Source organism: Calonectris borealis, chromosome 3, assembly GCF_964195595.1.
Source record: "Calonectris borealis chromosome 3, bCalBor7.hap1.2, whole genome shotgun sequence".
In the NCBI taxonomy this organism is placed as follows: Eukaryota; Metazoa; Chordata; class Aves; order Procellariiformes; family Procellariidae; genus Calonectris; species Calonectris borealis.
This window is the reverse complement of record NC_134314.1, coordinates 22,243,216-22,315,304: the sequence shown is the minus strand read 5'-3', so window position 1 is coordinate 22,315,304 and position 72,089 is coordinate 22,243,216. Positions and strand designations below refer to the sequence as shown.

At 38.5% G+C, this 72,089-nt stretch overlaps 1 protein-coding gene across 1 annotated transcript; it reads right to left on the bottom strand.

Annotated features, from left to right (window-relative positions):
• Positions 1 to 61,350: 61,350 nt before the first annotated feature.
• On the bottom strand, positions 61,351 to 66,115 carry TMEM18 (transmembrane protein 18). Its single transcript, XM_075145144.1, has 5 exons — positions 66,030 to 66,115; positions 65,638 to 65,758; positions 63,227 to 63,281; positions 62,072 to 62,165; positions 61,351 to 61,978 (listed from the first exon to the last, which is right to left on the bottom strand). The coding sequence occupies exons 1-5, from the start codon at positions 66,075 to 66,077 to the stop codon at positions 61,889 to 61,891; spliced, it is 408 nt and encodes a 135-aa protein (XP_075001245.1). The 5' UTR covers positions 66,078 to 66,115; the 3' UTR covers positions 61,351 to 61,888.
• Positions 66,116 to 72,089: the final 5,974 nt, after the last annotated feature.

Here is a 72,089-nt window from a genome sequence, read left to right as displayed (position 1 = left end):
GGGACTGGAGCACCTCTGATATGAGGAAAGACTGAGGGAGCTGGGATTGGTCCTAGAGAACCTAGGATTGTTCCTAGATTGAGCCTAGAGAAAAGAAGGCTCAGGGGGATCTTATCATGTATATAAATACCTGATAGGAGGTGGGAAGTGAAAAAGACAGTCAGACTTTTCTCAATGGTATCCAATGACAGGACAAGAGGGAAGGCACACAAACTTTTTCATGATGATATAAGAAAGAAATTTTTTACAGTGAGAACAATCAGTCACTGGAACAATCTCCCCAGGGATGTGACAGAGTCCCCATCACTGAAGGTTTTCAAGAGGCGATTGGACAGGGTGCTAGATAATCTTATCTAAGCTCCCTTTCCCACGAAATGTTGGACCAGATGACCTTCCAAGGTCTCTTCCAACCTGGGCTATTCTATGATTCTATGAAACTGAACCACAGGAAATACTCTTTAAACATAAGAAAAAATCTTTTTCCTGAGAGGGAGATCAAACACTGGAACAGGTTGCCCCGAGAGGTTGTGGAGTCTCCATCCTTGGAGATACTTAAAACCAGCTGGATGTGGTCATGGGCATCCTGCTCTGGCTAACCCTGTTCTTAGGCTGTTGGACCAGATGATCTCCAGAGCTGCTGTCCAATCTCAGCAGTTCTGTGATTCCGTGAAGGGATTCTGAGCTGATTTGATACTTTTGTGTATCTGAGCAATTGACCTGCATGTTTTATCTTTATAAATGTCGGATCACTTGGCTCACTCTTGGATGATGTATCATTTTAATGTAGCCTGAATGCACATGAGGATATGGCTTCATTCATTAAATCCTTCACAAATACAGATGGATATGTATTTTCAAATGGATGAAGCAATCTTTGGCCAAGGGGACTGGTATGTTTATTATGGCCCAAATATTCCTAGGTCAAATATAAGATTGCCATCTTTCTTACATTTTTTCCTTTCCATGTTACATATCAAGTGCAAGTATATTTGTGACATTTTTTATGTAAGCCCTTGGGAGGCCCCAAAAAAGACCTTCTTTCATTGTAAAAGCAAGGCATCAGTTGCAGAAGTAGTATTCAGCTGAAGAACAGTACCCAGTAATTTTCTTCTCTTACTTCATAAATTATTTCATGCTTTCAGAGTTTTTGTCTTCACCAGAGGTATTTTCTTCATCTGATGTCTGAACAAAGTAAGACTACGTCGTCTTTTCACCTTTTTCTAATTTCTGGCTCACTTTGGAATAATTTTCACTATGTTCTTACTACAACTTGTGAGTTAGGTTATAGGTGGGCTAGGAAAGTATTGGAGACTACACTGACATATCAGAATGATGCAGATGAAATTGGGGTCACGCAGAATTATATCTGTAGTGGCACTAGGTTCTTTTTAATACACAACTTGCTCGACTGAACGATGCCTAGGACAAATGCTTTCTCTTGTCCTGTTTTCTTTTTGTTGATGATTGGTTGGAAGCTGATGGCAGCAGGAAATGGAATTTGGGATTGTGAGAGACTCCCAAATTAATCTGGGAATGTGAGAGATACTAGGTCCTAAATCTTGAACAGTGCCTGGGATTTGAATTCTTTTTAGCTCAAAGTTGGCCTTAACACTTATTTAGAGAAAGCTATGGTGGTCACTCTAAAACAATGAAGAATTAAAGTTCAGTGATGAACTTTACATGTTTGAGGGATATCAGAATAGCTTGTTTTAGCTGGGGCATGTTGTAGTGCTGGATTTGTCTTAACACAGCTACCTTCATTTTTTAAAGTTTAGGATGGCAGTGGCAAATAAATTAGTTGTAGCACAGCCTCTGCCACTGTAGACAATTAATCTCTCTTGCAATATTTAGAGAGACAATAATCTGTCTGGATAGCTAATTCCCTATCTTCCCACACAAAATCAATTATTCATTAAACGGAGATACTTAAATAATTTTTCATTTTTAGTGAGAACTTTGGGAAAGTATGTTGAAGATAAGGTCATTGTTTTATTCTCCTGTTCTCTGCAGAGTAGGATAGAACAAGTATTCTGAAACTCTGTGAGCTAGAAAAAGTGTCTCTGGAGCCAGCTGGGTGTTTGCTGTGAGAAGCATGTTGAATTAGGATGGTCACATTTTGCAAAAAGAGGAATGCAAATGGAATGAAGACATGCTACATGGCCACTGTGGGAAGTTATATCAAGTTTGTGACCATTTCATGGTAGCAACTTTTATTAGCAGACTCACTATGATCTCATCATCTTCAGCTAATCTACAAAGGATTGAGAACTGGGAGGAAGCTATAACTGCAGGCTGGAATTGGCTGGTCTCCTCTTTCATATTAGTGAATCTTTTGATGTCAGCTCTCTCTCAAGCCTTTCTTCTCCCTTCTATCCACTCTAACTTTATAATTTGGCACTTAACATTTTTTTTGACATTTTTATTAACGCTGGAAAAATTATACTTATTTTTAAGCTGAAGACGAAAGCAACTAATCTAACAATTTCCACCAATTTCCGTATGTAGCTCTTGCAAGATGCTGTTCAAGGTAACCGGTGAATCTGCTGATCAACTCTCACATGTGTATGCCACTGTCTATTAATCTAGGTGCCAATGGTACAAGTCACCACTGTGGTCTTAATCTGATAAAAATGCTCTGTAACAGACAGCTATAGTCTAACAGACAATCAAATCTGTCTCTAGAGAATAATCAGTGAACCTCATTAGGGACTTGGCACACGCATCAGACTTACATTTTTTACACTGAATTCCCTGTTCTCTCCAATAACTCCTGCAAATGTATGTTGCAGATGTCACTGCAGGCAGACTTGAAGTTTAGCCTTCTAAAGGAGGCTGAAGATGAACTTGGAAAGGTAGAACTTGGAGACTGAAACCAAAGGCTTCATGCAGATTATGGTATCTGCATTCATTTGGATTAAGAAGCAGCTCATAATAAATCTCTGCAGCAAAAAAGCAGTGCATGACTGCGCATGCAGGTGTCTCATTCATTACCGCATAGAACTTGATGGCAGTTGAGGTATACGAAAAACCTATGAAACTTTATACTAGCTTTATCTGGACTAGCCACTGCAACACATATATCCTCAAGGTTTCTGACTAAGCTCTTCTTCTGCCTATCACAGCGTATTGCTCCTTTGCTTGGTATAAGAGGCATTATTCCAAAATGAAGGACACAAGAGGAGTAGTGCCAGGATTTACCTTACCTCAGTGATATTGGATTACACTTAACTGCATCCACGCAAATCACAGACTATGCAGTTAACTTCCACATAAATGAAAAGGCAACAGCCTGCTTTACCACAACTATTTGAAATTTCAGTTTGTTACAACAACAACAAAAAAATACACGGTGCAGGAGGCTTCAAAGGCATTAATGAGGCCTCTCTGTACTCCATTGAATTGTTCAGTAACTGCTATGTAGATATATATGTTTCTTTTGATGTCATAAAGAGACATTAATGTTGATATAGCATCCCTGGTTTCTCAGTATATTGGCTTTGTTGTCAGACCCATAGTATGTTAGTAGAGTTTGGAATAAAGTAGAAAATTTGCCAGATGTGTACTGAATAGCACAAACATGAGGATGCATATACCCTGATGAAAGACGAAAACAAAACAGAAGTAAATTAGATCAGTTCAGATAAACAAGTGTGAACATGGGGTTCACTGTTACCCTATACCTTTGTAGATTTCTAATATTCTTGTTGAGACCATAGCAGAAAAAATTAATTCAGTTCTACTTATTTTAATACTATTTTTATTATTAATTTTACTATTATTGTCTGATAATATTATTAATACTGGATATAACTACCCTTGAAAATGATAAATGAAAATATTTGTCTTCTAAACTATTCACACCCCCCCTTTTTGATTATTTTTTGTTTTCTCAATCCCTACTCTCCCGAAGCCCTCGCATAAAAGGAAAAAGGCTATAGAGATAGTTGTTTCCACGTCCTACTCACCCCCCACTTTTTTCCCGGGTGTAGCAACAGGGTAGCTAATCTACTGGGATCTCAACACTAGATACATACTAAAAGGAGCAGAGGCATCTGGTGATACTTGTTGTTCAGGGACCTCTCCCAAGTCCAGGCCAGAAATAATGTAAAATTTACTCCTGTAATACACAAATCTTTGTAGTATCCAAGCTTTGCTATAATATTTTAACTGTTATGAGTTTATGAAGAAACACCTGTCGGCAATTCTATGAAGAGTTGGCAAAATAAGCCATTTCCAATCGTTGTAGATGACAAAATAAAGTTCCACTGCAGCAATAAGGCTAACAAATTGTTGAGCAAACTGACATTTTGACATCTGAATTACTACAGACTTAGATAGTGCAGTGACATAGAATCATAGAATCATAGAATCATTAAGGTTGGAAAAGACCTCTAAGATCATCGTGTCCAACCGTCAGCCCAACACACCATGCCCACTACACCATGTCCCTAAGCGCCTCATCTACACATCTTTTAAATACTTCCAGGGATGGTGGCTCCACCTCTTCCCTGGGCAGCCTGTTCCAAGGCCTGACCACTCTTTCAGTAAAGAAATTTCTCCTAATGTCCAGTCTAAACCTCCCTTGGCGCAACTTGAGGCCATTTCCTCTTGTCCTATCGCTTGTTACTTGGGAGAAGAGACCAACCCCCCCCTCACTACAACCTCCTCTCTGATAGCTGTAGAGCATGATGAGATCTCCCCTCAGCCTCCTCTTCTCCAGGCTAAACAACCCCAGTTCCCTCAGCCGCTTCTCATAAGACTTGTGCTCCAGGCCCTTCACCAGCTTCGTTGCTCTTCTCTGGACACGCTCCAGCACCTCCATGTCTTTCTTGTAGTGAGGGGCCCAAAACTGAACACAGGATTCGAGGTGCGGCCTCACCAGTGCCGAGTACAGGGGCACGATCACCTCCCTCCTCCTGCTGGCCACACTATTTCTGATACAGGCCAGGATGCCGTTGGCCTTCTTGGCCATCTGGGCACACTGCCGGCTCATGTTCAGCCGGCTGTCAACCAGCACCCCCAGGTCCTTTTACTCTGGGCAGCTTTCCAGCCACTCTTCCCCAAGCCTGTAGCGTTGCATGGGGTTGTTGTGGCCCAAGTGCAGGACCCGGCACTTGGCCTTGTTGAACCTCACACAGTTGGCCTCGGCCCATCGATCCAGCCTGTCCAGGTCCCTCTGCAGAGCCTTCCTACCCTCCAGCAGATCAACACTCCCGCCCAACTTGGTGTCGTCTGCAAACTTACTGAGGGAGCACTCGATCCCCTCGTCCAGATCATTGGTAAAGATATTGAACAAGACTGGCCCCAGCACTGAGCCCTGGGGAACACTGCTCGTGACCGGCCACCAACTGGATTTAACTCTGTTCACCACAACTCTCTGGGCTCGGCCGTCCAGCCAGTTTTTTACCCAGCGAAGAGTGTACCTGTCTAGGCTGTGAGCCGCCAGCTTCTCTAGGAGAATGCTGTGGGAGACAGTGTCAAAGCCCTTACTGAAGTCCAGGTAGACCACATCCACAGCCTTTCCCTCATCCACTAGGTGGGTCACCTGGTCATAGAAGGAGATCAGGTTGGTCAAGCAGGACCTGCCTTCCATGAACCCGTGCTGGCTGGGACTGATCCCCTGGTTGTCCCGGACATGGCTCGTGAGCGCCCTCAAAATGAACCGCTCCATGATCTTCCCCGGCACCGAGGTCAGGCTGACCGGCCTGTAGTTCCCCGGATCCTCCTTCTGGCCCTTCTTGTAGATGGATGTCACATTGGCGAGCCTCCAGTCGTCCGGGACTTCCCCAGTTAACCAGGACTGCTGGTAAATGATGGAGAGCGGCTCGGCAAGCTCCTCCGCCAGCTCCCTCACTACCCTCGGGTGGATCCCGTCCGGCCCCATAGACTTGTGAGCATCCAGGTGGCGTAGCAGGTCATTAACTTCATCCTCTTGGATTATGGGGGGTTTATCCTGCTCGTCGTCCTTGTCTTTCAGCTCAGGAGGCTGAGTACCCTGAGGATAACCACTCTGACTACTAAAGACTGAGGCAAAGAAGGCGTTGAGTACCTCAACCTTTTCCTCATCCTTGGTGGCAACGTACCCCCCCGCATCCAATAAAGGATGGAGATTCTCCTTGGCTCTGTTTTTGTCATTAATACACTTGTAAAAGCATTTTTTGTTGTCTCTCACGACAGTGGCCAGGTTGAGTTCTAGCTGGGCTTTTGCCTTTCTAATTTCCTCTCTGCACAACCTAACGAGATCCCTGTGCTCTTCTTGAGTTGCCTGCCCCGTCTTCCACAAGTGATAAACTCTCCTTTTTTTCCTGAGTCCCAGCCAGGGCTCCCCATTCAGCCAGGCCGGTCGCCTTCCCCGCCCGTTCTTCTTGCGGCACATGGGGACAGCCCGCTCCTGCGCCTTTAAGACTTCCTTCTTGAAGAACATCCAGTCTTCCTGGACCCCTTTGCCCTTCAGGACTGTCTCCCAAGGGACCCTCTCGATCAGTGTCCTGAGCAGGTGAAAAGATGTCAAAGATGGATCTGGTAATGACACTTCAGAATTAAAATTAAGTTATATTAAAATAAGTCTGTGTTCTTGATTTAGGAAACTGATTCAAAGAAACTGTTGCTCTATTATTTGTCATCCACCACTATGTCAAGAATGTGCCTGTGACACAGACCAAAAAATCAGAGAAAGGGATGCTTAACTGAAACAGCTCTGGCAGAAAGCCACCTCCAAAAAGACAACGTCCAACATCAGTAACTGAAGCAAAAAGACAGTGGAAAAGGGGAATAAACTTCTTTATTAAGTCTGAGCAACTAAGATTATTTTAAAAGTGTATAATCTTCCTCACGTGGCATAAACTTGGATGGATTCTTCAAACACAGTGACAGATCTGTTTGTCTGGATTGGTCAGAAGTCAGTTATCTTACCATCCTTTTTGGCCAATGCTGCAGCTTTTCTTAAGGCCAAATAACAAAGTATTTATTGAAAAGATGTTGATGTTGAGGACCTAACCAGGTTTGCAAACAGGAGAAGATGAAGATGGTGTTTGTGATTTATTAGCTGAAACCAATATAACAAAGAATGTAGTATGTAATTATCATATGACAAGTATTACATTAATTTGCCATCACCAGACAATGACCTGTGTAGTTGACACCACAAATTTTAACAGAGTTCACACATAGTATGTGTCAGATAAAAAGCCTGGCAAAATGGGAATTGTGTGTTATCCTTGGCTGGAACATTGTCCTGTGTGTAAGGCACAGGATTGGGACTGAGGCACTGGATTAACTTTCATTCTCTCTTATGTTCACCAAAATAGTTAAAAGCAGATTATTTACTCTCTTTGGGATTGTTTCCTGATTTATGACGTAAGAAAAATTATACTAATACTATCAGGAGTGACAGGAGGTTAAACTAATATTGCTAAAGAAGATTGAATTGCAATATGTAAATACAAAGTATTATTATCATTCCACAAACAGAAAATCTTCTGGGTTATGAAATATTTTTACATTCTGTTTTCTCTCACATCCTGCCAAATAGTACTTCATGACATTTTGAGATTTCTAATGTCAAGGTATACTCCTTTACTCCCGGATGAGGAGGAGCTCAATGAACATGGGCTGGAAGTCGTTTTATGATCTTGTAAGAGCATTTATGGAAAAAGCCATTCCTAGAACTCCAAAGAATTATAGGAAAAAAAAAAAATCCTGGTAGCCTAGAAATAGTATACTGATAGAAAGTAAATTAAAAGTCTGATTTTTTAAAATTTTTTTTTTTTTTTTTTTAACATAGTGATCCAGATGCAACCCCCCTGCTCAGAAAGTCTCTAGAGCTGGGAGATATATCAAGGAAGAACTGGTCTATATTTGCTCTGTTTCCTTATAATGCTCATTCCTTGAGCATTTCCCGCGTTGATCTGTATTGAAAAGTGGGCTTGTTGAAGCTGAAAGACCTCCCAGAGTCTGGGGAGGGGAAGCACTGAAATCATTTGACAAATGAATATAGGAGATGATAACCCATAAAAAAAAAAAAAATTAGAAAATCATAGGTTTAAAATGAACGATCTGGAATAGTCACTGGAGGTATTCAGGTAGTTGGTGTGTGCTCCCAGCACCTAAGTACAGGAAACTCGACTGCATAATTCATGGTGCTAGCCCATACCAGAAACAGGGTATTAGAGCAGCTGGATCTTTGGTCTGACCCAGTGCAGCAATTATTACATTCTTATGGAGCTGAAGGTAGACTTGGTTTTGCTGTTGGTGTTCATCTGTCCCAAACAGGCACAGAAGAAAGAGAATTCTTGTCTTTATGTCTTCAGGAATGTGTATTACACTCTAAGATACCATCTGCTATTAGAGTTTTCTCTCAGTTCAGGAAGAAACTGAACAAATTTGACCTATGGTTAAGTGCTGACTTGTGGGAGCTACCTGTGGTGGTGCAAGTCACATAAAGTAAAGCCCCAGTGAGAGGGGCTTTATGAGAATAAACACAGAGTAGAATGAAAAAGAACTTACCCCAAACGTAGCTGAAGGCACTAGATAGACCTGCTACTACTTCCATTGTCTTTGGGAAGTTCAGTAGCCACAGTCCTGCTATTTCCCTCCTCAACCCTCTTTCCTATGGTATGGAGAGAGTTTGTGTGGATGTCAGCTCTTCCCTGTGCAAGTCTGTCCTGGTCAGCCATCCTTTGCATGGCACAGCTGCAGTATCCATCTTACGCCCGAGACAGTTTGCTGCTGCTACAAGGGTGTTTCACCCTTATGAATCTATTAGATATTTGACCACCAGGTGGCATAAAAACTATGTAAAATATCACAAAGGGGTTGCAGATATTATGATACAATTACCTCTTATGTGTATTCAAATACTTAGTAGTCCTAGCTATCAACTTTGAATATTACTTGTATATTTTTAAAAAGTAGTTAATAGTTTTAAAATCCTTTAATTTACAATGTTATCCCATGAGGAAAGGCCCATATATGACACAAATTAATTACCTTTGCTGATCACATTGTATCATATTCTTAATCGTGTTTTGTTCGTGTCAAAAAATAAATAACTTCACAGAAGGAAAGAAAGAGATTACATTATATTGATTTGCATAGAAGCACAATCAACCATTTTAAGAAGAAATCCAAGCCAAAAATCAACCGTTTTCCATTGTTGAAAACACATCTTATGAAACTTTTTGTAAGCTGTAGTGTAACTTCCAATGTAATGATAGACATTTTTTCAATGTTATGAAATCAGTTCCTATGTTCTTACTGTAGGAAAGCACAGAGAAATGGCTTTTAGGCTCAACAGAAGGGCGAGGTAAGTGTTGACAAGTGTTATTAATGAGAAAACAGAGGGCTTGTGATGGCAGACACAAATTCTGAAATTAATATAGAGACTTTCCTACAATGAGATTCTTGACATAATTCCTTGTAGGTTTGTGGGGTTTTTCTCACCTTGCTTTCATGGACTGGATGTAAGTATCACATATAAATTCCCACAGTGACACATATATAATAGGCACTACTCCATGTTATTCTTTTTTGCAAATTTCTTTAACTTTTGCTCTCTTTCCTGCTGCTTCCTTTTTTTCACTTCTTGATCCTCTCCACTGCATTGCTGGAGGTCCCCTAAGCTGCCATTTCATCATTTTGACTGTAGTTTTAAATTATGCCACGGAGAAGTCAGAACTTTTCTTTTTAATCTTCTTTTCTTCCTTTTGCTACATTCCTTACTTTCTCTTCACTCTCATATTTTTTGAGCTTCCATTCTTTTCATGATCTTGTCCTGACTCTCTGGCTATTTCTTTAGTATCTTATTCAGTGCCCTCTATTTCTTCTTATCTCTTTAACATTGTTTTCCTTGAGTTTCTGTTCTGACTTCCTTTCTCTTTTACTTTCCAATTTTTTAAAATTTATTTTAGACTCTTCTGTCATTTCTGATGCAAGTTGTTTAATCTATCCAACTTCTGTCTCAGCCTCATATTTCTGTATAACCAACAACTGAACTTCTCACCTTCCCCCACGACACCCTCCACACCCTCTCTTCTCTGTCACCATTAAGAACTTGTGACAGATTAGTTTAATCCATCCACGATTCATGTCTGATACAGAGTTGGATTAATGTAAAAAATGTATTATGAAAATTGCTTGCAGCTTTGGAAGCGGAATGAACTGGTTTGAGGTTGACACCTTCAGTCTAGACCAACAGCAGAGAAAAATATGATATATAGTTAACAGTTTACAATAGACAGCTCTTCCTACCGTGAAGTTAATCCAAATGAAAATATAAAGACATTCTGAGTAATATATATTGTCTATATTCACCTTCAGGAAAATCCGTCTGCCGATTTTCTGTGTGCAAGAACCAAAATAATTGTTCTAAACCAGGAAGGCATGGAGGTCTCAGATAGTGTGTAGTTTCTGTGGGACTCAAAATGGTTTAATGGGGCACCTAAGAAGCCAGTGGAGTGGCAAACATGCCTTACAGCAGTGGACCATAGCTCTGTTTTACTTGCTTCCAACCGAGCAGAGGACAGAATGGGACATGGAAGGGAGACATGGTGCTTTCTGTTGCCCTACTCCGATGAAGTCCAGGTGGAATCTACTAACTCAGCTATGGACAAGCACAATATTAGGCATGTTAAGTAGACCTTCTCTTCTGATATATTTCTCCCAGTAAGAGTTGTTCTATTCAGCTATTGTAGTTCTATACTGATAGGAACATTTTAGGTAGACAGAAAATTGAAATGAGCTTTGGCTTATAAGAAGAGATGGTAAAAGAAGGGAGCCGGAGCTTGCCCTGGCTAGAACTACTGGTCAAAAGATAGGATAATAACAACAAATCCCGGTATAGGTGTATGCCTACAGTGGACTCAGAGGAACTGACTAGTGTCCAATGACAAGAACAGCATTTCAACAGCTCTAAGTGATACTGCACCACTGTTTTCTCTGTCTCTCTTGAAAAAAGGAAGGATATAAATGACTTTTTTTTTTGTTCAACAGTTATGTCAGAAACATAATCAATGGAGTATTCCTAGTATCAACTGAGTGAATCAATTCATTCAATATCTGGATTCAGAGAACCCTTAAAGTTCTAACCTGTGTTTTGTAAGACATCAAAGATTAAGAAAATGGTATCTGACAAAATCCTTATGCATGAAAGGACTTCACCTTTTCTGCGCTACAACATCTTCCCACTGAAATCTTCCAAAGCTCAGTTCCTTGCATTTAATCAAACAACCCAAATAAATTTACAATCTTGTATGATCATCTATCACGACTAAGTGATAAAAGTTGTTTTTTCACTTTAAAATTCCTTTGTTACATTTCTTTGCATCTTATGTAATTTCAAATGCTTGATGTAATGCTTTGAAATAATTTGAAAAAGCATTCAAGCAGGAGCTATATTTTTTTCCCATAAGCTAACGAGACTATATTCATTTGTTATGCACAGAGTGCCTTCTCTTTCCATGGCTTATCTGGTGCCAATAGAGTTCAATGTCAGGTTTCTCACTTTCAGCTGGATTCTATGTGCAAAGTCAGATCATTTGCTATTAACATTGTAAAGCACTGCATACTCCTAAGACACTGTACAAATAATAATGTTGATTCATCAAGTGTCTTGAAACACACTCAGAAGTGATTCTTCTTTTTATTTGTTTGGCGATTTCCTGCTGCTAGTTCTTTGGGATCAATAAAAGCAAATGCTTAGTCAGAGCTAAGCACACAAAAAAATGACAATCACTTGTTTCATATTCTAGTTGATGGAAAACTTCAATGAGGAACTTGGATGCACTAAAGGGACTGTCACCAGTTAAAATAGATCTTGTAAGTCCTCAATACAATATGCAGTCACATTTACATTACTCACTGATATATTTTACTCGTGTCTATATGTCACAGCATAAACTAGGGTGTATAAAAGTATTAAATCAGAAAATCAGTCCTTCAGATTTGATGGATACATGTTCCCAGCATTAAAAATATAAAAGAAGTAGGAATTGCAAGTTGTACAGTGTTGCAGGGAGCTTGCCATATCATATGACCCCAATGTTCAGGACAGTTCTCCTCAGCTGATGGCGACAGTAGCCTTACAAATGAGTTCATGCTGGAAGACTTAAGTCTGGTGGTATATCAAGCAGATAGCCTCCTCTTAGCTCTAAATAAGCTAGCACTGACACTAGAAGTTGTGGAAGTGTGTCAGGACACTGTTCATTCCAAACGCATTACCTCAAAGCCAAGTCTAAATAGCCTCAAAGCAGACCTGCACTAATGCACCTGCATCACTTAAAGAGTCTGAACTACTACACAGTGACTAGGTAGAAAGATAGCATTGCTTGATGCTGGCTCAGGTACCCCCAGTTCCCAGGGCATTCAAAGGCTCTAAACAGCTGCCCCTCATATTTGCTTTTGCCACCTTCTATGCTATGCTGAAATATTTTACCTGACTCTAACTCCAAACTTTTTATTAGACTACCTGCACTTTTATTATTCCTGTTTTATAGATATTAAATATCTACCATTTGCATAAATGAGCAGTTAAATTAGATTAAAAGTAGTTTGGTCAGTTATGTTTTCTCCTTGGAGACAGGCCCCCTCTTTGGTTTTCCATGCTGGCTTTTTTTATCTGCCTGTGTGGTACATCTGGAGAAAGAAAGGCCAGAATTTATAGACAATTTTTTTCTCTTGGATCTTAACAGTGAAGAAAAGAAGATATTTAAAGAGTTTTGAAGAGAATTGCTTCCTAGTACTGATTTTTATTTATGTACAAGCCAATGTTAAGCACAAAAAAATTTTAACCATATTTTACGTTTTCTGTACATCTTTAACGAGCCCACTCAACTGAGTAGTGAACTAGATAATGTAACACAACTTTGATGTATTACAACTTTGTTTAACAAGTTAAAACCTGTCAGCTGAGCAGTTATAACTTACTGTTTCCGCTTCCACGTTCCTCTGTGGGCAGCTCACACCTTCTGACAGCTTAAGCTGCTGCCTGCACCTCAGAGGTAGAGGGAGCTGGGCGGGAATCCCTGCCCAGGGCTCCGTTCCAGGCACAGGAACTCAGGAGATATGGTGTCCCAGTGGTCTTGAGCAGGTGCTAACACCCATGAAGCCATTGCACTTAGAAGAATGGTGGCCATGCAAGTTGTAGTGAGGCTAAGGTTGTCTCTGTCATGGGATGGATGTTTTGCAACAATGATCCCTTTACAGAAAAAGATCTTCAAAAGCAGAAATCGTGACAACTTTGAGAACAGTGCCTGTTGTTAATGATGGATGAAAGAGAGATCAAAGGAGAAGTAATCAGAGATGGGTCTTCATTAACCTCCCTTCTGTCCACTAAAATGGCCAACATGAACTTCCCAAAATTGTTATCCCTACTTACCATGGATTTTCCTTTCTAGAAGGAAATAAGATAAATAAGACCTGTATTTTGTCCCCTGCATCTTTGTTTCAGCTACTGATGATCTATTTTATAGCTACTTTTTCCCTTCACTCAAAATCATTTTGAAATAGGTCCTACACTTCAATGGCATGTTGTTTCTTTCCATATTGTTAATAGTGTCCATCTAATTTCCAAGGAAGGGCTTCTTTCCATAGTTTCTAAAGGTAGATATTTTTACAGTATAAGGAGCTCTGCTTTCACTGACCTTTAGAAATGATTCCTTCTAATTATCTTGTATGCCAAGATTTGAAACAGCCAAGCTGCATCAGTTACTTTGCTTCACATAAATGTATTAGTATCTACAATACAATTAGAAATGTTAAACTTCAGTTCTAGAGAAAAAAAACTGCTTTTCTACTGTCACCTGTTTTTGAAAAGTAAATTTAAGTGCCATGTTCTAAACATTTTTATTAAGAATGTAATAATGACTGGAATTCAAGTAGACATAGAAATATTTATCCCAGTAAAATAAGGAAACCATTTTGGACATAGTATAAGCAGTCATATAGTTACATGTGACTGTAGTGCTAGAAGAGACCATTATGATCTGTCAGTCCAACTTTGATATAGAACATGTGCTGCTATTTTTCACAATATGTGCATGAAATTTATATTTTTTATTTCACTTACCACCCTTTTAGCCAGAGCATTTCATGTGCAATTGTTTTTTTCTTTAACATGACTCCCCACTACTTAAATACGCAGCAGTGAAAACTCCCTCATCCAGTCAATGAACAGTAGTTTTCTTTTAGCAGTTGCTGTTGAACATCCTGCCTAACTGCTGATGGGGAAAAAACCCTACTATTTTATCAATGTCAGTAATGAATAAATCACTGCTCTTTTTTTTTTTTTTCCTTTTTTTTTCTTTTTTTTTTTCCCTTGCATTTACTTTCTTTCAGAGGCTGATAATTTAACTGGGAAAAAACTTCCCCATGTGATTGTCACCTTGCATCATCATTGGGCTAAGACAACTTTGTATCTCAGACTCATGAAAGCAATGCACCATCCTGCCCCTGTCCAAAGCAGCTCCATCAGCAATATAGCTCCTTGCCTCCTCGGGGTCATGTAAGTGACCCCAGAGCTGCATCAAGGAAAGCACTTTTCTGTTCCTTATGGGCAGCCTTCCACGGCTGGTTAAGGGAGGCCAGGCTGGTTATATTGCTGATTGCCATCACCTGTTAGACACCCAATGAGGTGCAGGGAAGTGGCTGCAGGTTCAGAGTCATGTGCAACTAGGAAAGCTCATGTGTGAAAAGAAATTTTAGGCATGGAAGAAGAAGATATCCATCATGTCTGTGAGATCAGTTTTATCCAGCAGATAACCTATATGAGAAAATAACCACTGAGTGACAGAATGACATCTGTCATAGGATGGAGTGAATTGCCCTCTAGAGGTGCTTTTTGTCTTTCTATTAAGTGTCAATGATTAACTTGAACTACATGTCTTACCTTTAGATGCTAAAATTACAGAAAATGAATGCCATCTAAATGTGTGATCTTTCCGGTAGACAAGGTGAACCAAATGCATCGGGATACATTATAAGAAAATATCTCTTACTGTCTGGCTGGCAGGAGCAGATTATTTAACTACAAGAGTTGTTTTTTTTTTTTAATTATTTGCTGTTACTTCCTCAGGAAATGTATTCCCCAGGCGGACCCAATATATTTCTGTTACCTGAAGTATATCTCAAATTTCATAATTTTTCACTCAGTGTAATCAGTATTTGAAAAGAATCCATTGCTTTTGAATTTGGAATGCATTTTGAAAATTGGAAGCAAAAAACCAGAACATGAAAAAATGTTACGAAATAATGTACGATGACACTCTGTTAAACAGCATTACCCTCTAGAAAGCAAATAGCCAACAGAATTTCCCCACAGAGGCATGTATGCTTTACAAAATACCGGCATACCTGGCTAGAAAATATCTTTGCAACTTCCAAGTTACAAAATCTTGCAATATCCCTTTTAGATAACAAACTCTGAAATGAAACCATTTGCGGTTCTTCTAAAGTTTCTCAGCTGTATTTCGTAATTGTAGCTGAAACTCTCCCAACAATTTATATAGTTAGCCATTAATAGGTCTATCAGAATGTAATTGTTTCATGGCCAGCTTTTTCTTAAGTCTGAAGTTAAGTGCAATAGAAATGGACTTTTAATTGTTATAATGTAAAGAAACTTAGACAATTTTTTTTGACCAGTCTGGTTATCACATAAATAAAAAAGAAGATATATTTGGCTGGTACAATCAGGAGGAATGTAAAGCTCCCACGCCTGCCTTCAGTAATTGATGAAGTGGGTCAGTGACATTTTACAGGGCTGTGACTGAATTGGACCCTTGAGGATAAATAGCACATAAACCTTTTCCGCCAGCTTTTTGGTAAGTTAATATTGGCAATTCCAATTTAACGCTTATGAATGAAAGTATTGCAGGCTAAGTGAAATAAAAAACCAGCCACAGCTATTGTCTTCGGTTGGTGTTCTTTCCCGCAAGCACTATTTAATCCAATGAAAAACAGAGACCTCATCTGTCAAAGAAATACATGTGACTGGGCTGGTTCTGGACAGAGGGGAGTGTTCTGGAAGAATTTAGAATTTGTTGTATAACTAAAAAAGCAGATTTTTAGCAAAAGCGCCTGTCGTTAGCCCATTTGGGAAATATTCTTGTTGATTTCTTGGTGAGGTGGTACAGTGAATGGTTGTGAAGCTTCAGATGCATGTTAGTCTTAGCAAATTCTATTAATAATTTACAGTAAAAGGAAATATTTTATTAATGCCATCTGAAATCAATGCACAAAATTAAAATGAAGCATTCCCAATTGTTTAACTAAGCTATGGGACATGGTTGGAGAAAACAGGTATTTAATTTTTAGAATACATTGTTCATGTATTTTTAAACATTTCATTTAGGCACAAATGAAATTCTTTCATCCTGTCATTATGAATATTTAATTTCTTCAATGTCACATATAACTTTTACATAAACACACACATAATTAGCTTTCAGCTTCAACTGAATGAATCTGGAGCTTACTAACAAATCTGCAGGGGTGTGTACAAGTAAACTGATATTAGCAGTTCCTCCAGACTTCATCTCATAGGCAGTGTTTTCCACTATTTGGGACTTCCTGGGCTTTGCCAGTGACAGTGAATTGAAGAGGGACAGGGCATAAGCTGAGTCTCTGGTCCGGTGGGTACCTACAGCATTTAATGCTAGTGCACTACTTGATATAATTTTGGTCCATGGCAGGCATCGTTTTCCCGGAGATGGCTTGGGCTCAGCCTGGGGATGGCTTGGGCTCAGCCTGGGCATAGCCTGGGCTCTTGAGTGGGCTGTATGGACAGTGCTACCCTGCTTTGGGGAAGATAAGGTTTTAGCCATATGGATGCAAGCCATACCATGATCCTTGTCCTCAGCATCAGAGAATGGAGTCTGTTTCATTTTATTAACTAGCAGAGATGTAGACATACCCCTGTAGCTACTTTAGGAGCTGCAGATTCAGCACTGGCTCCATTTGCGAGGATGGCTATGCTCCTGCGGTGTGCTGTGAACCTGAGGGGAGCTCCACAGATCCCTGCTGATGGATGCCATGGTGCAGCTGGTGGCCCTAAGCTTGGTTTAAGAAACACTGTAAAGTGTAAGGCAAAGCTTTGGGAACATAAGGCCAATTTCTATAAAAATAATTCAGACAAAACTCCTGTTGAATTCAAGAGAATTTTTGCCACAATAAGGTTTGGGGATTAGCTCTGTTGCTAAACATAAAGCTTAAAGCTCAGGGAATGGAGTGTCCTCACAAATGACCGAGCATCCACTTGCTTTCCCTGCAGCAAACCACTGTGCTTGGCGTGAATACCGGGGGGCCGTGCAGACCACTCCTCTGGAAATACAGGGGCTTGAATGTAATGATGGATTTACCAGGGCAGGGAAGGGAGAACAGTCATAGCATATACCTTGTAGGCAGGGCATATGCTCAGTGTCACACACAGATCTGCTATCACCACTGTGGTTGCATCCAGCATGGGGAACTTGTGCCTTTCCTGCACATATGGTCAGAGCTCAGTCCCAGGAGCTCATAACCGTGGGATGTATGCTTTCTAAAAAAGATGAATAGTTTTACTGGGAAGCATTTTAATCAGCCTGATGGAAACTGTCTTGGCTGGAAAGCTTAAAACTAGATAATGAAATGGAGAATCTAAGACCGTTTGTGAAAAATGTATTGTTTGCCTGTTTGCAAATGTAATATTCAGGAAAGAATCTTGTTAGATTTTAAATTCACTGGATGGGAGCAGACCCAGCTACCTAAGCCTCCTATCTGTAAGCACCTGGTATCACCCTTTATGTGATAGGCATATTAATTCAAGCTAGTTGGGACTTTAGGAAAATTACTGTGGGATTTTTAAATTGGAAAATGCTCATTCCATGCTCATCCATGCTTTGCAAGTACAAATCCGTTTCTATAAAGCTTACATCCTAGAGATTTTTCAAATTCAGCACAAGAGAAGGAATAGGTGAAGAAAGCCCCACTAGACAAAGCCCATTATCCCAGTGCTTGGTGGTGGTATTTGAAGTATAAGAGGATCCATTACCACGTAGGCCTGTAGCTCCCTCTCTTTTTCCTTTTGAAGAACTTACTTTCACTCTGGCGTATAATGAAAAATAATGTCAGAACCTTTGAGTTTTGTGTGTGCTGTTTTGTGTAAAAAAATTCTTGGTTTTTCAGCCAACAAAGATGAATCTTTGTAATCCTGCTTCAGGAATGAGAGTCCTACCTGCTACCACTACTCCAGGCCTACCATCTACCTTGGATGCTCTGCAGGGGCAGAAAAGAATGGCTGAAGGCAACTGTTCACTTCAGTAGTTCACTTACATAAAAGAGCAAATATTCAACAAAGAAACCCTCTCAGATTTTCACCTTTCCCCTTAAACCATCGAATGCTATGGAATCCCGCACTGTACTCTTTCTACGCAGTAGTCTTTGCCAGGACTACATTGATATTGATATTTATTTAATTTTAAAGGGCATTTCAACAGTGTCAGTACGTATGCCTGCCAAAGAGTATGGCATCATGGGCGTGTATTTAAAAACATTATGTACAAGAAGTTATGAAACCTATATTTTCCTAAGCATAGTTAATCACTATTAGACACCTTTGGGAGTCTCTAAAACATCCCTGTTGTACACCCTGACAGAGGTGCTCTTGGTGCCTTTGACAGCCCTCTCAGATGCTTCTGGATGATGGCAATAACTCACCAAGCTCAACAGTGCAATTTGAGTGGAGTCAAAACCTTGATAGTTGCTAGCTGTGTTAGCTAGCATTAGATCCTGTAACCTTTAAGAAAAGGCTTTTATGCCCATACAGAATTCCAGGTAAGCCTGGGATTGTAGTCTAGCCAACAATATCCGCAGTATAGTGAGAAAATGGATGTCAAATATTCTTTTATTTCCAGTAACCCTGAAGTGACAATTCCTGTGCTTGAAAATCTTACACTGTTATGTATTTTAAAAGTAAGGTATAACTTCTTGAACCATTTAAAATAGGAATTCTGATCGTGAAATATATTTATTCAGATTTTAAAATGACAAGTATAACTGTCTGAGAATTAATTACTCATTTCTGGTCATATCTGTAAACTTTCAGGATTCTGAAAAGAAAAATAGTTTAGTTGTGTCTCTACTTATGTTAAATTACTGGACTGAAATATTCCCTTAGACCCCATTTTGCCATGGCAAAATTCCCATTGAAATCAACTGGACTTTTGTAACAGTTAATTTTTCAATCATCTCTATGTAATTTATTCATTTCAATAAAATTTTTGGTGAATTGGGTTCATATGATATACACAGGGCTCTAACTTTCTGTTTCATCTTCTAATTTTGATACTTTTGTCTAGAATAGGGCATTTAGGAGGAAAACAGCCACAGGAGAGATATCCACATTGATAAGAGATAATTTTTATTTAAAAAAACAGTATTAATTGACAATTTTCACTAGCTTAGTAGGTACAACTGTAGGGAATTTATTATATTTGTTATTATTATTAAAATTATTATTCATTATAACTACTTCTGCTTTCACTGCAAGAAAAATAAAATATTATTGTAAAAAATAGATGAGTAAAGTATTATATCAAAATCAGTGGGTTTTTTTGTATGGCAGTGAAAGATTATATACACCACATGGAGTTTTTGTTAAGTAGCAAGACTGATAAGAAGTCTTGTTTAATATCCATTGAACAGTAACAAAAATAGACTTCACAAAGTAAAAAAATTTCTTTGTGAATCACTGAAAAAAAAAAGGCAGACAGAAGATAGTCTACCTGTAGAAGAATTTTTTTTTTCTCAATAGTTTAATATCCTTTTAAACTCTTGTGATGTAGACAAATTTGCATTTATAAAGCTTTGTGGTCCAACAGGAAGTCTGAGACAAATGAAAAATTACAGGGAAAAATTTATCCACAAGTACCTGAAATAGAGATACTACTTTCCCGGTGAAAAATAACATGCTGCACAAGGATTTGAAAGGTATAGTTTTGAATGGGCTGGGGAAATTTTCAGGCTTTGCCGCTTAAAACTTCTGATACATGCCAAACAAAATAGATCACACTGTACATATTTGGCATATGGTGGAGCACAGTGGTCTTTAGAAAAAAGTCCATCAACTTTTTTTTTGCCTATTACTAATACAGTTTTAGCAAATCCATTAATTTATTTATTGTAGACATTAGCAGAAAATTGGGGTCTTTACATATTTTTCATGATCTTTTTTCATTTACATGAGTGTTTAATGCAAAGCTTTGGGGGCATAAAGATAAATTCTACAAAATTAATTCAGGAAAAACACCTGTTGAATTCAAGAGAAATTTTGCCATAGTTAGGCGTGGGGATTGGCTTTGTTGCCACTGAAAAGATTTGTTACATTGAGGGTGGTCAGACACTGGCACAGGTTACCCAGAGAGGTTGTGATGCCTTCATCCTTGGAGATATTCAAAACCCACTGCACACAGCCCTGGGCAACCTGCTCTGGATGACCCTGCTTTGAGCAGGGGGGGTGGATTAGGCTAACTCCAGAAGCTCCTTTCAGCCTCAACTGCTTTTTGGTTTTGTAATTCTGTTTTAAAAACAGCATTTTTGAAGAAAGACAATTTTTTAGATTTTGTATATTGGCTTTCGGAAAACTGAGTTGGTACAAAGAAGAAAGATTAAAGTTCAAATAACTCCTACCCTGAAGACAGGCAAAAACTGTTATAAAACCTCTTATGGTTCCTCAGTAGGTTGATGGAAGAAATGGTCAATACATTTAGAAGATCATTGAGTCTTCTTATTTAGCTCTATCCAGTTGCTCAAGACAAAGCTCTCTAAAAAAAATGCCATAGAAGCAGCTAGCAAAAGAGAATGGTTTGCAGGGGCTGATTAGAAGACAATATCCACTGTGATAACATTCCTGATGCAAGGGGGAAACCAACCTGTAAATGGGGGTCAGCCAACTTAAAGACCAGGGGCAGATATTCAAAAGATTCAAAGCCTTAACCAAGGCTCCTCTATCCATATTTTATAGCTAAATAATGTCCTGACTTTCAAGCATGTTGACCGCAGGAATGTATAAATAGCTGCTTTGGGTAAGACCGAAATGTAGTGCCCTGGCTCTGACAGTGGATGATCAAGGACTACTTAAGGAAGAAGGCTAATAACACAGCAAATAGAAAGCGTTGTTTCCTTCACTGCAACCTCTAAGCACCCCACAGTCTCAACCTGGGAACGTTTTGAGCCAAAGTGCCACATTACTGAATTTAAGAACCAAAAAGCATGCTGTGGCCATGCGAGATATAAGCTCAACATCAAAGCTGTAAGCCAAAGAATTTCTAGACACATCACAGCGAATCTTCAATTAGTGAGATTGCCCCCAGTCGAAATTACTGACTTGTGTTGTACTTCTAATTAATTTGCTTTCTTCCAGATGATCTCAGGGCAAGAAAAACAGCTTACCACATCCAGCTCTTGTTGTTCTGATCTGTAAGTAATGTAAAACTAGATACTCTCAAAATATAGGACCTACTTCTACTTTCAAGAAGAAGCAATAATGATTTATCAAACATCTCTCTTTTGTCTTTTAAAAGGAATAAATTATTAATAAAAGTATTAATGGGATAACCTGTACATGTGTTCCTATAAGCTTATAATATTTTTTACTGTAGATTATAAAATACTTAAGGAACTGGGACCTTTACAGTTATTAGGAATGAATTATAGTACCCATTCCCTTTAGATTATTGGTTGGAATACAGAGCAGGTGATTAATGAAAATTGTTACTTTTTCATGGATGTTCAATGACCTATTGGAATGAACTGATGGCCTCTCTTGTACTTTGGCAGGTGTATGCTCATATCTGAAAGCCGACAGAATTAGGTAGCTCTCCTCCATATCTCTGCTACTAAATCCATGACCTCTGCAGGAGGTCATGGATTTAGTAGTTCTGGAAGCTAAACGCTTCCTTGTTTTTCAAGACCTTTTCTCTGAAATACTGGTGACTTACATGATTGCCTTTATTGGTCTGCTGTGAAGCTGAGAACTTTCAGACATAAGGGAAATCTTTCTAGATGAAAAGGCAATCGAGTATTTGAAAAAATTGACAGGCTGGAATTACATTTTTAGAACAGTTTGGGCAAATATCTATCAGGAACGTATTAATGTCACAGGCTTGCAACACATAATTGAGGTTTTCTGGGGCTGTGAATTGCTTGTGAAGCATCTGCAAAAACATGAAGAAAAGCAAGCCCACATTTCCTATACGGGCTCCATGGGAAAATTTTTTAGGGTACACAGATGGAACAAGTTCCATTTGCCTGACAGCAAGAATGTGGAATAGATGATTTCTTGGGGTCATTTTCAGCCTATGTTTTCTATGAATCTATGATTTCATAAGGTTATTTGACTCTTTCCATCAATTCTACCACCAGAATTAGATGGAGATACATTATCAAGATAAGTAAATATAGGAATTGTAGGACTGAATGTCTGTATAAACATCAGAGCGAGTCCCCAAGGAATGCAGCAGAAGTTAATATTTAAAAGATAATTCTAACTGATGGCAAGATGACAGCAAAGCATGCTTTAATAAATATATAACAGCAAATTAATATGCTACAATTTCAAAATCCTAACAAGAAGTTGAGCTGCCAGTTGGGAGCCTGTATGCTTGTGAAATTTAACAGTAATTGTTTCCTATTGTATCTGTGACATACACTGTGCTACATTACCTATTGTGTGTCCTTTAAATGATGAATGTGTTTGTCCCTCACAATCTCCTGAGCATAATGATTTGTTTACTTTTGTTCACTTTCACTGCTAATCCATATTAAAAAGTTTAATCTGGTAAACAAAATAAAATCCAATCAAACAAAGAGGTAATAAGTGTCTAGAAGCCTGAAGCTAGGCTGGCTAACAAGACTGCTTATCAGAACAAATTCTCAATGGTGTTTGTTAAAACTCAACTCAATTCTCAACTGTTTGTTAAAAGGTTAGTATCACATGCAAAAAAGTATGAATTTCCTCCAGTTAGACATTTAAGCCATCCATATATTTTCCTTCTACATAATAAGAGATTTTATTTCAATAACACAGTTGCCATAAACTTTTAAGGTGGTGTTATAAAATTTAGCACAAAAAACCTTGAAATTGTTCTGATTTATCAGATGCTTAATCAGTTTTGAAAACTGTTTTGAGATCTATACTGCAGTGATTTAACCTTGAAAGGAAATGCTTTTGGTTTTCAAGCATTTGTAGTACATCTTCAGAAAGCCAAATGTATTGAACTTCAGGCAAGGTAAGAAGAGGAGATGCAATGCACTAGTTCCCAAACTGAGTGGAAAGAAAGTTTGATTTATTAGCTCTTGATCCTGTAAATCATGTACCCACCCACAGCTTCATAGAGTTGGTGTTTGCAGCTCTAGGTTTGAGCTGAGAATTTAATGAAACAGGATTTGATGAATTCTATAACATTTTTTCCTCTGTCTGGAAATTAAGTTGCTATACATATTTATGGAAATAAAAGGATTTCAGTTCCAATTATCTCTCTTGCTATTTTTCTTTGTAATGGTAAATGCTAAAAAGTAAAGACTGAAACAGAGACCCAAAAAGTTATGATAATGCTAATTTGTCAAAAAACAAAGAACATAAGAATATTTTGTCCCTATGCTTGTCTTCAATGTCTTCAACCAAGTTGAACAGAAACCTGTGTATCTATCTGTTTTCTTTCCTTCACCGTGATGGAACTACTGCTAAATATACCACAAATAAAAGTTTAATATGAGTGTACCTGTATTTATATATTAGTGTTTTATTATATGATGCTAGTTTTCATACTGAAGAGTGTCCAAAGTGATATAATAAATCTTGCCATATTATTTTTGTATTTAATATTTCTATATTACTAATATAATAACACTTTCTTGATCTTCTATTGATCTTCTTATTATTGATTTGATTGGTAGTTCAGAAATTGCCGTTGTTCTCATTATTAAAATAAAGAGAGAGACACTGTTATTTAGGTATATATGGGGGATCAGGAAGTTTGTTGCAATGTATTTTTCTTCAAAATACTTTTCAAGAAAGATGCAAGCGTCGCAATATTCTGTTAAGGACATAAATAAAAGCTTAACAATTTTTTAACTAGAACACTTTTAAACACTTGATAATAATTTCTCAGAGCTAGAAGAAGTAAATTTAAAGCTACACCAAAGTTAAGAGGAAACTGCAGAACTGGGATTGAAAAGTATTGACAGAAAGGAGAAATGAGAATCAGACAGGGTCTAAGAGTACAATATGTGAATTACTTCATGGTAAATTAATAATTGCTCCATTTGATTTGTTTACAGGAGGGAGGGAGAAGGGCGAGAAATCAGATCAGATACATTAATCTGCAGGCTTCAGCAGACCGTGAGTGAAGATAATGGATTATATATGTTTTTCATGATCCAGTTTTCTGACAACCAGTTTATTCTATATGTGCTATGACACCACTACTGATACACACAACCTCAGAGAATAACCTCAGCTATAATTTGGGATGTGCTGGCTATAAGAAGGAATTCAATTTAATTGTACATACAGGATAAATGTTCAAACCTGAGTTAGTATTAAAAGCCAGATTTGTTTACCCCTTATGGCGTCAGAGTTGTTCTTATGTCAGTCTTTACAGAAAGAGCTCAATACATGCAGTGTAAATCTGCATTTTCCCTGTTTTTAATTCAATGAAAACATGCATCTAGTAAATATAGCTCAACCATATATAAGTGCATAGAAAGGCGAAGTGTTATTAAATATGTATACTACTGACTTAATTATAGGAGTTAAGGGGAAACTTGAGAAAACTAGGGTTTTTTGGTATGTTTTTCTTCTCTTTAATCTAATCAGACAACACTAAAAGCCCAAGAGGTATATAAAGTTCAGTAACTAGTTATATTAAACCTGTGTTTACTTAGATGATTTGTATGAGATAAATAAGTAATTACCCAAAGGACATTAAAAAATGGAATATATAAGACTGCATGTGAGCAAACTAACACAAGGCAGAGAGCTTGACTGGTGCATATTTAATAAGAAGAATTCCCTGTGCTTTTATATCCTCTTTCATTCTATAGAAGTCCTTATATCACCTTTATCACCATAGTAACTCGGTGCTTTGCAGTCTTCTTCAATTCATCATATTATTTTATCAGTTTAGTAAAGGATAAAGTGTTTCCCTGATCATCCACCATTTGGTACCCTGCCTTGTGGGCATCCTGCTGAGAAGCATTGTCAATAATGTAATAATTGAGCAATCTTCTACAGAACGAAAAGCGATCCCCAATTTATACTACTGTACAATCAATTTCTCATTGTATTTCATCATAAAATTTAAAAAGGAATTAATCATGAGAACTTAACATCTTTTAAACACTTGATAAACATTTCTGTAGCCTTCTGAGTTTGGAGTATCAATTATTATGGTCATAAACCTTGCACAGGTTGAAGACTGGCTCTAAACTGTCTCTGTCAAAAAGCTGCATTCAGAAAAGACAGTTGTTATTTAGTGGGTTTTTTATCTTCCTCTATTATAGTATCCCCAAAACGAGAGAAGGTGCCAAGAAAGCATGTTTTGTAGCCCCACTTTGCTGTATTATTGAAATATCAATAGACATAACAGACTAGAAAGAATTAGAAGGTATTTTCATTTACATCCATATCTAGTCATTTCCCTTTGAGCTAACGCATATGAAATTAGATAAATGTGTAGTTACTAATTAAATAGTACATGCTCTCAGAGTACATACATCAGGTAAAAGGAAAGAAAATTTACAGTTAACTAGCTCCATACAAACAGGAATGGCAAAGATTATATCAGTGAGTAAAAACAGTTTAATAGATTGGACTCAAAAATTTAGGATATTTCTCTTTCGTTTAAATATTTTTTCCAAGATACCACCTCCATAGCTTCTAAATATGCATTTGGCTTACTTTTATTTATTCATAGTGAAGCAGTGTGCCTAGAGGCTTTGTCAAAAAGCTTGAATTTATCTGCATGAATACATACATTACTAATTTGAAACAAAGCTGACATTTCTGGGGTTTGATCATTTAGCTGCAGACTATACATACATGTGTCCTAGCTTTTACCTAACTTTGCAAAACATTCTTCTCCAGTGTTGCAATACTTCAGTTTTGTGCTCACTGATTAACCATAAGATATTATAGCTATGCTGGATGATCCACAGAAGCATTTTAGATTTTATTCTGAATGCAAGTTTCCGAAGTCGTTTTTATTCTTAATAGAACTTACTTCTTTATACACAATTTTCCTTAAGGTTACTGGCAAAGCCTCAGAAGGAGAAATGTTTTTTTCAACTATAAAGTACTATTGGTACGTCAACAGATATCTGGTCCCACTAAACCCTGCCATAAGAAATTTAATTTAATTGAACATACTAGTTTCAATCCATTAAAATTACTGTCATGACTTCTGCAGTTTCACTCCCTTAATTTCAGTCATGATCTGTTCTTTCTCAAAAGAGGAAGGCAAGGTACAAACAAAAGAGTACAAAATTCATCCCACAGTGCTTCAGCCAAGAACTGCAAAAACACGAGAGTGACTATGTGTGACTATGTGTGCTAATTAGTAGGGCAGGGGGACCAGATCCTTTGGTTAATGCAGCCTGATGGAGTTTCAGGATCTGACTTGCAGATTTTAAAACATGAGATGAGGAGTGACTGGAGCAAGCTAAGTTGTTCAAACTATGCTTAAATACTTACTGTGGTCTTTCCTGCAAATAAAGAGTTTGAGACTCCTGGTCTAGATAGATGAACCTAACATTTACAGAGGTTTATTTATCCAGCACCGTAGACTCAGTGATTCTTTTTTCTTCCTTGCCTCAGATGGCGTTTATATGCTTTTTCCACTGTAGGGAGTTTTCCTAGCAGGGTTTTTCCACCAAGATTACCGATTTCCTTTTTCATACTCCTCTGATTACTCTTTCCTTACTCACCTGACGGCTGAGCATGATTAAACACCAATGAAGAGAAAATTCTGGTGAAATGTTAATATTTATTTTTAATCTACAGGGAGAGCTTATTTAGCTGAAGGAACAAAAAGACAGAAATAAAACCAAGTTATACACATGTAAACTTCCCCTTAATATATCCAGTGCTCTTTGTCGGCCCTGTTTTGAGCTTAGCTCCACAAGCCTGCTCTTGCTGCAGAAGTTCTGGTTCTATGTGAGCACAATAGCAATGTTTGGTGTGGACTCAAGAGTTACAGGGCTAACAGTGATGAAACAACACTGGTTCCAGTTTTCGTGAGCCACACAGGCTCACAGTCCTTAACAAACGTCTCTAGAGCTTCTGCCTCAATGCGGGTGCCAAACGTGAATGCAGCGTAGCTCTTCTGTTCCTAGCAGCAAATGAAAAAATGACACTTTCCGACTGTGATTGGACAATAAAGAAGCTAAAAAGTTACAGATATATTGTCTTAAAAGAAAACTTTCCTAAGTAGTGCCAGAAGAGCTTCCTTTTTTGGGTATGTTAATGTGAATTGCAATTATTTATCATTTTGTACAGAATGCAGTTTTTAAAAAACCCAAGTGTTAGCTGCTTGTTTCAGGAAGTGAGTCAGTTTTGCTCTGCTTTGATTATTTAGCAAACGCATATCCCCTTGCTATTACGTACGTTTTACTCTGCATGTCCATCTCTGGAACCTGAATATGATTATGTTTGGCCCAGTAGGTTTATGTCTTTTAGAACTATAACATTACTTCACTTGAACAGTTATAGGGCTGCAGAGATGTAACTACAATTGCTAAATGGGATAATGCAAAATGAATGAAGTAAGAGAACCCCTGGAGGCTTCCTGATGTTTACTCTTTCAAGTAATGCACTCTTCTAAGTCTGTCAGCTCATCACAACAGAGAATTATTTAGGAAACTGTGTGAACAGTATTACTTCACAAGTCTTACAGCCACCCGGAATATAAAGTGTTATAAAGTATTATACAATACATTTCATAAATAGACATTTCCCTGTTTTCTGCAAATGACTCTCACTACAATGGCTTGCCTCATTACAGCAGTCCAAATGGGAAAGCAAAGACAAAGTAGCAGCGTACTGTTGTGGTTTATATACTATTTGCAAACTCTGTTTACTGTCATAAATAAAGCTAACCTACTAGGCTGATTATCACTTATATTCTTCTGAGGATAAACTAAGACTGTGACATTTCATTCTTACCCAATATCTTTTAATAGGTCAGCCACAGTAATGCCATTATTAATGCTGCTAGATGTTTTAACACTGAATATAAATTTATGCAAAAATAATTAGCTTTACAGCATTATAGGTGTGACTTATGAGACAGATTTAGAACTTAAGGATGTGCAATCCTCGTGACACCATTCGGATCACATGCAGGAAGAATTGGTCAGGCACCATTCTTTTGTGGAGTTTTTACACATATGCTTAAAAGACACCCGTACAGTACTATTTTATCACTAACAGAATGGAAAAAAATATTTGAAGTGAATAATATATATGATTTAATAGCAAGAGAGCTAATCTTCCCTGTATTATAAAGGCTAATAGTCTCTCCAAAGTCAAGGAAGATCCAGGCACATTTTCTAGAACTGTTCTAACCACGCCAAGGCTGGGTGGAACAAGAAGTAGCCATCATCTGCACCCTTGAACAGGGAACAACTTTTTCACGTGCAGTGATAGGAGAAGGCAATAGGGAGTCATGGATCAATCTGTGACCTTCTAGGGTGTAATGGTATGACAGAACAGCTATGCACGTGCCATGGCATGGTAAACCAAACCAATAACATTTACCAGGGTATACAGTGGCAGCTGTGCCCCTAATCTCTGGACTAGCAGAAAGCAGAAATTCTTTTGATGGTTACAGTCAAACACTCCTAGGGATTGTCTCCTTCCAGTCATAGCTATCAGCACTGAGCACATGTAGAATTCATGCAACAAATATGACCCTATCAACAGCCTTCACACTATCTCAAGTTGTTATATGTTAAAACCTGTGCACTGTGAATAGGAAGTGAATAGGAAAAGGTGACTTTTAGAACTGTGGTTTAACTAGAGGAAGGTCATAAAATCCTCTTCTTTTTAAAATTATTCTAAGTCTTTACCAAATGCCATTGAGGACCTAATAAAGCATTGGAACAGGCTGCTTAGAGAGGTTATGTAGTCTCCATCCTTGGAGATTTTCAATACCTAGCTGGACAAAGTCCCGAGCAACTCCGATTTAATGCTGACCTTGCTCTAAGGAGATTAGCCTGGATGATCTTGTGAGTTCCCCTCCAACATAAATGCTTCAGTGATTCTATGATCTTTGGGGTCACACAGGCTGCCTGTAACCCTAACCTTTACTCTTGGCACCAATGATAGTCTTGTCCATGTCTCTTCCATTGGGTCAGACAAGGGAGTAATGGGAGGCTGAGGTGATAGCTTTTTGCTGGAGGATGGAAGTACAGGCAGAGTTGTTGTCTGCTAAAGTCCTGCAATGCAAGTTTTAATTTGAATCTAAATTAACTGATTCCAGAATTATTTCAGGTTCAAAGTAACGAATCTGACCTAGAGTCTTAGAGCTCTGTTTCATGAATATAATTGATTCTATTTTCTCCTAAACTGTGGCATGGAAGGGACAAAATATACCATAACTAGCTTCTCTCTCTTCTCTGAAGACTCCAATTGCTTTGAAACAATTGGATTCAGAGACTTTGATGTCACTGGCACAGTGGCAACATATACAGATTACTATTTCCTTACTCTTGTTTGACTGCTGTTGCTGTAATTCTTTCATTTCATTTATATCTTATTCCACTGATGTGTCTTAGAACAAACTGTTAGTGTACTTACATGCTCTGGGTGACAAAGCTCCATTGTGAAACAGTCAGTTTGCTAGTCTATCTTTAGCATTGTTGTGGTTATTTATTATTTATTCCTATCTCATCACCCTATTACAGGCAATGAATGTATAAAATTGCAGAGGCCGATGTATTCCTTGATTATCCCCAAAGAAAACCCAGTCAAATAGATACCCAGTTGAATGATGAAATATTAAAATAAATATGCAACAAGCATCCATAGTAAACGCTACCTCAATCTTCATTCCTGTATTCAGAGACAGAAGGCATCCCCTGATGAAAAAGCTTCTTAGAATCTAGCTTTGAATCATCCTTTGAATGAGGATGTTTCAATTCAAATGTGCAGAGGAAACCATAATCTAAACATTTCATTTTTCCTACCTCAAAAAGAAACCCAGAAAACTCAAATTACAAGCCCGCTTTCCCATAGACTGAAAGCGAAGTATACATGCTTCCTTCATCTGCTGAATTATTCCCCACTCCCCTTTTTTTTTCCTTCTTTGATGAAAAGGGCTCCTGTCATCTTCTCTTCTCTCTCGTTCTTTGCATACTTCACTTTCCCAGGTCTATTATACATTTCCTAACTTGGTTCTTGTTTATCTAGGTGACTTATATGAACTTCCTTTAATAAGGTTAATTTTTTTCATGTCTTAATATTTAATATATTATCCTCACAATGATTCTGTGAAGTGAGAAATTGCTATAATTCCTTTTTATTAATAGGAAACTTGGGCTCAGATCCCAAAAAATAACAAAGGTGCCTGAAGTAGGAGTTGGATATATAGTCAATGAGGGGATATCAATATCTCTCCTTCCAGAGAAGACTTTAGTCATGAAGTAACAGTTTATTCCACAGGGATCTGAGTGAAAAAGGAGGTACAATCCACACCTCCTCTGGAAGCTGTGCAACTGTTTAGAAAATAATGTCACTGGATCATGAAAAGCACAACTGGGTCCTCTATGCTTTAGCATGTAATGCTTAAAGCTTGTTGTGTATGGAGCTCAGGCACCTAACTTCAGTATAGATTCCTCTTACGAGATGGGACAGCTCCATTAGATGTGGCATTTTTAATACATGGGACCCTGGTTTCCCTCCCTTTGCAGAATCCTGTGGCTCCCTTCTCCTATCTCCTTTCAGCTTCCTCTGGCTTCTGCTGCCCATCAATAATGCAGTGGCACTAGCTTGTTCTTTGTCCATCTTCTAGCTCAACGTCTGGAGCCCCAAGCAGCTCTGTTAGAATACAAAGAAATAATAATAGAATCTACTAGCTACATCTGTTCTTGTCCTCAAGGCATTGTCCCTAGACCCTCCAGTCTCTTACTATGTGAGTTCAAAGAAAAGTATACTTTTCCTTTAAAAAAAAAATTCTATGGAACAAGTGAAATTAGTGTATTCATAATGAAGTCTCTATTTAACTTTGCCACAAAACTAAAATTTTGATGGCTAGAATGTTAGAAGCTTATTTAAAAGATTGCATGCTGTTGCTTAAAGATTTAGAAGGTTCTTTCTGTAAATACACTATACCAATCACAGTGCAGAAGACATGAATGACAATCCACTGCTTTCCAGATTGGATAACAGTTGTTTTTATCTTCTGATAGAAAAACACAGAGAATCCAAGGAGAGATTCGTAACCATAATGTATGACATCAAGCCAACCTTTGCATATACATAAAGCCACAGTTAAATCTAAGCAAGCAAAACCATCAAAACATCTCTGGCACCACCTACAGAAGTGATTCAGTATTAGCTTTAAAGGTTTTCTGTTATAAAAAAAAAAGGAATAAAGACAGAAAAATGAAGAGGAATAAAAATAAATAAATAAATAAATAAAGAACGGACTTCAGGAACTAGAATTATATGGATGCTCGGCCCTCTACCGATGAAGTGCTCTTTATTAGTAGCTGCTGTGCTTTCCATGCAACATATTCAAACTCCGAAGTGTGCCTACATGCTTGTGAATGGTCTACAGGAAATGATTAAGTGACAAGATACAATCTGTAATGTGTGGAAATCAGTTTTTACTATGAAGAACTTACTTTCTAGTACTGGAAGACTATGTATATAGATTAATCACATTTTCACAGCTGGATTTTTGAATAGAGCCTCATTAAACTGGTATAAATACACACCATATTGTTGTGTGGTTGTTTTTTTTTCTCATCAGCGTCAAGATCACTTTGGTACGGAAGAATGCTGTTTCATTATATCCACTCCAGCTGTGCTCTTCTTCCAAAGTCCTAGCATTTGCCAAATGTGAAACTTAGCACTTGCTCACAATAGTAAGTTGGTAAAATTGATTGAATGGAACATAATATGGAGAACCGACTAGGTAAGGGATAAAAAGAACTTTAAAATTGAGAGAAAATTTTGGTTACAAATATTCTTTGTTTCTTTGCTAATTGCTAAGGGTGCTGTGGTTATTACCATAAAGAAAATAGACACCATTGAGCCCCGTATCAATGAAAGCAAAAAAATATACGTGTTTTGACCCAAATGACAGATAGCAGCAGAAAATCCCATATAACATCATTATGATTGTATAAAAAGGTACAGAAACAGCATACTATATAGTTGATATTGTGCTCAGACCTCTATAAAGGAAGTATTTCATAGTAATGGTGATCTGAAAAACTCAGTAAGGGCTTGTGCTTAAGTATGGACTTAAATCTCAACGAAAAAAAATCATGAGCTCAGTGATGTTAAAGGCAAAATATCTCTTTAATTTCATCAGGGTCAGATTTCGTTTGTGGATTCCTTAGAGGTAAAGCAAGTATTTGTATGTCTTCCAGACACAAGCTTGCAGCGCAGCTGTGAAAGCAGGAGGCAGTGTAGACCCACAGGGGTCTGCAGTCCCAAAGGACCCCGTCGCTGGGCTGGGTGCCCAGGAGGCAGCCAGGGCAGTGCTGGCAGGCGGCTGGCCGGTGGGTCTGGTTTACCCTTACAACTGTTTATGCTTAGCTATACCAAGTGTGCAGCACCTCTGTGACAGGTTGTGCTCCTCACTGGGCACTTAAAGAAAAGAAGCAAGGTGTGAATGTGTTTATGGAGTAGCTTAGCCAAAATCTTTGTTTTCCATGATGTTTTATAACTTGCCAGCTAACACTTTTGTCCCAGAAAGTTACTCTGTAGTCTCCAGGTAGGTATAAGATTTAACAAAATTGCTGCATGTATTAATATTTGTGTTCTTCACAATATTTTATGGGTATATAAAATAGCTTTATATTCTTTATTGACATCCTTTATTGAAAGTAGCTCCCTGATGAAATAATTTCAGCTGATGTAGCTCAGAGGGAAACTAGACTTGAGATTGATTTTACATCGTTGCATTTCCTTAAAGATTTTTCTTTTTTACCTAACCCAAATTATATATAACCATTACATTTTGAAGTAAATGAGTAATTATTAACTGGAGATTGTTATGATCCCATTAAAATAAGTCTATTCCTGTATTAAGAGCAATGATTCACTGTTCACAAGTGAGCTTAGACCACTGATGTTAAATGCTAATCCTTCAGCCAAACCAGAGCTAGAATTATTTTCTCCTTGAGTTGCAATATGAAATTCCAGTAAACAAACCATTTAACCAGTGTAGGAGTCCCACAAATACCAATTATTAGTGAGCCCAATTTCCATATTCTCACAGAGGGCGTTGGAGAGTATATAATCCCACCTAGAGTGTGGGGAAGTAGGAAGAGCTTTAGCTGATGGACTGCAGAGTGCTATCCAGGTAGCAACCTGCTTCCATCTGATGGATGGAAATAAGGGTGGAAAAGGAAGGGGATGACAGCCTCGTTCATGCAGTGGGTTCTTCCAGGTGCAGCATGTAATATATTTACCAAAAGCAACATGCTTTTTTTCGTGGGTGAACAACTGAGTACCAGTGACATTATCTCCTGCTGTTACAAAAAAAAAAAATTGTGAAATTACTGTAACTAAAAAAAGATAATGGAAAAACCAATCTCTCACCTATTTTCGGTTCATTCGCTTTGTACATTTGGTAGCACTTTTGATACTGTCATTTTCACTTTCTTCTCTAAATTAGTAAGTTTTCTCTTTTCTCGAGAAAAAGAAGTTTATGTCTATCAGGCTTTGGTTACTTTTATTTCATTTCTTTTAACTGATCATATTTCACACTCATGGCATCTCCACTAACACATAACAGTCAAGAGCAGGAAGGATGAGCTGTATATATCGTCTTTTATATAGGGAGTACAAGATATGTATCCTATTTTATTTACCTAATCTACTCTATTTTGTTATTTCCATGGCAACTATTGCAACTTATTCTGGATTTATCCAGCGTATGTAAGGTCAAAATCAGAAATAGCGAGTGTAACAGCAATTTCTTTCATAACAAGAAGTTTCTGTAGAGAATAAGTTAGTTTTCCATGCTTTGGGTGGGTTTCATCCAATTAATTTGAGATGCCAATTAATACGGGCCATATAGCAGGTTTTGTTATTGGAAGAGTTTATTAATGCTTTCCTTTGAGTGAGAAGATGATTTTAAATTGATCACTTAGCAATTAAGAGGTCTGTCAGTTACAACTCTACTTCCAGCCTTCCATGGAGTAGGTGCTTTTTGGGATGTTATGGAAAATGATTTTCATATAACTGTTTTCCTCTGAATTAATGGATTTGCTGTAAATGTCACTGGTGAGAGGGAAGTGTTCTTATACTGTTGACTGAGTAGTTTTCTGGCAGACTTCTTAGCAATCCTGCATACTCTCAGTATGTTCTCACACTCTCAGCGTGTTCATTTTTAGTCTTCCTATGAGATTGGGTAGGGATGGAGAGAATTGTTTTCTTTTTCCCTTTTCTATTGTTTGGAAGCATGTGTTTCCAACACTGCTGATGTCATATCAGCAGTGAAGATTATGCTTTTGTTTTAGGAGGCAGATGCACTTCAGAAACTTTTTTGCTAATTTATATAGTGAGGTTACATTATGTTTTCTTTTTTTTTTTTTTTTTGGAGTCCTTATAGTGTAGTATGGCCCTCCAACAAAAAATCACAATCATATCACAAATTTAACTGGTGGGCTTGAAGAGTAAGCAGTGAGAAACTTGTAAGATGCTACAATCTGTGAGTATGATGACTCATGCCTCAACAAAGAAGCTGAATGATTTTAGTAATAATATCCAAGTGGTGCATTCCACTAACCTCGTGCCACTGACTCACTGCTTGATTAGATACAGCATGCAACAGCTCCAGTGAACAGAGAGAGGCAGCCTTCAAGGATAGATTGCAAACTCTTTTTATCACAGACCTTCAGAAATCTCTAGAAGGTAGCTGATCTTTTCTTGCAGTTCCCACTGTCATTAACACCTAATTTTTCACTGCATCAATATTTGCTAGATCTTCCAAAATATGTATACAAGAGGTAGATGTGTCAATATCCCTCTTAGGCACACAAGTTTAAGATAGTCCTTGTTGTAGTTAACATTAGAAAGAGTTATGGTTTTCAGGAGTTACTTGTGGATTAGGCGCTTCTCTGAACCTTAAATTCACACATATGCTTGTATGTAACCAAATATAAATATATTACATTATATTTTTGATTTAGAAAAGACTGGAAGTATGATAAATCTGAATCTTGAAGCTGAAAATTAATAAAATTTCAAACTGGGAGTGTTAAAGGGATATTTTCATCCTTTTTAATTCTGAACTTTGAAAAGTTACATTGCTTTGTGTAGAGTAGACAGTATATGTTTACTTACACAGTCTCACATAGCACATTGCTAATAAAAGTAAAGTAACCAGAGTACTCACAGCCTCCTGAGGAGGGAAATGGCATATCGACCCAAATTAACAGACTCTGGAAACAAACGGATTTTATTTCAGAAATTAAAATACTGAAATGTCTTGTATAATGATGAAAAGATATAACAGGTTCTAATAAGCCATCTGGCAGAACTTGCCATAATAGCATCACTTTCTAGGAAGGTAAGATTTTAGGCAATATTTCTTTGCTAAGCCTAACCTAAACTATATTGCAATTTAAGCCTGTTCTAACTCCAAAGGGGAGAACGGCTCGTTCACTTCCTGTCTTCAGCAGCATTTCATAGATCTGAAGAGTGTTTTCATGTCTTGCCTCAGACTTCTCTTTCTTCCACTCAGCAACTCCTCCATATCTTTCCTTAAGAGCAGAGCTCCAAACTTGCACGCCACTTCAACTGAGGAGACAGTTTTGAAGAGGGGGAAAGATTATTTTAGATGTCATGTAGGCTGTGACTCTCTTCATATGCTACAGGCTCTTCACCTGTAGCTCTAGAACATGATAGCACTGGGTTTACATTCATTGCATTGGCCATTATGATCTCTAAATATTTCCTTTCTAAAACTGCCAGCTTGTCAGTTGTTCTCCATTCTGTATTACTGAAGTAGACTGTCTAAGTGAATTTTCCATTTTACTTTGTTAAATATCATAGTGTTTTAACACTATTTTTCCAGTTTATCAAGATAATTTTGAATTCTAATGGTCTTTCAGCATATGTACAGTCCTTCTGTTATTGAACACCATTGTCTGCTGTTTTTTCATCACATATTTGCAATTGTTCCAGTTCTTTGACTTACCAATACTGTTTCTTACAACTGCAAAATGCATATGACAAAATGATCCTGCTTCTGCTGATCCCGAAGCAATGCACTAAGTCTGAAATACAAAGTTGAAGTATTCACAAAAAAAAACAGTCATAAAATACTTATATATTATTAATAGGATTAATCAACCCAGAATACAGTCCTGGACACAGAAGGCAACACAATTTTTCTGTGGGTAACATAAGTAGTCAAAATAGTCTAGATGATTGCATGAATAACTGACTTTTAATATTGGTTAATTCAAATAATATTTTTTTTTCTTATAGGAAAAAATAAACAAACCTTTTTTTGCAGTCAAATAAAATGCCTGCTAGACTGATTCAGAACATTTAATTTGGGTGTTTTGTTTGTTTATTACTCTTGGGTTTGTTTGTTTTTCCTATCATTCAAAAATGAACAATGAAAAAACGTATAATTGAAATACTTGTTTTAATTAATACTTCATTTTTTCCTGTTTTTTTGCAGTTTTCTTTTTCATTACTTTCTGAAACTATTGAAGACCTACTGCAGGACTTTAAAAAAGAAATCTTACAATGAGAGGGTTAAACACTGAAATAAATTCACTAAATGTATTGTGAAATCTCCAACCTTAGAGACTTTCAAAACTCAACTAGACAAGGCCCAGAGCAGATGGATTTAATTTTGATCTAACCCTGCTTTGAGTACGAGGTTGAACTAAAGGACACCCAGACGTCCCTTGCAATCTATATTTTCCTGTAATTCTATGTAAATTAAATAAAGGACATGTATATTAAAGATGAAAAATAGCAATAATTTTCCTACTTGGTAAATGTCAGTATCCATTGTTTCTTCCAAAATTAATAAGCTAGTATTTTTGTGCCCGGTGTGCTTGTTAAGCACACAAATAGATATGTTTATTACCTGAAGGCAGGATGATCAGGGTACATTTCTTGAACATCTTGATAACTGGGGAGATGATTCTGATTCTTGGTGGGAAGTTTCATCACTGTGTCTCTGAACATCAAAGACTCTATCATCGGTTCTTGAGCTCCATCAATATTCTTTTCTGGAGCGTTCTAGTTCCAATTCAAGGACTGAGCTGGATTTGCCAGCTGTGTTTGTTTTGCCTCATGGCCTCATTTTATGAACGTGATTGTGGGCGTGAGGGTGGGAGCATAGACTTCACTCTGATTTTTAGCAATTTTATATAGATACATTTCATTCCTCTTGTACTAAACATTGCCTGTCCTGTTTTTCGTTTCTGTCTCTAGACTACTAATGGAGGTTTATGACTATATTATTTACCTATTAGCTAATTAAATCGGGTCCTTAATTCAAGCTTTTGGATTCAGCTGTTGGGGTCCAATCCTCATAGAGAGCAAGATCAGAGGATGCTGTTACAAGTGGCAGCCAACAGTGGGGTATTTGAACTGATTTGGAACAGGACAAAACTGTAATGTGAGAATAAGTTAGCAGCAAAATTTTTGCAGATAGGTTGCACTAAGGTCATGAGGAAAGCAAGGTTTATAGGAGCAGGTACTTCTAGTAAAGTGATACAGCTGCACAAAGCAGAGAAGTGCAGCCGGGGGGCACCGGGGCAGTCCCAGTCCCGAGCATCAGGCACCTCCCTGGGGATGGGGACAGCTCGAGGCCAGGCTGGGACATGGGCCCACGGACAGGGCTATGGGGAGCTGGAGACTGGCTCTGCTGTGGTGTGGCTGGGGCAAGGCTGATGACCCCGGGGGCTGACATGGGGTCCTGGGCTGTGGGCAGGGTGGGGTAAGGCCATAGGGGTGCCAAGCAGGGACTGTCAGGGCTGGCGGAGCCCTTTGTCCAGACCCAGCACACCTTACCCTCTCATACACCCATGTAGCATAAAAGCGACACCCAGCAGTACAGAACACGAAGCTTCAGCATCGTGATGTGAAAGCACCACGCTGGCGGGCTGTGACGGAGCCTTGCTGCCATTTCAAGTACGCTCAATGAAGCGCACCCCCAGAGGAACAACAAGCGTATCTCAGCGGTGCTCCGTGGAGCCCGGGGGGATGCAAGCCAGAAGCTATGCACCGCAGCTGCCAGCAATGCCAGCAGATGAAGATGCCAGCTCTGAGACATGTGCACCTATCTCAGCCTCTGCCACCAGGTCTGGGGCCAAGGTTCTCCTCCTGGCCCAGTCTGTGCACGCTGTAAGGATGTACTTTCTGTTACACCTCGAACTGGAGACAGTAACAGGCTAATAAATCTCTATACGCAACGTAGTTACTAGAAGGGAAGACAGAGTGACATGCAGCTGTATTACCTGAGGTCAGATGCTACAGGTGCCACTTGGCGGGTCAGAGGTGATCTGCTTGCAACCACTCTCTCGTGCTCACAATGAGGGTTGGCAGTCTTGTCATAGCGTTTCTTCTGCCAGAGTGTCCTGCCATACAGTTATTTTTTAATGATTTCAGACATTGCTATTCTCGGCTCACATAGCTTGATAGATGCTGCCACTAAGGTTTTGTTCTTCACTAAGGCTTTATTCTTCAACTGCTCATCCTAATAAATCTCCGTGTGCTGTGGTGAGAGAGTCTACACCAATGAAGGATACAGCTCTGTTGAACTCACCTGGGCCTTTTTTTTTTTTATTATTCAAAGTTCTTTCACTTTTTAATGATTGTGCTGTTCACTCACTCAGCTGTGCCCAGAAGGGGACTGACACCAAGCTCTTGGAACAGCTCATCGAATCATACATGGATTGTCTCACCCCGATCAGCATACCTGGGGTTTACTAGAATCACCTGAAAATTTTCTGATAAAACTTTTCTAGTAGAAAATGGTTTAAATCTTCTTTCCACCTTCCTTCTGCAACCAACCATCCTGTTTGAGAGATAAGCATCAACATGAGTATCAACCTATGGGAAAAATCTCAGTAAATTTTCTTTTAACAAATACTCTGTCCAGGAGTGTCTGTGGAACACAGTACTCTGCATTCAACTTCCACAGTCCCTTTGAAATGTACTTCATGGTGTATCTGAGTGTAAATTCACTGACTAGAACAGCTTTTCTTTTGCTCAGGGACAGTGCCATAGTTAACACATGATCAGCCAGCCTTTCTGAAGTAAAAAAATGTTAGAGTTAAAATCTATGAAGAAAAAACAGAGGGCAACACATAAATTATAAGCTATAGTTTACAGCACTATAAATGCTCAATAATTCCCGTCCACCAGCTTTTCACATCTTTTTTCCAACAGTTTGTCAGTGTTTCCTGATCAGGGCTGTCTCTCAGTGTACATTGTACCCTCTCTGCTTTTCCAGGCTTGTTAACCAGAAGTGGCTATGGTGTATGGTCCCCTGGACCCCAGTAGAGGTGATACTTCCACAGATTTACCACCTGCAAGAGTGATTTTATTACCCCCTAGTGATGCTAGTTTCTAGAGGAAATGATTTTGTTAGGCACAGATACTTAAAACATTTAGAGCCTTGCAACAGTATTAATGTTTCATTCATTTACTGTACTGGTCATGTCTGCATACAGTTTTTTTAAAAATACTCATGCTTCCAAAACATCACCTCTCTCAGGATACTCCAAGGTGACAAGCAGAATGTGTTCTTAACTTGCATGTGTTCTTACATGCTCTAATTCTCTGTGTGAGGAGAGGCTGCCTGTATTAGATCCTGTTTGCTGTGTGGCATTCCTGATAATGCTGTGAATTAAATTAGCTTAAATTAGCCTAGTTTGCCTCTACGGTTCATATTCTTCCCACTTGGCATGTTTTGCTTTCATTCAGACAATTTGCATAATTATAAACCTTCAGCTGATCCCCACTATATTGTGAGAATTGTTGAAATCTCGTAGCACATTTTGGAGCTCTAGTAAATGCAATAAGTAGAAGTCTAGATGCACTGAAGTCAGTGGATATATTGCCACAAAGTTCGGATTACACTCAATGAAACTGTTCCTTCCCGTCTTTTATGCATCCACAGATCATTCTCTCTGCAACAGTCATTTTAGGAAGATAAGCAGGTTGCTCGATAGCAAGAACAGAATTCTGAAACAGCTCACTCGATGCATCATGTTGCTGTAATTTACTCTAGGGCTTAGTCCCTGATCGTGTGCTCCACATACATGCAAGGTTGCATCGAGGCGCCAATCTGGACCTCACCTTTGCAAAAAAACCCGGATACCATTGAGAGGATAGTTTGTTCCAGTGCCCATTTGCTAGAGCTAACATGAATACTGGTAAGTCTGAACTGATTAGCTCATAGAAAAGGCTCAGTCCCTAGCATGCTATAGCAAAGATGTTATAGAAGCAGCCATTACGTACTCTCTGGCTAAGAAGGGAACTGGCCATTTTTCACCAAGGATGTTTGAATGAAATCTTATGATTATCTCAGTCATTTGTGTAATTTCACTACTAGTATCCAAAAACCATTCCAAAAGTTTTTGAGGTCTGCTTCAATAAAATACATAATTGTTATGGAAGAAAATTCTGATTGCAATTACCTTCAGAAATGTTGCTCAAATCAGCAAGATATGACATGACATTTTGCCCTCAAAAAAATTAAAATAGAACTGATCATGAAGAGACACAGATACATTAAGTAAAAAAACCAGAACCAACAGAAGCAAAACCACAAGATTTTTCTTCCCATTCTCTTTAGTGAGGTTAGCAGGAAATTTTTGCATTCTAGCATCTTTGTATTCCTCCCAATAAGACCCCTATATAGAAGAAATAATAATGTGCTCTGTGCAACAGTAGTAGAGTAATAGCTTCTTTAAAAGGCCAGGAGTATAAGATTTCTGGAACGGCAGATAAAATTTTACAGGGAAATAGCCAGAAGATCATAACTTTCATACTATCAGGAGCTAACTGCTCAAATTACACAGATAGGAAACATTACAAAAGAAATAGGCTGCTTTAACTGAAAACAAAGAACACATTGCAATTAGAATGAGGCATTACCAGTAAGTTGTAAAAATGTGACTTCATTAGAAGAAAATAGGAGGTGAGGGAAAATCTCATTTTGGTTTTCCAACATTCCTATTTTAAATGTTTGCTTCATTTTTCACCTGGTAATAAAACAGCTGTTGTCCACATATCTCTTTTGCGTGATCCTGCAGGCTAGCCAGGACAGATCAGTGACTCAAAGTAGGATTAAAAGAGCTGGCAGATTCATTAAGTCTTTGGGAGAAGAATCTGAGTACTGAAAAAGAGATACATTAAGTAGGATACTGTTCTTTCCTATTCATTTTTGTTCTTTTGTACTGGTTGTTCAAGATCCATTCCTGAACTTAAGTCAGAAGAGATTTAAGATTTCAAGTAAATTAAATGAATATAAAGTCTTATTTAAAACAATAGAAAACAGGGAACTTAGGTATAAAGGTAAATCTCTAGTGTCTAATGGATTGAATACATATATCTTAAGTGTGTGTGTTTAGTAAAAAGAAATCCAGATACCGAATCAGTACTAATAAACTCAGATTAGAATCTACAATAAACTCATTTTATCCTATTAGAAATATTGATTTACAAACAATTCACAAACATGTAATTTTAGTATTCACCCAGTACTACATTCCAGAAGGGCTCATTTGCTATTTTTGAGCAATTGTCCAAATTCTTATTTCCTCTTTAGCTCCAGGAATTTTAGAAATAAGTAATTGCAAATTCAGGAAATCCAATACACATCTGATCAATCAGAATTTTACCCACTTACTCCAGCTGCCACCTTTCAGGTAGGATGCACTTCCAGTAAAAAAAAAGAGAAACATTATATTGGTAGTATTACAATAAGTAAATAAGTAAATAAGTAAAACAAAATGTCTTAAAAGGCAAAGGTTTCCTAAAACTGGCGCAGACTTATTTGAATAATGCCCTGGAATAAAAAGGTTAAATGTATGTCAGTTATATGTAATTGATATCATACAATATTGTTCATGCTTTTCCTGCATCTGTCTCTAAAAGATTATGACATGTTGAAGTTATCAAAATGGATGTGCTTATATAAAACCGACAGTGACATGTAGTAGAGATGACAGCTCTTTGAAGATCATACAAAAATAGAACAAGAAAATATACTTCATAGAGACCCAGAAGGAACACTACTTCTTTTTTTTTTTTTTTAAAAAAAGAGGAGAGTAGAAAATACAAAACTTGTGATAATTTTTTTAGTTTTGCATAACACTTGCTCCCAGATAGTTGCAGTAGTTGAGGTGTGTTGTTAATTGTTAGGTGATTAATTTCAGAATAGCCCAGAAAATCTTGAGACCTTATGGCCAAAAGCTTGCATGACAAGGAAACAATATTTTGTAAAGGCTTTAAAGGTGTTAGCTCGAAAACAGTGTTTAGACTGTCTAACAATGGTAACCTTGGGGTAAATGTCATGTACAAGGAGTCTGGTTTTATTTTACAGTTAAAGCTGATTTTGGCAGAAAGGCAAAATTGGAAACACTGAATATAAATGAGGCATTTATGACACCATTGTAATCAGGATTTCTCCATGCAATGAAATTAAGTATGGCAAAGTGGTTCTCCAATAACTATGCAAATAAAATTAATTTAAATGAAAAATCATTAAACATTGTTATCCTTATCAATTCTTAAAGAATAAACAGTTAGAAGTCAAGGCCTTAGTCACATCTTTTAATTGCTTATTAAACTTTAACAGTTACATACTAAATATGAAAATGTCAAATGTGATATATATATATTTTTAATTAATCATGCACGTTTAAACTTACAGTTGTAAGTAACCTACCACAAATTATTAACCAGAAAAAGAATTCAGATGAGGTTTTGTTTGCAGTCACGGTTAACATCTTTGTAACATATTTTTTCAGACTTAGAATTCATTTAATTATATGGTGTGGTGTGTTTCTTGCTCCGAGATGGGTTGAATGTTAACTAATACTCTCAGGAAAAGGGTAAGTCACCCTTTGCTTCCCGTGTTAATGGTCTTCTGGAGATGGGGTGCAACGGCTTTCTGGTAACTGAGCAAAGCAGCTTCCTAATCTTTCTCTCTCTCTCCATAAACAGAACTTGTACATCCTTAAACTTGGTATGTATTGTCTTTGTGTATAAAAGGTAATAATGTTTACTAATCTTTGTGAGATGTTTCCAAGGCTAGTGGAAGAAAAGTCTCATCCAAGAGCAAAGCATTGGGATTTAATAAAGTTTTTGTCAAATAAAGCACAATCAATTGTACAGCAATATTATTCAGGCAGCTCACCCGTCATTTTCACAGCTTTCTTAAGCAAGGATGAATGGTATATTGGCAGTAGTGAGATATTTTAGCACTCCAGCACTTGCTGCCCATCAGGCATCCATAGACTGTAGGTGTGCAGCTCCTCCTCCTGGCTAGCAGGAAGGGCAAGAGCAGTATCTGACAGGACCTGAAGACGTCTCCTTCTATGTTGTATTTCTAAAATGACTTAATGTGAAATTTCAGTTAACTACTTCCTTATCATTTTCTTATCTGATTCCTTTCAATTCAAAGAACAAACAAAATTGGTTATTGTTAGATGTTGTTGTTAAGATGAAATGAATAGTTACCTGAATTTTATTATCAGAATTTGGGGATGGGGGGAAATGGGGCGCGGAGTGTGGGTGGGACAAGGGAAATGCGTACAGAGTAAGAGAACTGATGGGGGAAATCTTACGCTTCATTGAGGCTGGTGCTCACTTCACTACCTAAAAATGTATCCATTTTTCATAACACCTTTAGTGTCAATGTCTTTGCCTGAGTTTCAGGCAAAGTTGCATAGTGGGACTGACATAGGTGAAACAATAACAGAGCAATACATACAACAATGATAGACATTCAGAAACACCTGTGCATTAGGACTTAATTTATGTTCTCATAGTAAAAAGTCAGGTATCAAGAATATTGAAACTGACCAGCAGTGGAGTATTTAATAGTACAAAGTAAATAAGGTATTGGGACATGATGATATTGTCTCATATTCTGTATGTTTTAAGGCTGCAGTTTTCTCATATGTTAAAGTAATCAATCCCACTTGCACTATAAATGTCAAGTACTATATATGAAGGTTAATGTAAATTTTCCCTCTTGCAAAAAGAAAATAATATTCTCTAAACCTGGAGAAAAGCCACTATATAATACTAAAATGTTTTCAACAGTTAAGCAGGAAAAAGCTGTCAACAACAGCAAGAATAATGATCATTTAAGCTGTTACAAAAAGATTAGCAACAGTCCTTCCTTGCCATATGCATGTGGTTAAAAGTTAATTTTACTGTACATATTGACAGTCATCATCTTACAAATTCCCATGCACGTGAATAATTATAATCAGGAAAGAAAGAAGATTATTTAACAAAATTATGCATATATATAAGCTTTGGCAGCACTATATTTTTTCTTGAAAGTTATACAGCAATCTTTTTAAAAAATAACAAAGCTTGAACTCCGAATTTTTACTACTGTATCTTTTGACACCTTGTTTCAAAGATTTCTTGTTATTAGCCCAAATATTATGGACATTTAAACTAATGCTACTAATTCTTACGCATATTTTGCAGCGATTTCTCTTTCCATTTCTTTAGTGATCCAATTAAAAAACTGTCTACCTATTTCCATTATGATACTTAAAGAATAACTTAAGATTTATTCAAGTGTTCCTAAAAGCATTTCCAAAATATATGTCTTTTATTTACATTTCAGTCAAGACAAAATACAATAGAGAGACTCATTCCAGAGTATTTTGATGGCTAGACCATTCACCAAGGTTGGAAAGAACCAACAGGCATGACTGCAAGTGCACCTTGTCACATCAGGTTAGACTTCGAACGCAGTTTTCTCATTGTCTAATATTTGAGCTCTCTCTCTTGGGCTCAAGTGGCTCTTGACAGGAGATAGTAAGAACAGGCTGCCCAAGAAGATCTAAGAGGCTGCTGGTAAGTGAACTCTACTGGGGTGAGTCTCAAGCTTGTGTCTAATCCAGGTCAGGATTGTGAATCTAGTTATACCACTTTCTAAATGAGGGTCCCATTCTTTGAGCTGTGAGTTATCCTGGAGTGTGTGGAGGATAACTTCCTGACACCGCTGGTGAGGGAGCCCACTAGGGGAGGTGCCTCGCTTGACCTGCTGTTCACGAACAGAGAAGGACTGGTGGGAGATGTGGTGGTCGGAGGCCGGCTTGGGCTTAGTGACCATGAAAAAATAGAATTCTCAATACTTGGTGAAGTAAAGAGGGGGGCCAGCAAAACCGCTACCAGGGACTTCCAGAGGGCAGACTTTGGCCTGCTCAGGACACTGGTCGAGAGGGTCCCTTGGGAGACAGTCCTGAAGGGCAAAGGGGTTCAGGGAGACTGGATGTTCTTCAAGAAGGAAGTCTTAAAGGCGCAGGAGCGGGCTGTCCCCATGTGCCGCAAGAAGAACGGGCGGGGAAGGCGACCGGCCTGGCTGAATGGGGAGCTCTGGCTGGGACTCAGGAAAAAAAGGAGAGTTTATCACCTTTGGAAGAAGGGGCAGGCAACTCAAGAAGAGTACAGGGATCTCGTTAGGTCGTGCAGAGTGGAAATTAGAAAGGCAAAATCCCAGCTAGAACTCAACCTGGCCACTGTCGTGAAAGACAAAAAAAATGCTTTTACAAGTATATTAATGACAAAAACAGAGCCAAGGAGAATCTCCATCCTCTATTGGATGCAGGGGGGAACATTGCCACCGAGGACGAGGAAAAGGCTGAGGTACTTAACGCCTTCTTTGCCTCAGTCTTTAATAGTCAGACCAGTTATCCTCAGGGTGTTCAGCCCCCTGAGCTGGAAGACAGGGATGGCGAGCAGGATAAACCCCCCATAATCCAAGAGGAAGCAGTTAACGACCCGCTATGCCACCTGGACACTCACAAGTCTATGGGGCCAGATGGGATCCACCTGAGGGTACTGAGGGAGCTGGCAGAGGAGCTTGCCGAGCCGCTCTCCATCATTTATCAGCAGTCCTGGTTAACTGGGGAGGTCCCAGATGACTGGAGGCTTGCCAATGTGACACCCATCTACAAGAAGGGCCGGAAGGAGGATCCAGGGAACTACAGGCCGGTCAGCCTGACCTCGGTGCCGGGGAAGATCATGGAGTGGTTCGTCTTGAGGGTGCTCACAGCCATGTCCGGGACAACCGGATCAGGCCCAGCCAGCACGGGTTCATGGAAGGCAGGTCCTGCTTGACCAACCTGATCTCCTTCTATGAGCAGGTGACCCGCCTAGTGGATGAGGGAAAGGCTGTGGATGTGGTCTACCTGGACTTCAGTAAAGCCTTTGACACTGTCTCCTAGAGAAGCTGGCGGCTCACAGCTTAGACAGGTGCACTCTTTGCTGGGTAAAAAACTGGCTGGACGGCTGAGCCCAGAGAGTTGCGGTGAATGGAATTAAATCCAGTTGGCGGCCGGTCACGAGCGGTGTTCCCCTGGGCTCAGTACTGGGGCTGGTCCTGTTCAATATCTTCATCAAAGATCTGGACGAGGGGATCGAGTGCTCCCTCAGTAAGTTTGCAGACGACACCAAGTTGGGCGGGAGTGTTGATCTGCTCAAGGGTAGGAAGGCTCTGCAGAGGGACCTGGACAGGCTGGATCGATGGGCTGAGACCAACTGTATGAGGTTCAACAAGGCCAAGTGCCAGGTCCTGCACTTGGGCCACAACAACCCCAGGCAACGCTACAGGCTTGGGGAAGAGTGGCTGGAAAGCTGCCCAGAGGAAAAGGACCTGGGGGTGCTGGTTGACAGCCGGCTGAACATGAGCCGGCAGTGTGCCCAGGTGGCCAAGAAGGCCAATGGCATCCTGGCCTGTATCAGAAATAGTGTGGCCAGCAGGAGTAGGGAGGTGATCGTGCCCCTGTACTCGGCACTGGTGAGGCCGCACCTCGAATCCTGTGTTCAGTTTTGGGCCCCTCACTACAAGAAGGACATGGAGGTGCTGGAGCGTGTCCAGAGAAGGGCAACGAAGCTGGTGAAGGGCCTGGAGCACAAGCCTTATGAGGAGCGGCTGAGGGAACTGGGACTGTTTAGCCTGGAGAAGAGGAGGCTGAGGGGAGACCTCATCGCGCTCTACAACTACCTGAAGGGAGGTTGTAGTGAGGTGGGTGTTGGTCTCTTCTGCCAAGTAACTAGCAATAGGACGAGAGGAAACGGCCTCAAGTTGCGCCAAGGGAGGTTTAGACTGGACATTAGGAGAAATTTCTTTACTGAAAGAGTGGTCAGGCCTTGGAACAGGCTGCCCAGGGAAGTGGTTGAGTCACCGTCCCTGGAGGTATTTAAAAGATGTGTAGATGAGGCGCTTAGGGACATGGTGTAGTGGGCATGGTGGTGTTGGGTTGACGGTTGGACTCAATGATCTTAGAGGTCTGTTCCAACCTTAATGATTCTATGATTTTATGATCAGGAGGTTCCCTCTATCTGTTTCTGTCTGATCATCATGATCAGCAGTTTCAGCTTAGACTTGAGACACCTTTATCAACAAAAAGATTACTGAAAAGAGCTCATTCCTAAAAAAAATCCAACCCAACCCAACCCAAAAAACCCCAAAACATCAGTTTCAATCAATTATTGACATATACTTTGTCAAAAAAAATCCCACTCACCCCCATTTAGGAGGACAAGAAAGTAGACACATTATTCATTCACATTGAATTTGTGAAGCTATAAGGTAGCAAGTCAGACTGGCATTCCTCCTATCATTTTAAACAGGGACCAGATAGTCCAGTTATCTGGAACATGGTATCAGATCGCATGTACAGTTACAAGCTGACATGTATTCACGTACTTTGCTTTCAGAGTTGACTAGAGGTCATTAAAAGCTTGGAAAATGCTGAAGAACTTCAAGCAAATTAGCATTATTGTTACTAAAATTTTTAATGAATTAAAAAAAAAGGAAAAAAATCTTGGTGAAAGAAAGTGCATCAAAGGCTACTTAACACCAATGTTCTTACCAGGATATCCCACAGCAAAACTCAGCAAAACTGGTGTATGGCAGGATGCTGGGGACGTATGACTTTTTTCTTACATGCTTCACAAAGTAACTGCTATTGGCCACTGTCAGAGACATGGCACTGGAATGGATTTGGTCTGATCCAGCAGAACCTTTATTTTATTCATTTTTCTTATTATTTCTTAGTAGAGGAATATCATATTCTGTCTTTATAAATCAGTTCTTTTTATCCTTTTGAAAAATTAGGAAACATAACCTACACAATGAAAAGACAAGCAGTATTCTAATGTCAAATAATGACAGTATTGTACAGTCCAAGTGGTGTCCACTCCACAGTGTCTAACAGCTTTCTAATTTATTTATAAATGAAGGAGATGATAGCCATAAACTCTAATAAGGGGAAAAGCTAATCACTCCTGAAAACTAGGATGGCAGGGTATAAAATCCTGAGATGATCTCAAAATGAACAGTGGAGAGCAATACATGAGTTTACTAAATTACTTTCTTTGCTTCAATGAAAAGGTCCTCTTCTGCATCTTCAGTTTGCTTGGAGCTTGCAGGCAGAACCAGAACTGTCAGCCACTGGCAGAAGGTGGAGTTCCCTGAGGACTCCTACAGAAAGGCTAAGCCACAACCACTTTTCTAAACTACAAACACTGATAAACAGAGGGTGAGGAAAAGCACAATGCCTCTTACTCCAAAGCTGGATGCATTCTGTCAGCCATCAAATTCATGGATGTTAGTTTTCATTAGTCTGGATGATTCTCCTGCCTTGAGGGAGGGTCAGAAAGGGAAGTCTTGTTGGAATCTATCCTTCCTTACACTGGGATAAGTTATAAGGAACTTTTCAAACTGGAGTCAAAATAGCAATCCAAAATAAGAGAGCTTTTTATAAGCATTTATCCCAGAGACTAAAGTGTGAAGGAAATGTCTGCTAGAAGAAAGAAAATGAGTATGTTTGGACATTCTAAATGCAGAATTTGGTAAACTTCATGGAGTAGACTTCATTTCCCAGCTTTCAGCAGAGAAAACAGAACTTCTTTACTCTGAAACTGTCAGTGTCCTTAAGGGTTTGAATTGGTTGCCTGTTTGAAAACACGAAAATTCTTGAATACATTGAGGGCTGAAAGTTTGGACAGGTCTGAAGTATTTTTATCTGAGGGACTTGTCATCTTTTTATGTCTTGATACTAGAAGATCATTGAAGTGGAGAAAGTAGCCACTGAGAAGTTCAAGCGAGTGGACATTGAATAAATGCTTCTGCCATAATTTGTTCTGTGACAACCCAGAGCTGAGTGCTTGCCAGCCACTCGGTGTTAATTTGACATGCTCATGCGGTTCCCCTGCTATCAGCGAACAGGTAGCTGGTTTAAACCCAGCTGAGAATGTCTACGTGAGTTGTGATTGCTGCACTGGATCATGTAGATGTACTTAAAACATAGAACCTCTGCAGCTGTTTCATTCAAGAACATTAAGCTAAGAATTTATGTTTCACATAGAAGATTTAAAATGTGAAAGAGTAATTTCTCTCTTCCAATTTCTGCTTCTCTAGGAGAGTTATGCTACCATTTATCTGCTTTTTGTGTCATAAAAGGAAAGGCTGTGTTCATCTTAGTTGTATTTGTCTATTAGCCTTTTTAATAGCAAATAGAAAGTTACATCCATAAATGTATTTTGTGATATTACTTAGCATTATTTCAGTATTTTGTGCTTTTAATAAATTTTAATAAATAGTTTACAGTACATCTTAGTGAAGGCGAATAGATTTCAGGCATTCCACAAGCTATATAAAAGACAGGTATAATTGCAGATGAGGTACCTTTGAGACTGCAGTCTTAGAAACGAACATTGAATACCTCATCTTTGTATTTAAGTGTTGAGGCAGATGCTATTTTAATAGTCATATTCTTTGAGAATGAGGATTATAGCCTTTTCTGTGTATTGACATAAGGAATTGGAAGGTTTGCAAAGTAAAGCACGTCAGGTGTGATTACCAATTTGTCTTTTTTATTTGGATCATTTGCCACATAGATTTGTCTTCTATCTTCCTCTCACTTTACCATTTGTACTTCCATCCCTACCACTAACAGTTACCATACTATCACATTGCAGCTAGGCTACAACTACTCTCATACCCTATTAGGGAACCTTTTATCTTTTGTTCTCACACTACAGTTTGGGAAATCATAACTAAAGTTCATATGTTGCATAATGTTTAATTTTTAAAAAACATGAGCTGTCTTAACATCTCGCTGTCGTACAGAGTTTACCAATATTTTCAAGCTGTAAACCTCATTTGAGAGGAAAATATTAAATTTTCAGAAAAGTCAGAGAAAAAAAGGAGTATCCCCATTGGCTCCCCACTGGTCTCTACTATCTTCTGTTTCTCCTCAGTGTCCATTTTGTGTCTTGTAGATATCTTTGTACCAATGCTCTGGCAGTACCAAATTATTTCTGGATATGGTTAGTTTTTCACATTAGAATTTAATATTGTTCTAATAACTTACTGCTAGTTCTGTGCAAACCCTTTCCAGTTAACTGAAGTGCTGCTTGAGGAAGGGAATCATTGGCATCATCTCAAGGTAGAAGAGCAACCATAAAAACTTGCAGTCTGAAATACATCTGATCCATTACCTCCCTGCCTAACCACGAAAGAACTAAAAAAAAAGAATCACACCAAGATAGATACAAAGTAAAGTTTCAAAGAGTTTAAAAAAATACTGGTTGGTCTATACTGTCAGCTTAGGGCCCAAGTCAATACTCCTTGATTATCCAAACTGCTTACGTGTTGGCTTTCACTCCGCCTAACAGAGGAACGAACCTACGCACAGCAAGAGATCAGCTTAAATTCAAACCCTTCTAGTTAAGAAATTTGAGCCATGTGGTGTAAAGAACTGAGACAAATCTAATGGGCTAAACCATGTTAGAAATACCTGCTATAAAGTAATAAGAGCAAAATCCATTCACTGTGATTAAATTGGTCCATGAAGAAACATTCTTGCAGTAGTATGGCTGTTTGCATTTGTTAGGGCATCATCATAACATACCATCTGCTCTTTTATATCCTTCTTTATAGCTCTGACTTTCAGAGAGATGGTAGTGATTACCTCACATCTTTATTATACAAAAAGAGCTGTTTGCTAGTTCAGTGTTCAGAAAAAAAAAAGTTTTTGTCAGTTACTCATCAATTTGCTCATCTGTTTGTCCTATACAACATGATGATTTCAAGTCTGCTGACACTGTTACCCAAGGGAGTATGATTCATGCAACAAATTTCCTTCCTTCCTGCCTATTTCTTTTAAATTTGCTGGAACTATAATATATCCCATACATATTTTTCACCTTAAACTATTCTACCCTTACTAGCACTACAGTCATTCATTTCACTTTTAAAATGTTATTTTCTTATTTTAGATAGGAGGCTTAATAGTATTAGAAAAATATTTTAAATTAAGATGGCATAAAATTTCGGTTTCTTACTCTTAACATCCCATTCTTGCCAGGATACCTATTTTCTTTTTCTCTTCTCTTGGAAAATGAACTCCTCCTTCAAGAATAAAGACTAATATTAATAACAATACCTTTGTGTTTATATAGAGTCCATTTTCACCGATGCTATGAAAGAATCTTAGCAATGTGGGTAGTTTCCCCTTTTTCAGTAGGGAGGTCATTTAGCATGCTCCGGGATACATAGTCAAACAGAGACCTTCTGAATGAATCTCCTGCCACTGAGTCCTGTAGCGACTAGAGCATGGTTTGTTGTAAGGAAACCCGTTAGGGACTTCTGGGTGGAGCAACACAGGACTTCCCATTTCCACTGCAAGGGAAAGGCAGTCAAAGAAGAGATCACACTGGCAGTAGTTTCACTTCGGAGAGCTCAGATCAGGTGAGTCTGAAAATGCAGAGCAAAGTATTGATCCTGGCAAAGACACTTCTTTGTGGTTGCCTGATTTGTGAGCTGAAATGGTCATGGCTAATTTCTCCACGCTCTAGATGAACTGAGCTGACGGAAACATTTTGACTCATAAAGCACACCCTAATCCACAGAGTAAAGGAATAGGGAGTAATATCTTGTGGTCAGTCTCCCTCTTCAGCAGAGTGGTGGAGGCAGTGCATGAGGTTAAATGGCTTTTAACTCTCAGCACTGACCTATTTATTAAGTGTTTGCTATTTCTGAAAGAGAGTTTTCATTCTCCCATTACAATGGGTTTAAAAGAGTTTCCAGCTTACATGAGCAATATAATTTTGGCCCCTCTCACAGGAGCTCTCATGCAGGATCTTTATCCAGAGGAATGTGCCAGTTTCTTCCCAAAGAAAGCTGGCAGGCTGTAAGGAACGTTTCTTTTTACTTCATTGTCCATTTCTCTTTTCCCTCAGGTAACTGTCATCTCCTTTCCTTGTCCCAGATGTAGAAATGTCCAGTCACTCTCCTATTTCCTCCACTTGTCCCAAAACATCCACCTCATCTTGTGTTTTTTTTCATGCAGTTTTTTCTCTGCTTACTCTTTGCTTTGATTTTCTTCTTACCTTTTCCTTCAAAATATTCTTTTTTAAAAAAATACTTTAAACAAACACAAGCACATCTGACTTCAACGCCTTGTTTCACCCGAATTTGTTTCTATGCACACCTCACCTCCAGCTCCATTCCAGCCCCCTTCCCATTTGCTGTGTACAAGGGATCCTAAGGGAACCATCTGTGAAGTTGCAACTGTCCTTCAAGGTCTCTTATGTCCCAGTGTGGTAGCCCTCACTTTCGCCTTTAAAATAGCTTCTTCTTCTAGACACAGTCAGTCGGTATGTGGATGCGAGTTCACTGTTACCACATCCATGCTCTTTCTTCTCTTTCGTATCAAACACTTCTTATTTGTGATTCTAGCCCTTTGCTGAGCTATTGTTACTCTGAACTGTTTTCATGCCTCTAGAAAGGAGCTGAGTCACACCTGAATCCCCTGGAAGGAAGAAAAGGGGGACTCTCAGCTTTTTCCCCCATAAGAGATTTGTTATTTGGAGACAACAGTCAGCCCTGACCTCTTTAAGTATATTAGCTTGTTAAAGAGAAAAAGCTGCACTGCAATGCTGTAATTTACACACAGACACTCTGGATGGACAGTGAAGCATTTGGAAAATCATGAGAAATTATTAAGTCATGATTTAATAATTTTGCCTCTGGTCCAGTCCTCTTGCTTTTGAAATTTAGGAGCTGAGAATCCTGTCACATTTATGATACTAATTCCTGTAAATCTATATGTAACAGCTTTGTAGACATTCTACTTCATCTCACAATCCTAAATCTACGTCATCAGACCTTTTAACCAGCTTGGAATGTTCTGCACATATTTAAAACCATGTAAACAGAGTTAATATAAGGCCTAAATTAAATTACAGTAGATATCAGAATACGTTAAGATGTCAAATTAGCCTATTTCCCAGAACAACATATGGCAATGGAGCCCTCTAAGGGTTACAAAGCAAACTGTTTGCTTTCTAGCTAAGCTATAATACTGCCAGTTATGTATTTAATTGAAACAATTATGTATATTCTCCACTTTTTTTGATGAGTTAATACAGCTATAGTGTATCACGCTTAACTGGGTTAAATTTAAATGAGATGACCACACTATAACGGTATCTTCTACAATAACTATCTAAGTTAATGATACTGAATGATAATGGCTGTTGCCAATTAGAATTGAATTAATATGTATCTACCTAATGGGCATACACACAACAAACCCAGAAGGCTTTGGTGCACTTTAACTGAGTACAGTATCCTGACCGGTAGAATTTTAAGCCATAATTTGCTAGGTAGTATAAAAAAAAGAAATGCAATGAATATTAACTTTAATACAATTAGTACACTTTTAGCATTTTCATTCAGTATTTTGTATGAAACCTCAGCTAGACTTTTAAAAGGGGGTATTTTATGAGAGAACAAGGTCTCCGTCTTTCAATTGAAAGGATTTTTGGTGATATTTTTGAGCTATTGCAGTCTGAAATTTGTCAATATTGATATGCATTAACATGCATAAGAATTAAATAAGTAGTCAGTTGAAAAAATGTGATAAATATATCAATTTTTTTCTGTAATTTTAGCTTACTTGGCATTTTATATTTCTCGATCATGATACAACCATGACAAATTGTCTTTAAATATATTAATTTTACTGTTCACTTTACAAATATATTGATATAACTTGCAGTCATACTACAAAAAAATCTGAAAGACTCCAATGTATTTCACTTCACTTAAAGGGTCAAAATTGTGATTTCAGAGTCTTTTTGGATGATTTCTCTTATCGTAGAAGTCTTGAAAGTCGTAAATTCCATGGGTTTCTTCAGAGCTTGGAGAAGAGCTTGCTTTCTCTTTTCTGACATAGATGTATAAATCAATCTCTCCAGTATATTTCATTCAAATATAAAACTTGCCAAACTTTTTATAAACTTTATAGAAGTTAATGGTTTAGGGAACCATAGCTTACCTATAAGCTATGTGTTCTGTACATTTTCAAATTCTTTTTTTAAGTATCAAAACAGTTACTGACAAATCAGTTTCTGAAGAAGCTCTATTTAATAATATTTTGGAATATTTTCACTTCTATTTCAAAGAGAAGTATGTGGAAACCATATACCATTACAATTGTCATTGTTTGCCCACCTAACAATCCAGTCAGCTAGTTTTGCATGTTAGATTGTTCTTCCCACAACATGGGGGAAGCAGAAAACTTGGATAACACACACTATTTACTAATTAATTTGAATCTTTGAAGGGAAAAATCAATAAATCAATTTTCTAGAAAGAAATTGGTCTCGTGAGCTTTTTTTATAAATTAGCTCTTCTTAATCACAGGGATGTTGTGTCCTGCTTTTTCATAATTACTGTAGAATTATTAGTCTAATTTAGGATTTAGGGCCATTGAAACAAGGAAATAGATAAAATTGGACTGTTTTTTTTTGTGTTAACTCAATGATTTCAAAGAAAAAACAGACTGTGATTACTTACAAAGGGTCTCATTATCAATCAACCTACAAAACCAACACCTTTAAGTAAAGCCATTAGATCTATTTCTAATCCCATTTGACAACACTGCTGTGGATTAAATATATTTAAACATCCAAAAAGCTTACCGTTCCCTGAATTCTGTTAGAAAATACTTTGCCATGAAGGGCTGAAGACTTCCATATTATTTGTTTGGTACATCAGCTTCCTGATTTTTGTGCTGCTTTTGCTTGAGTACAAACCTTACTAATCACATTCTCTCCAGGGTGGCTATGGGAAGCTGATTACTCTGACTAATCCCTAAATCAAGGTGAAGAGTATGGTATCAGAGGCATGACTCTTACAGTTATGGACCTAAAATGATTCACGTCTTGTAGATTCTACTATATATTACTTCAAGATAGATTACTAATGAGCTGTTGGGTAGATCATTACTGCAGACTGCAAAGGAATAGCACACCTCTATCTTTGTTCGTGTATTTATCCCAATTCCATAGCATGATTACTTAAATGACTCGAAGAATTTCTAAAAGCTTGTTTCTACCACATTAAAACCCTTCCAAGCTTAGTCTTCCTTAAGATCAAGGTGTATCAGTCCTAATTATATGAAAAATGTCACATCCTGCCCTGCTAGTTAAAACTACCTATAGGTGTATTTATAACACAATTCTAAGACTAAGAGAGAAGTAAAATTTCAGTGAAGGGTCCTAGCCTAGATACCTCTTCGTCCAGCTGAACTTCATTCTGCCTCCCCGTGGGTCACTGTGCAAACCCTTTTTCTCAGGTTTTTGCTGGAAGGGAGGAAAGGTATAGAAGATTGTATTTCTTTGATTCAGGGATGGATTAACAAGCGTGTTATAAATGACACTTGGAAGTTGTCCATTTTAAGAAATGTGCCTTGTTTCAATCAGTTCTGAATGCCTTGCTAATTATTATAACATTTTCAGATGAAATAGGCAACACATTTGATCCTGACGTTGGTTTCAACTGGTTCTAACTCTGGACAGTGCCAAAGAAAACAGGACCACAATTTGGGTGGGAGCACTTACAGTCAGTGTAACATATTACCAGGTACAGCTCTTTTCCTGGCTTCGTTATGCTTGTGAAACTATATGAGAAAGGTTCCTATAGTTCATATTTATATGAAACAATAAACACTAATATAGGAAATGTAGAGGCCTTCCTTTTGAGTCCTCTGAGATATTTCCTATTCAGTACAACACTGTTCCAGTTTTGCAGCAAAACAGTGGTGTTAAGTATGGCCACAATTTGGAGGAACTGGTCAGAAGAAGATAGACTACAAAACAGAGGTCCATAAAGCACATCAGTTTTGAGTGATGAGGCTGGCATTTCACAAGCATGCTGGGTTATAATTGCCTAATCTTTTCAGAGTCGTTACATGTATGTGCATGCATGTAAATCACAGGAAGGGGACTGAATTCCATTCAAACTGAAAGTCTGTATTCTCAAAGAGGTGGTGGGTGGAAACAGAGCGCAGACAAATTGCAAGGATAAATAAACAAACAGGCTCAAAACACGGTACACAAAAGGGAACATCAAATACAGAACTCTGCACCTACAACTTCTCAAATGAAGTCATAAAGCCTCTGAACATTGCCAAGTACCGTTAGCCAGACTGCAGAGAAAGTCTGAAGTGACTTCTGATACTCTGAGAACCTCAATCATGACTATAAGTGACTGCTAGCTACGTAACATGCTAAAAACAGACTTGATAGCGATGCATTATGCAAGGGTGAATCACAAAGAAATGGAAGACATGCATAAGCTCTCTCAGTTCACGAACCAGACTGCTTCAGTAAGCTTCCCTGCATGTTGTTCACACAATAATGTAATTGTTTTATTTTTCATTGTTATACTTCTTTTTAATTGATTGAAGACGGGAGCCTCCATATGAAATGCAGGTATCAGTGAAAGGGGTATTTATTTCCTTGCTGCATTACGAAGTTTTTAAATACAAAATCCCCCCCCAGTCCTGACTGTGGAAACATATATGCACATCATCACTGCTACAAGAAGTACTTTTTAATGTAAAAAGCAAAAGTGTCAACATTTGAAAGTGACTGGAGATGCACCTTGGAGCTCAGATAACAATTTATGCTTTCAGAGGCTACGGTCCAAGCCTTCCTGGCCATTCCAAAATGCTGCACAAAGTATTTATGAAGTTACGGTGAAAAGCTCTACAGAACCGGCTCAAAAGGAAAGCTTTAAGCCAGCTTTTGCATGTGAGACAGTGACATCCAGTGGCGAGTTTTGTTAACTGTAATGATCTCTTCCGCTGATGCACAGAAAAACACCAATACTTGTATTTTGTTGAAACACATTAAAATATTTAAAACATATTTAGAAATATTAAAAACATTTAAATAGACAGATATACACAATGAGAGTTTCCTAAACAGAGAAACATACTTTGATATAGTAATTATAAAAATGGTGTGTTCATCTACAGTGAAAAATTACATTTTGGTTCTGTAACCAAAAATGTTTAGCTGTATTTAAAGAAATAGAACATTCCCTACATTACAGCTGTATTCTTTTCTATCTTGTTCACACAAAGAATCACTACTCCTTTTCCTGACATTCCCAGTTCCTATAAAAAAAACAGAGTTCAAGATTTGAGCTTATTATTCTTGAAATCCACAAAGCAATTCTCCATAGACTTTTGTCCATTCAGGATTCATAGCAGATCACCATCTAACATAGCTTTTCTAGAGTAGGTCCCTTCTTTGAAGACCCAGCTGATGAAAAGTAGTAAGACTGTCCTTCAAAGTTCTTTATTTAGAATACACACAAGGATGCAGACCTCAATTTACTGTCCTTCTGTGCTTTTGGGAGACAGGGAAATGGGGATATCTAGCAAACACTCCTAAGGAACAGACATCCTTATTGGATCTGTGCCATTTTGCTAGAATAATGAGATTCATTGGACCAAAAAGAGGTGAAAATACACTCCAGGCTAAGGATCTGGCATTCCAGTGGATGTGGAAAAAGAGAGAATTTTGGATTCTCATTCTTGGAAACTCATCTCATCTCAGTTATTGCTTTTCCATAGGGAACAAGGCCAACTTCAAACTCCAAGAAGTTTGCCAACTAAATTCTGCTAATCTATCTTTTCACAGATTTATATGCAACAAAACTACTTCTACTATGGTAAAGTTGCCAGGTTAATATTACTTTCTCCCTTCTAATGTTTTTCCACACCGGCTGACACCATGTGCTGTTGTGGAAAGACATGTTAAGGAAGGCTAAAGATTTGAGTCACTGCCTCCAAGATACACAGAACCAGTAACAAATCACCTCTGTCTCGTCTTACTCTCCAAAGGATCCAACTGAGCAGCTACCAGCTTTTCTGTATGCATGTTTCCAAACTGAAATAAACAGGCTCTCTTGCAAACAACCTAAATTCAGATCTCCCAATTAAAAGCAAAGATATTCCACCAGCCTTAAACATTTGGCTCTCATTCACTTACACATACAAAATTCTAAATAGGCAAAACAGTGTCTAAATTCATGATGTAATTATTTTGGTTTGTCAGCAAGTAGGCCCTAACATTATGTTACTGTGCTATCTCTTCATAAATCCAGTCACATAATGAAGAAAAGCCACACTTTACTTAATTCTGAGAGTTTCTCTTGTGGTAAGACACCTACTTTTTTTTTGTTAAAACTTAGCTCTTCAACTTAGTGTTTCTTAGGCAGGGTTAGCTAGAGGACAACTCAGATAAAAGTTTGAATCTTTCTGAAATGTAGAAAATGGGAATATTTTTCTGTCAAATATATACATGGAAAACACATTTTTGTGTTTGTGAAAATTTACCTTCCATAACTGTTACATTTACTTCTTATAGTTTGAGTAGTCAGGGAAGGTTTAAAAGCACCAAGCTTAAAATTTTGAAGTGTACATTCCGAGATGTTCGTCCTTCAAAAAAATATTGATATAATTATGGAATTTGGAGCTGTTTATACTTTCACTCAGCAATACTCTTAGAAGAAAAAAAACCCTCATCACGTTGATACTTTCTAAACCAAGTATTATCCACCTACTAGCTACTGTATTATGTCAGTGGTATCAGAAATCAACAGACAATATACAGCTCAAATTGCTAAGTAAAAATAAAGTGCCTGCCACTCACACTCTAGGGTTCTTTGTTCTTCAACTTTGTTAAAGGGCTGTAATGCCCTGGGATCTTTTATTAAAGGGCAAAATAACTCGAGTAATGCAACATAAAATAAAATACTGCCTGAAAGGTCATCTACACTGAGAGTAAGAGGAAAGAGAATTTAAGCAAGCACAGGATTTTTTTATTTCACTTGGGATTCCCAAAGGTAGAGAGAATGTCTCTAATAAATCTTGTGCCAAGCAAGAGTAACACAAAATTGGGCAATACACAAAAAGTAATTTCTGTTTTCTTATGTTATGATAGAAAGGACAGTTCTAATTGCTGTATCCCACCAGTTCCACATACTCGCAGAAGAGGGAATTTTCATTTTTTTCCAACTCCACACACAAGAAAGAAAACAAAATACTGAACTATTTGGGAAAGTTTGCCTTGGATGTACCAAATAAGGCACATGGTTTTCCATTGCAAGAGACTTGCTGCTTAGCTGCTCTGAACCACCTCATTTACAGTGAATCAAATTCATATGCTGTGAAGCCAAAGGCTATTGATAACAGGTGGTATCTCAGTATGACGAGGTACTACAGCTTTAAGCATGTGATACTAAAACAATTGTGCATTGATATTGCTGCAGAACAGTTCACAAGAGGAAAGTTAGGAGCACAACATTTGTGTGGTCATGCTTAGGGCCACCTATAAAAAATTGCATACCTTTCCCCATCAAATCCTACGACAAAGCTGAACTTTTCTAAACCAGCCTGGGAGGACTACATCTACCTGTATAAAATCAAACAGGCCTGTTCCTTGGTTCTGAAGACAGGTGCCATTAGCCTCTCTTGCAGCCACTTGGACAGATTCTATTCACTCCTTCGGAACAGGGACGGTTCCCAAAAGGCACATGCTATACCACTAGAGATGTTTTCATGGAGAAGTGACAGTTGACGCTACCCAACGTTGCATCAAGAGTCACAACAGAATGGATGATTATGGGACAACATCGCAAGCCTGCATCTATTTAGTTTGCTAATATAAAGTAGCCTAGCTGTCTGTAACTCTCGATAGAGCAGTGAGTGAGGAGAGCCATGCTAAGTTAAGCCATGGGAAAGGTAAAGAAATGGATCCCAGACTAACACTACACTGCCCTTCCACAATGCTGTGAAGCCCTCCAGAAACAGTTTCACTCCTAACTAGGAGACTTGCTAACTGTGTATGCATATTCATCTGCTTATCTCCCTCAGGTCCGTATTTCCACTGTTGTGAAAACTATTCAAGTATTTAAAATTAATTTCACAAACACATGCAAGCTTAAAAACGTACTAGTGTTCTGCGTTTTTGTACCCAACTGTTCTTCACATTAGTCCAAGTTCAATGTTGCAGATCATCTTTCCTATGTCTTAAATGACATCTATTTTAGACAGAAGCTCAGGTCTCCACACAAAGGTTTAACTGCTTCCAGATACAACTTTTACTAAATATGTATGGACAGTCTTCCATTGTGTTAATTTCCCCCTACAAATTTCCTTAATCGAACAAAAACTGGTTGCTCTGAGCAAAACTGAAGTCTTCATTTTTACCAAAGTCAATTTTTCATTTTCAGTTATTTATTAAAAAAGAAGTAAAGCATTAAAACAAGTAATCTAAAAAAATAGGAACAAAATCACATAGAACATTCTGAAGTTTCTCCCCTTTCTGTTCTACAAATAAGCAAAATATACTATCAAAATTACATCCTGTTTTAAGAAAAGATCTAGCGGCATTAAAATAATGAAACGTAAATTGAAACAAATGCAGAGATCATTTTGAATCAGACAAATGAAATACAAGATTTTACCAAACTGCTAATTTTTATGAGAAAAAAGAAAGAAAAAAATCTTATTAAAGATTAATTCAAATTAACTCCATTTAAAATACAGTGGACGATTTTATTTATGAAATGCTACTAGCACACAATACACATAGGAAGTATGAAACTTGATTTATAAAGAAGTTCAACGCTTCATAGAAGCATGGATTCCTGAGGGATTCTGAATACAATATCCCTCATTTACTGGAATTCACAACACAGCACCAATTGCCTTAAGCAGCAGAAGACTGGATACTTAATAAATACACAGTTAAGACATAGTTAAAAATACAAAGGCAAATGGAAACCAACTGGAAGATTGTGCCTCACCAATACCAATAGCCTTGGTCATGGTGAAAACTATCTTACATTGAAGGGCAGAAAGACCTGTTAAGATTGGGTTTCTCAATTTCACAGCCAATTCAAACGTATTGTTAGACACCTGCTTTCACCTAATTGTCCATGGCCACACATTGCGAAGTCCTCTTAACATAAGACACAAAGCCATTGCTGTTTCTGGACAAACATATGGAAGGACTGATTACCTGGACAAGTATTAATGCAATTGAAAAAAAAAAAATCAGTGTTAGGCGCTTTCACTTCTTTTTCTCTTTTTCTGCTTTCATTCTTTGCTGTAGTGTCTTCAGTTCAGTCATTACATTCAAAGTTCTGTAAACCCAGGTGACCTGAAAAGTAAGTAAATTATTAAATTTAACTAATCCACATACATTTACTTATCAATTTAATGAAAGCATCCATATAAATGAACATATACATACCACAATTATAATAGTATTCACCAGCAATGGTGCTGAAAATACTAGTGAAATAAACATTCCTCTTGAATCAAAGTATTGGTATTTAGAAAACAGCCTGAAAGAAATTAAATAAAGAGGAAGCTTTATTCAGTGTAGTTCATATAACATTATACTTTCACAGTAACTATTCAACATGGACATTGTATAGATTACCCTAATTCTTGGGATCCCCCAGCATAGGCCAGCATTCTACTGTATTAAGTCAGAACAAAGAAACAGTCAATATCTCATCAGTTATGAATATTTATTACAATAACCAGTCTTTCTTGTCTTTAAGGTTTTACTGCGCAAAATCTAAATAAAACAACCATAGAGTAAGTAACTTAGTAACGTGACTACACTAGTAGATATATTTGTACATCAGAAATCACGCTTATCCTGAAATGTCTGAAATTACTTTCCTAGGAATTTTGATTACTCGTATTACAAAAGATAACAGAAATAATGAATGTAGCAAAGCTGTAATTTAGGTCGTGTATGCCTGAAGTGGAACATAAAGACTTACAATTAGATGCCTGCATAAAGTAGTGTGAAACACATAATTTCCAGTTACATCAGGGAAAAGTCAGTTCAGTGCTTATGAAAATAAGCCATCAGTGTAATTCTGGTACACAGGCTTAGTAAAACAGGCACATTTTAATGTTTTTATGCATATAAGTAAGTATATGCAATAATAGTGATATTTTTGAGAAGTGGTGCTTAACTTCAGCTTATTAAACATGAATAGCTACGAAAGAAAATGCACAAATCCAAAAACAACCCCACCAAACCTCACATCCTCTTCCCCTTGCCATCCCACTCTGCTTTTCTCTTAGTTCTCTGCCTAGTTAGTTTACAACCATCCATATAAACATATATTTTAAGCAGTACAATAAATACATGCTAGCTATCAAAAATTACCTTTTCTTATAAGCTAGGTGATAACTATGTTGTACTGTGTGGTTTTGTTTAAAAGTTTTATATCAATCAATGCAAAAGACCCTCTGCCATTACATTCTACTGATGAGGCATGAGTGATTCTCCTTAAATTAATGCTTTCTGGGAATGATATGAAAAAAAAGAACATTTTTAGAAGAACATTAATTTAAATACAAAAATTAAAATGAAAACATTTACCTCCAATTCATGGCTGCTAATTCATTTATATATTCAGCGCAGTACACCAAGCCCACTGTACAATAAAAGAAAAACATTAGATTCAGTATTTCTTTAAAAATAAACTACCACCAGTTCTGCCATGTATACTAAAGATGTATACATGTTAGATTTCCCCGATCCTCAGAAGATCAAATTACACATTTAATATTTAATTGCACAAAACCAATTCTGATTTAAATGTCCCATACAGTTACAAAGAAGTATAAATTGATCACAAAACATACCCACTATATTACAAACAAACAAACATAAAATCCTACTCATCTGAGCTTATAGAAAGAGCTCAGCATACAAATGAATTAAAAAAAGGAAAAAAAAAAAATCAATCAGTATTTTTTCCAACAGTCTTCGTGGTGTCTGCTTCTAAGTTATGCCTGTAAAAAGAAATGCCAGCACTCCCCAGAGCTGGTATGGAATGGTATTAGACGTTATGATGTCACACTGCTATAGCTAACATTACTATCTGAAGTTAGGGTACTAATTATATGTAAGCATTTTGGTAAAATACAAACTTTGTTTGAATAGGTGCAGAGTAGTCTGCTGCAGTCAGGTGAAAACTAGCATATTCTTACTCAACAATGACACGCAATATGAAGCCATCAAGACAGTAAGAAAATTCAGTGCAATCACATGTTTAACAGAAAAGCAATACAACTACAAAATTTTAAGTTTATCCTTGAATCATTTTCCACAAGAAATAAAGTAAAAAAAAAAAAAAAACAAAACCAAAAACAGGTTCAGTGGCTAAAGATGACCTGCACAAGGCAATTAAATAACTAGTTTGGTGATATGAAGGAATGCTATTTTGTTTTGCTATCATCTGGATTACCTCTGTGTGGTACTGCACAGTATAAACATACCTATATCTGCTCAGCTGCCAAGGTAAACCAATCTGAAAATTTCCTAATTTTCTCAGTTATTTCTGACTATCTACAATACAAAATTATTTACATTGCAGACACATCAAAAGTGGTTTTGTTTTTCAGGTACACACAAGGCTTGGACTCAATATGGATATTTTTATGCACTCTTCTTGTTAACAGCAAGTTTACACCATATCTGGGTTAAAAAGCCAGCAATGATCAGTTCCACTGCATTTTCCAATGCACTTAGACCTTGGGCATTCAAACTAGTGTTAATAACACCAGCAATACTTTAGATAAAGAGTCTAATGTAAACAGCATGTCATTGGAAATTCTGAATGTCTAATATTAAATTTAAGAAAGAAAAGCCTCTATTCTTATAAGGAACTTTCAGGCCTAATGTGTCGTAAACAGGGCATTGTTATTTTGCCCTCTATAGATCATTTTAAACTCTGCAGTTACAAGTGGATGTACAGAAATTCCTAAGGTTTCTAGATTCCTTTTTGGGGGTACTTAATGTTATTGAAACCTTAACTTTAGCTGAGTTATTTGCAGTTTTGAGGAAGCTATGCTTCCTCTCCTAACCTGACTAGTTCACTAAATGGTATTTTAAAAAGTCAACATAATCTTCAAGTGGCTTTTTGCCTGCAAATCTTTTTTTGCTCATTCTTCCTGCAATCATGACAGAACTGAGGTACTGCGTAAAAAAACCCCAGCCCACCAGAAAATCCAACTCATGGCTATAACTAAGGTTCTGCTCACAACACATGGATCTAACCCAAATCTATGCCATCTTAATTAAACCAAATACTCTCTGCAAAGCTACTAGATGTTCACCCAGTCAGCTATAAAGACACAGCTTTGGCTGGGCAAGGCCACTGTGGATTCTCAGGCTAAAGTCTGGTAAACCCTGAAATAATATAAACTGGTACTGCAATGTACCGAACCAGTCTTGCTCTTCCTCATGCCATTACCACAGCTGTCAGCAGGACATATGGTGAACATGCTCCAGAAATTAATCCCGCTGAAAGCTGACCATATTCACTGAACAGCAGCACTAGAATAAGGCAGAGCACAAAGGAACCATTGGCTCTCAGCCAATTTCTTTTCTGCTTCTCCAGCACTGCAACAATTTCTTGAGAAGCTGTGCACACACAACATTTACCATGCAGAAACCTTACTTATCCCAGATCCTCACTAAGGCCAGAGTTTTATGTCACTACCTCATACAGTCTTGGAAACTAAATAAATACATATTTATAGGTCATAGCAGCTTCTCTAACAGTTTATCATGTATTGACACATGCATTACTACGAGAGAAATACTAATTTGCACGCACTTTACCTGCTGCAAAGCATAAAACCGCGTGCTGTGCAAGTACACAAAGAAAACAGTTATCATTAAGAGAGTAAAAGAAGCTATTTGACAGTATTAGCAGCTTAAACAAGGCACGTGCCCTTTATCACCCGAATGCCAGCTCACGGAAGCATGAATACACGACTCACCCATGCAGAGGAAGTGCCCTATTTGCACCCGGTAGTGCTGGAAAGAGACGCATGTTAGGAGGAAGCAGAGGACGTGGAAAGCCGCCAGCGCCACCAGCCAGGGCTCGGACCAGTCCGTCTTCTACGGAGAAAATGAAAGGAGATTAGGCTATGGCAGGAGAAGGAGTGTCACCAGGCAGCTAGAGCGAGCAGTTTTGCTTCTCCCACACCGAAACGACAACCGATTTCAGTCACAGACCGCGCTCACCAGCCCGCCCCGTGCCAAGCTGGGGAAGGTGCGAGCACCCCCGCGCGGGCTTCCTCCCCGGACGGGCGCAGGCACCCACGGCAGCCGGTGCTTCCTCCCCTCTCCCCGGGCGGGCAAGCCAGCCTGGCTACGGCCCCCTCCTCACCGCCAGGATGGCGGACAACCCCGGTGGGCTCGTCAGCCGCTGCTCCATGGCGGCGGCAGCTCCGCTGCTGGCTGCCGCCGAAGTCTCGCGAGAAGCCGCCCAACGGACGGCGGCCGTTGGGCGGCTTCTCGCGAGACTTTGGCGGCTGCCCGTTCCCTGCCCCGCGGCGATAGCCTGAAGGGGTCGGGCAGCAGGGAAAGCTTCGTCTCTCCCTTTAGGGCAATGGAGGGGAAGGCGGCTGTTTATCTCGTACGGGTGGTGCTTCCAGTGCTGCCCTCATCCCCTCAAAGGAGGAAGAGATTGTGACTGGACCCTTTATTTGGGAGAGAGAGCACCCCAGCAGCTGCATCTCCTGAGGGTAGCACCAAGTCAGAACCATCTCTTGTGCTTCTGTGACTGAAATTGTGTTCCTCAAAAATAACCGTGCCTTTTCAGAAAAGGGGCAAGAAGCTCTAGTTATGTTTTTAGCACTTGATACTGAAGTTTGGAAGCTAGTGGGAGAGTATTTTTTGTCACGATTTGCTCAGTGGAGTCAGGCTGGTGTCAAGGTGTTCAGGGCACTTTCAATCGGTGGCCCAGCATTGGTGTTGGCTTTTTGGGCTTCTCTCAGCAACACTCAGTCTCCAGCTTCAGCTGCTTTAGGGATGGAAGTGCAGGAAAAAAGGGAGTTTTAAGCCCAGCTGGAAATTTCTGTCAAAAACCCCTAGTTGGGCACACCAGGCAGGAACTTGAATCAAGTGAAAAATACTTTTTTTTTTCCCAAATGAAAAAAAAAAATTAATTACCATACAATGGAAAGTGAGTAAGACATTTAAAGGGTTAAACCTCTCATTTATAACTCCTTTTGCTAAATGCCTGTAGGTCTGGAAGAACCGACCACTCTTAAAGACCTATTAGTTAAAGAGAGATTTCAGACTCAATTTCCTATCAACAAAGCCAGGAGACTTCGTGAATCTTAATAGGATTAGCTTTGTCAAACAAACCATACTGTCATATATAGCTCCACATTCTGCTTTCATGAAATTATTTTTTCTGACGCTTTGGCTTATCAGATGTGAAGCTTTGGGTTTTTTTCATAATGTTTGGAAATGCGTGTATAAATAAATATTACAAATGCTGTTTTCATTTAGTCTACCATACAGCCAAATACAGGTCATCACTGTGAACTAGTCTCTTTTCACTGTCACACTTCTGCAATTTGGTGTGAGGTACCTGAAACTGGGGATGTATTTCTCTGTTTTGCTTTAGGTTTTTGGTAGTCTTTTTCTCAACAACAATAATATCTGGAGGCCAATCAAAACTTTTACTTAGAGCATTGTAAAATTAAGTAGGGTGGTGCAAAGGTGGTCATTTCTACTACCATTCTGCTCTTAAGACTGGGGGAAAAAAGATGTTTTGATTCCACATTGTAGATTGGGAAATAAGACCGGAAGAAATTGGCTTGTCATTTGGAAAGTCTTACGGCTAATGTAACAACTCAAATGGTTTTGGATTTTTGTAAATGAGGAATCAGTTTCTTGTAATTGCTCAGTGATTGACTACAGTAACCATCTGCAATGGCTGAAGGGCTTCAGTCAATGAAGGATATAGTAGCTGCTGTATGAGCAGAATATGCTGGTCCGTGGTGAATCTGTGATGCAAACAAGCTGGGTGGATAGGAAATTAGTGGCCTATTATGGCTACAACATACTGTATTAAAAAATTCATGTAGCTTTTCCTGTCAGCCACTGTAGCAGCAGGGGAGACTTTCATATAGGGAAACAGGAGTTGCTTCTTAAAGATTGATTAGGATAAAGTCAGTAATGCTGTTTGTCAGCAGGTGGTAGCAGATACATAGCTATTACCAGATCTTTTGTGTGGTATAAGTTATCTTTCATTATTTTTAATGGAGAACGAAATGTGAAACAGAAGATAGAAGGTAACAAATGGATACATTGCTATTTCATAGGGAAAAACCTGCGTATTTGTCCTTTTACAGCTTCCTCGCAGAGCCAGTATGCTACATTTAGATCTAAATTTTAAAAGTACTCTAGTAACCAGAAATATACAGTACCAATGATAATATATAAATATTTCTGTCCTTGTTACTATAAGTAACTTAAGTAGTTTCTAAAACTCAGTCTCAGTTATCTGTTGTAAGATTCAGATTCCTGTGTAATTTCTTTCCGCACTACAGTATTATCCAAGTAGATTGGATGAAAGATCAAAAAAAAAGTAGATTAGTAAAAGGAATTTTTTTCCCTTTTAACAACTGAAAAACTTCATTTGCTTTACATAGGAAAGGATCTAAAATCACATGTTAATCTTAAGCTTAGGTTGCTGAAAAACCAAGCTGGGTGGTGAAAAAGCCTACTTATGATAGGGAATCCCAAACTTAAATGCTGAAGGGTGTTTCTAGTGGTAGCCCTAGGTGTTCACTAGCAGATTTTATGGCGCTGTACTAGAGACCACTTGGAAGTGCCTTTTATATTTGCTGCTGGGGGAACTGCAGCTCCAATTCTCCACGAGAATGGAAAAGAGCTTTTGGTTTTGAAGTTCCCTATAAGTATGAGAAATGCTTAATTTCCTTTATTTTATTTGACAAGTCTCTGAATTAGCAGATAGTTACATAATTTTTAATGGACTTGTTTCATTAAGATCCCAAGATACAGGTTTGCTTTTGTGATAATACATTTTTAGTTTCTTCCTTAAGAAGCTAAAGTGCTTTGCAATATAAGATCCATATTTAAAATACCTTTGAAAAATTAAATATAAATGACTGCTGTCCTTGTGCTGAGCAAACCATGTCTTACACCATTTTATTCTTTGCACTTGATATATTAAATGTTCTGTCTTTGCAGGGTGTGTTCCATTGTAAACTGGATTTTGTTTACAAGGGATGGGGTTGTCTTGAGCTATGTAAGCTTTTCAAGCTTTTGTGGCTGAAATAGTTTACAACAGTCTCAATTTAAACAGGCAGTTTCTTGGGGAAATGTTATGAGGAACTTTCTTGTCTTTAAACATCAATTAAAATATACAAAATGCAAAATATAAATAGATTATAACTGTCTTAATGTGATGAGGTAGGTCAGTGTGACAGCAAATGCATCTTCTGATCTCCTGATCAGAGGTTACACATCGGGATTGTTGGATCACAGCCTGCAGTTATTCTGCTGTCCTTGTCCATAACATGCATGTTGATCCACAGCCACCCAGTCTTTGAGGGTCTTCTTGGAGTTGGTGAGGCTCAGGTTTTAGTTTGGGTGTCCCTGAGCTTGATCTCCAGGCAGAGAGCTCTGAATGCAGAACCAGGAATTCTTACAATATTGTTTTCAAGAGCACTTGAGTTGTTGACTGCACCATACAGATGTGTTGGCCCATTGTTCCTTGGTTTGTCATGTGGATTGTTACTCGCAAGCAGAATGTGTGACTGCAGCCTTGCCAGATGGCAGCTTTCAATGGGTTATGACCAGATCGAGCCACCAGGTACAGAAGTTCATCAACCTCAGCAACTGTAACTTTGACAAACAAGCAAAGTACCTGGGGATCCCTGTCCCATTACACTTCCAAACAGTTAACTCAAGTGACAGTAATATAGCAAAGTGTACATAACTTTTATTCACTGCTTCATGTGGGATTCATCTCATCAGCTGGATCTGGGCAGATGTAGTGAAGATCTTTGTGTGAGTGGGTGGTTTTAGGCAGGTTACACTCAGTGGCAGGGTTGGGAGGCTTTCACTTTTTTTGGCGATTCTTCTGTTTGACACTGAAGTCAGAGTGGTGGGTGGCTGCCTTTACCGGGCAAGGTGGGTAAACTGCTGCTTCCTGCTGCTTCTGCCAGCCGTGGGTTGCTTGATGAAGTGTTGATTCTGAGGGCATGATCTGAGTCTTCAGCAGCATAAGATGTGCAGACCCCCAATGAGGATGATCTGGTTTTCTCACTGAGAAGGAACTAAGGTTTCAGAGGGGTGGTACCAGAGCTGCCCTTTGATTTTCTCCTTGCTTTTTCCAAGCTGTTCTCTTCCCTTTCCACATTCCCCGCTTCCCATCTCTTCCTTTGTCTGCTAATGTAATCATGAACATGTGTCTGGCAGTGCACTGGACCCTGCTGTCTGCCACCCAAGGATGTGAACAGAGCTGAGATTCTCCCAGGGGCACATGGCAGGTAGTTTGAGGGACAAAAGGGCTTGGGGGATGAAAGGAATGGCTCTCCCATTAGGGAGACAAAAAGCTGTAAGATGACAGGCAAACTAGTGAATAGGGCAACCCCTCACCAGAGCCTCAGTCAAGGCAGAGATGGGAGGTGGGTACATGTGGGGGTTAGTGATACGTATGCCCAATTTCTGCGCTTTGCAAAGATTCCATTGCCAAGCTCTGCTGTGGGGACTGGGGCTGCTCAGCTCTGCACCTCCTGCCTGTCTCCCAGCCTGCTCTTGTTGGAGTAGAGTAGTCTGTTGCACTGAATGTCTTGGATAGTCTTTTCACAGCTTTGAGAGGCCTGAGCAGTTTCAGTATGAAAATGGACTGAGCCTGGGAGAGGAGTCTTAATGATCATTGTTGCTGTGGTCACTTCCAGGCCATCATTTTTATCTGCCCTGAAGATTTTCCTTATTTTCATGGTTATGCTGAAAAGCTGTCTTAAATTTGCATTTGCTTCCCAATGCAACTGAAGTGAGTCTGGATCTGGTATTCATTCTAATACACTTTTCACTAAAATCCTTCACCTTCCCTGTCCTTGCCATTATCAAATAATTATTTTTGAGTGCTTCCATTATTTTTGCAGCTGCTGTCATCTCTTTACCTTTTTATAGTACCAGCTTTTATTGGTTATGATGTACTTGGAAAATAGTAATAATAATAGTGTTTTAAAGATTTCTTTAGAAATAGAAAACTTCCTGTGGATTGTTTTGTGCATGTCCTTTGTGTGTTTCAGGTTTAGATGATGGATGCCACTTCATCTAACCTTGAGGTTAGCCCTGCTTTTGAGAAAGAGAGTTTGACTGGATGACCTCCAGAGGTCTGACCTACATTGTTCTATAGTTTTGATTGCCTAGTGATGCAGACTGGGACTGACTGGCTGGGGAACAGCACTGCTGAGCACGACCTGGGAGGCCTGGGGGCGCAAAAAGCTGAACATAAACCAGCAATGTGCCCTGGCAGCAAACAGTGCCAACAGTCTCCTGGGCTGTATTAACAGCATATCCAGGAGATTAAGGGATTCAGCCTTCATTAGACCACATCTGCATCTAGCTTTGGGTACCTCAAAGGCAAGGATGATCATGCTAAACTGGAAAAAGTTCAGTGAGAGAACCAAATGTTCAGTGAGTTGAAGCATTTTTCCTGAGGGAGGGGGTGCCGAAGGGAACTGGACTTGTTTGGCCTGGAGAAGAGGTGGCTCCGGGGGAAACCTAATAGCAACCTGCCAGTGCTCATGAGGTGAGCCAGGCTCTTCTGGCTGGTATGGTGGGAGGACAAGATACAATGGGCATAAATTGAACTTAGAAGTTTGGACTGGATATAAGGAAAAACCTTTTCCCCATGAGGACAATCAAACAATGGAACAGGTTATCCAAAGGGGTTGTGGGGTGTCCATTCTTGAAGGTTTTCAGGACCCAGTTAGATAAAGCCCTGAGCAACCTGGTCTGGCCTCATAGCGGACCTTGCTTTGAGCCCAAGGTTGGAATGACCTCCTAAGGTCCCCTCCAGCCTGAATTATTCTGATTCCATGATTCCTCAATTTAAATGAGAAAAATCAACTGCTTATTTGTGTTCAGTAGAAAATATTGCATTAGCCTGGAAGTGAAATGAATGTTTTTGTATGTTTTTTTCAGAATCTTATTCCCTTAACTTCATCTCTTTCATCCACTTTCTGTCAGGGCTTTTTCCTCAGTGCAGAATAACCTCAGGTTTCTTCAGGTTTACTTTTCTTCCTCCACTATCCCCAAACCATACAGGCCGTCTGAAATGCAAATGTCTTTTTGTTCTCTACCTACCAACATGACTGCCTATTAAATTATTCCACTAATCCCACCAAAGTTCTCCTCTGAATTCTTTCAAAGCCCTGCTGTGTTCTGGCAAAAC

Excerpts from the sequence above, each read along its gene's own strand:
- TMEM18 (XM_075145144.1), bottom strand. The coding sequence starts at position 66,077 with ATGGAGCAGCGGCTGACGAGCCCACCGGGGTTGTCCGCCATCCTGGCG. Across the intron at positions 63,282-65,637 it reads AGGGCACTTCCTCTGCATGG|TGGGCTTGGTGTACTGCGCT; the intron begins GTGAGTCGTGTA and ends TTTATTGTACAG. Across the intron at positions 61,979-62,071 it reads TGAATACTATTATAATTGTG|GTCACCTGGGTTTACAGAAC; the intron begins GTATGTATATGT and ends CTTACTTTTCAG.